General features: G+C 40.0%; 1 protein-coding gene across 3 annotated transcripts; it reads right to left on the bottom strand.

Annotated features, from left to right (window-relative positions):
• Positions 1–9,085: 9,085 nt before the first annotated feature.
• Positions 9,086–16,240, bottom strand: TENT5A (terminal nucleotidyltransferase 5A). 3 transcript variants are annotated; one of them, XM_070559026.1, is made up of 3 exons: positions 16,049–16,240; positions 14,967–15,531; positions 9,086–13,858 (listed from the first exon to the last, which is right to left on the bottom strand). In XM_070559026.1, exons 2-3 carry the CDS (start codon positions 15,492–15,494, stop codon positions 13,082–13,084), a joined length of 1,305 nt encoding a protein of 434 aa, XP_070415127.1. In that variant the 5' UTR covers positions 15,495–15,531; positions 16,049–16,240; the 3' UTR covers positions 9,086–13,081. The 3 variants fall into 3 exon arrangements, with proteins under 3 accessions (XP_070415127.1, XP_008522415.2, XP_070415126.1); XM_008524193.2 differs by having other exon boundaries at positions 15,770–16,070; XM_070559025.1 differs by lacking the exon at positions 16,049–16,240 and adding an exon at positions 15,715–16,027.
• Between the last annotated feature and the right edge of the window lie 55,849 nt (positions 16,241–72,089).

Below are 72,089 nucleotides of genomic sequence, written 5' to 3' on the forward strand. Positions count from 1 at the left end.
GGAACTTGCTTGGCAGCACCAGAATGACATAAAAGACATCTCTCTGCCATATCTCAAGCAAATGCTTCCTATTAGCAAAACCTAAATCGCAGCCAGAGCCCAGATAGAAGAGAGTCTGCTAAATGGAGTTCTTTGTCTTCCAACTCCTAGGATACAGGGGAGAATACAAAAAGATGGGAAGAGATGTCAAGTGTCAATCAACAATATTCAATACTAATTTTCACTTTCTCAATACTTTCTGTGTGGCTTCTATCCTCCCCCAATCTTCCATTCCCTCTTTAAATCAAACTCTATCTTCTTGATATGCTTAAATAATTCCTCAATGATCTCTTCATTACCTTCAATAATACTGCATGGTAAGATGCAAACCTTGACCACCTTCTTCCTCTGCTTCTTGGTCAGCATTCCATCTGTTGCCAGTCCTACTACTCCACCTTTGGAAATGAATGAAGCATCACCCTGCAGGACATGAGACCTGTACTCCTGCATAGCTACTTAAGGGCCAGATGAGACAACTGAAAATGCAGAAGAGGTAGTTCCCAAGGAGGGACACTTGACTAGTAGGAAAATAAATTGACTAGTAGGCAGATAAATTCCCCTTCCTTTCTCTCTCCTGTGCACTACTCCAAGCTACAGTGCCTCCTTGGAAACCTTCTGGAGAACTCTCTTCTGCTGATTGAACAAGCCTGCTGAATCACCTGTTGTGTTGCTTTGTGGTACACTGTGATGTAGTAGCCAGCATGTGACACAGTGTGTTGCAATGAATTACACTTGTCCCTTACCTTAACATCCTGTGACAGTATCTGGCAAATAAACCATTTGGATCATAATCACTGCCTCAGGCTCTGCTTTCTAGAGGGCCTAGGCTAAGTGACACAGATTTGGCACTATCAGCATCTGTAAAGCAGGGGTTCCGAGCAGAGCTGTGCTTCAGAAACACTTTATAAAAATTATAGATGTTCTTGCTTCACTCGAGTCTGACTAAATGAAAATTGCCAGGAATGGAGCCTGAGCATGCATGTGTTCTCTTAAGCACCATTTCAGACATACATCAACTAACACGAATACTGAACTAGAATCCAGGTCCACAGATGTGATCTTGCCCCCCAGTGATCCTGAGCTATCTACCAAGTGACAAAGAATTTTGTTGACATAGTGTATTGAGAAAGGCTTATGACATCATTAAGCAGAAGTCACAAACTAAGAGAGAAATGTTAAGGAACATGTTTGGGGTGTTTAGCTCAGCAGGTGTGATAAGCCTACAGCACAAGAAGACTAATGAACATTTTAGGAGTTATAGAAATTCATTCAGAGTTTTCTAAGAGGTTAACATGTTTAATTACACTTTACCTTTCCTTTCAGACATTTTCTTTAAAAAAAAAAACAGATTCAAAAGCAGCCAGCTGGTAGCATGCATTGTCAGTAAGAAGTGATGTAAGCCAGGCTAATTGATCACTTTTTAAAGATTAAGTGGCCCATTCTCTGTAATAGGACATACAGAAAATAGCTTTGACAGCACTGAAGTAGTTTACTGAATTCTGACTGCCAACTGAAAATTTAAATCATGCTTATTTTTCATAAGGTAATCCACTCACAATAGGCAATTTATGTGATCTTATCCTGTGAGGAAAGCTCTGATGCTCTTCCTGAACTTCTACCTGCTGTGCTGTTATGATGCACCTGCCTTTTGGATGGAGAATTGATAGGAGAGAGTTGTAGAAGGACCTGGAGACCAATTTGCTTGTGTGTCTCAGGCAGAAAAAAGACTCTCCTCCATGTAATCACTGAATGAATTCTAAAGGCCTTTATGTCTTACAGACAAGCTTAGTCTCTCCAGCTCTCATTTTTCTCCCTTTTAAAGTGCAATAATCATAATGCTTTTGTTTTTTACTTAATTCTCAGGACTATTGTGATGATTAAATGGAAAATAAAATTATTTTGTCAAATTGGATGTGTGCCACTATTATACATTATATGGAAGGCCCGCTATGGGGAACTATTTATATCATATGACCACTCTTTTTCCTAGGGTTCACACCACCTGGGCTGAGCTGCCACTGCGTATCCTTTCTCCTGCTCTTAACTGCAGAGGATTGAGAGAAACAGCAGCACTGACAATCCACAGCCAAGGGTGGGAAGCGGAGGGCTTGGAGAGGTTAGAAGAAGAATAAGGAACAATGTGAAGTTCAAGATTGGCCTTGGAATCCTTCCTCTTCTCCTTTCCAGCTGAACAGCTAGAACTTAATCCCTCTTAGGTTCCATTTCCTTCTCAGTAGAGGAGGGAAAATCAAGACTTCCCCTATTGCATTTGGGGATTAATTTAGATGATGAATGTAAAGTGCTAAACTTTCTGACCCAGTGTAAAAACTCAACAAATGTCAGGTCTCTTCCTCCAGGTGTCCTTTTAGGTCCTTTTAGTGCATGGGGGAAAAAAACCACGAAACTTCTTATGGAGTCAGAATCCTGGGATGCACATACTCTGGTAAAAATAATATTGACAGCTGTCTATTTTATGGAAATAAAGAAAAGGTGTTTCTTTATATGGTCCTTTTTTATAGATTTCCTCAAGTGACTCTTGAAACATTAAGTTGATTCAGAAGCCCCAAATCTATCTTCTTTATAATGGGAACTTTATATGAAATGCTCAGTACTTTTTATGAAGTACACTGTTTCACTTTTCTTGATCAATCTCCCTCCCAACTCCCTTCTCATGAGAAGTGCCGTGGGTTAGGTGGGTTGGGACTCAGGACAAGATCCAGAGAATTCAAGTCAGTTTTAATGTATACAAGTGGCAAGAATTAAAGTTTGAAACTAATTTTTAAATTATTTCTTGAAATGTGGAATCCTTATTGCACCATATTTCTAACTTATTCAGTAATTATAACATGGCACCTAAAGTCAGAAGCCTCATTTTGACCAAATGCAACAACATGGCAGGTACAGAGTCTGACAACAGGGCAGCGTTCTGAAAATGGGACACTCCTGAAAAATCAACATCAAATGGTCACAACTGGTTCCCCAGGGCAAGACTGCTTGTTCCCTGAGACTTGGCCAACTAAGCATGCCAGTGGAAATGCTGGTTGTCTCTTTTGAGAAATGGCGATGAACAGACTGCCCCTTATACATTAGCCTTCCTCAAATAGCAAAGCGCCTTTCCCACCTAATGGCCCCCCACCCTTACTTAAGATCCGAGACAAACCTCAGTCTCCGTGTTCACTGTCCTGAATATTTCTCTCAGAGACCCTCTAGCTTTGGGAGATGTGGCAGTTGATGAAAGAGAGTGTAGTCACTGCCCAGGACTACAATCCTCAATTTACCAAGTTGCCAGGTTTGGCTTGGAAGAAAGAGAACAGACCCACGGGCACTGGAAGATGTGCTTCCTGTCACTCTTACCCCTGAGCACATGCCACACAAATGCTGTCAGCACAAGCTGGCCCACTGCTCTCAAAGGCTCAAGCTCAGGAACCAAGCAGAGGTTTGAGCACCTGCCATACACATTCCCACCAAGACCATCTCTCTCCCGTTGTTTACTGCTCCTAATTTGTGTCAAGGCTGGAATTTCTCCATAGGGTTCTGCTCTGTGCTCGCTCAGTGAGCAGGCAATCTCTGAGATCTTTTTCTTATTTTAACAGTGTTCCTGGTTACTGTACACTCTTTTTACACCTTCTCTGACACTTTCCCAATTAGATATTTCATCTCACCTCTCATCCTGAACAAAATGGGATTCATTTATTCACTCACTCACTAAAATTTAACAAGCACCTCCTAGGTAGCAAGCTCTATTTCAGACACTAAGAACATAGTAGTAAATTAGGCAAAGTTCTTGCCTTTATGAATTTCATTCTATGATGACAAATAAGCCATAAATTAAGAAATAAATCAATTTATAATACAATTTCAAGTAGCAACAAATGTCATGGTAATATACATCCTAAAATCAGAAGGGTTTAGAGAGTAACTTGGTAAAAATGTTGGAGGGAAACTCTATTTTAAGTAGAAGGATCAGGGAAAAACCTCTCTGAGAAAGTAAGATTTCAGTAACAATAGCTAACAATAATAATAATAAAGTGAGGGAGCAAGAGATGCAAAAATCCTGAGGAAGAGCTTTCCAAGGAAATGGAACAACCAGCAGATGCTCTAAAGTGGGAATGAGCTTAGCCTCTCATATTCATATTTTGGCAAATTTCTTAATTTCACTGCTACTCTGTGTTTTATTTGTTTGTTCATATTCCTGTGTCACTTTTCAATTAAATCTGCTGGTGAAAACAAGCCAGTTTTGTATAACTTTGCAAATCCTCACAGAGTATCAAGCCAAGGGCATGAGAAAGTAAGTATTTATTAAATGTTTTGATGATAGAGAAAGCTGAGGATTTCTTCTACCCCATGCTGTCCAGGGGATCGCATAAATAATCAGTGACAGTTATAACTGTTCTTTAACTAAGATCTCTATGCTGACTAAATGAATACCCGGACTGACAACACAATTGGTTTTACACAAATTGGGAGGGGGTAAGGTCTGGGGTGCATGGTGCTTTTGAAGCATCTGAGAAAGGGACTTTCACAGCTCTGGAAAAAGCAGCAAAGACTAAATTGTAATAACTTCAAGATGACAGTTAACCAAAAGTGGTTACATAAGAAACATTCAAGGGAATTTTAATGTGCTGCAGAAAACAGGATTATAGGGCAATAAAATTTCAAGGTGCATTCGAGTTAAGTCCTAAAGATTTTTGCAGTGGTTTTGAAAAGAGAATGAAAGTGCCCAGGAGCTCAGGGAGAATTTTCACTTCCCTCAGCAGAAATTGCAAAACATCTACCCTAATCCTTTGCTGCAAAACAAGCAAATGGCCAGTGCCTGTCTATACAGGGGCTACCTGCGGGGAGCTCTGCCTCTGAAAGCTCCCAAGAAGGCTCATTTCACAGGCTATTCCCCTCATCCAGACTCTCCATTAGTCCACAGGGCTCTTTATGGTGCCCCATGCAGAGCTAAGCCTCGTGAGTAATTAACCCCAGGGTAGCTGAAAAATTAATTTTCAGCAAGTAAGTTCTACTTGCAAGTGGAAGCTAGCCTTCTAAAGGGCAATGGAGCAGCCTTTCACTTCTTTTGGGTCTCAGAGTCTAACACAAGGTTAAACACATAAAAGGCATTCAGCAAATATTTAATGAGTGAACCACGTTTCAAAGGGTTTGCTGCTATGGGTACCCCATGTGAACGCAGTGTTTAATGGGACCTAAAGTTAGATATTAACAAGTTATCATGTGTTCTTGACTCAAACTGTAGTAGGAAACTTTTTCAGCCTTATTTTGTAATCCTATATAGGTTAGAGGGTTGCTTGATAAAATACTGGTCTTCTAGTTAAATTTGAATTTCAGGTAAATACAGATAAGTATTTAGTATAACTATGCCCAAAATATTACATGGGACATACTTACATTTTTTAAAAAAATTCATTGCTTATCTGAAGTTCAAATTTAACTGGGCATCCTGATTTTCTTTACCAAATTTGGCAACTCTAATTCAGCCTTTAGGCCTTGAACCTGATTGAAGTTGATTCTCTTCTTTTCTCTGATAATTGGACTCTAAAATGCAGATAGCTTAATAGTTTTTAATTATTCCCTATTAAAATGAAGAACATAGCCGTGACCTTCTTGACCTTTTTTGAAGAGATAAAGAGGAAGAAATTCCAAAGCATACATAATTTGGGATTAATGCATAGAATGGCATTACCCATAATGCCTTGTGTAGTTCATTATGTTGAATTTTGCTAAAAGAAGAAGAAAAAAATAAAAGAATAGGGTTTCAGCAGTTTTCTAATGACATGGCCAGATGATGCCACAAAATCTTGGCATTACTGATAAGTACAGACTGTGCTGGAAAATCAATAGTTTCTGAAGGGGATCCTGAAGGGAACTTTCCATTATTGAGGTTAGAAATAACTTAGCCCCATACTCATAAATTCCTGCAGTTCAGGGCGCTCTGCGTCCCTAAGCAAAAAAGCACAGGCCTTGTCCTAACTTCATAAACTGCTAAGCTGGAATTACTGCTTTTAAAAATTGCTAAGGGTATCTACTTTACAAAACTGCATTTTTAACGATTTCTAATGCCAATGATTGAGTTGAGAAAGTAAATATAAGAACAAGCGTGCCTTCACTTTAAGAAAGCCTGATACGCTAAAAGAGAAGTTTAGATAAGCAGATAAATTACGGAAGTGGCTATTTACATTAAATAATAATTCATTTCAACACTCCACTAAATATTAGACTCCACTAGTATTTAAAAATATATATATAATAACTCCCTCACAAAGAGTTCCTAAACAACTTTCCAAAGTTTTTCGTATATTTGAGCTGTGAAATTTTAGCCCCTTACTCATGTTAGAACTCCAAATAAATATCCACACAATGGTTTGTGGTTACATGGAGTATCCTCCTTCTTTAAAATTCTAAGGTAATATGAATTCCTCTTACTCTTCTACAGCAGAACATTGCCTATAGAACTTAACTCTCTTCAACCCCCTTCCTTCTCCCTAAAACTTGTAGGTAAAGTGTCTCCAAACCTTTGGAGCAAAACACATCATCCTATTTTCACTCATTTGCTCTCCTAACACTTTAAGTACAGAAGACATTAAAAAATAAAATTCACTATTCACTATTATTTTTACAAATGGAATCACTGCCCTAGAAATAGCAAGGAAGGGTCATTTTCTCAATCTTCACTTTTTAATAAACTTTTAATTTGAGAATAGTTTTAGATTTACAGAAAAATTGTGAAGATAGTACAGAGAGTTCCCATATTTCCTACACCCACTTTCCCTGTTGTTAAGATCCTACATTAGTTATGGCACATTTGTCACAATGAAAAAACTGATATTGAAACATTATTTCAACAATATTTTATTCAGATTTCCTTCGGTTTTACCTAACGCCCTTTCCTGTTCCAGGATCCCATCCAGGCCACCACACCACATTTAGTCGTCAGGGTTCCTTAGGCTCCTCTTGGCTGTGGCGGTTTTCAGATCTTCCTTGCTTTGATGATTTAGGGGAGTATTAGTCCAGTATTTTATAGAATGCCCCTCAATTTAGATTTCTCTGGTGCTTTTTTCATGATTAAACTAGCCTTGTAGGTTTTGGGGAGGAAGACCACAGACGTGAAGTGTCATTTTCATCACATCATAACAAGGGCACAGCCTACTATCATGACTTATCACTGTCAATGTTGACTATGATCACCTGGCTGACACAGTCAGGGTTCTCCACTGGGACATTACTCTTTCTTCACCCATCTCCATATTGGACACGTTGGAAGGAAGGCATTATACACAGCCCACACTTAAGACGTGGGGAGTTAATCTCTACCTCCTTGAGGGGCAGTATTTACATAGATTATTTGGAATTCTGCACAGGAAATTTGTCTCTTTGCCGCCATTTATTTATTCATTCAATCATCTATTTCCACCTGTGTGGATTCATGAATATTTTTAACTTTGGGCTATAACCCAACACTACTTATTATTTTGTTGCTGAATTGTTCTATTGACATGCCCCTCATCGTTACGGTTTTTAATCTTTTTTTTTTTTTTTTTTTTTGCCCATCGTTGCTTTCTGGAACTACAAGATGCTCCAATTCCTCTAGTGTATTTTCTCTGCCAGCCTTAGATACAGCCATTTTTCCGAGGAGACCTGGTTCCATTTTTTTGGAGCATGGCATTAGAAACCAAGATCTGGGCCATACTGGGTGAAAGCTAATCATTTTAAAAATCATTTCTCCTCCCCCTCTCCCACCTGAAAGCATTTGCCACTAGATTGAAGGACATTCATATCATTTATTTCAAACTTTGTTCTAAGAAGGAAATTACAGTTTTATTTCTGAAGTATTTGATGATTTTAACAGTCTTATTCTACTTTACATTTAAAGACTATGATTTTAATTTCCTTGTTTTTGCTTTTCGAACATTAATTTTTGTCTTTTTTTTTTTCTTAAAGGAACTGAATGTTTAGGAAAATAAATTCCTAAGGAAAGAAAGGGTGGGTTACTGCTCTCCAAGCTTAGTTAGGTGCAACCTGGCAATTCAACCAGAAATAGCAGGGTGTATCTAACTCTAGGAGGAGCTTAATATATACTGTCCTTATTCAACCCTTGTTTAAAAAGAACTGTGTGATGACCACAGACATGGGAGGGATTAGTTGTAGAAGGATAAAGAGGTCGCAACAAAGGAAGAAGAGAAAGACACACAAATACCATTATCAAGCCAAATAACCACCTTGTATTTTTACGATGTATGTGTGAGGGAAGCTGGCTTTTAATACCAGGAGTGGCTCTATCATAGACGCAGCATCAAACATGCATTCTAGCCAACATCAGGACTTTAAACGGTTTTAAAAACCACAAGTATGTCCTACAGAAGCCTAAGCTTACCAAATTCTCATGCTACTAGAGTTAAGAAAGTCTCCAAAATTACACAAAGAAAAAATTTAGTTAATAAATAAACGTATGTCCCCTGGTGATCTGAAAAGGTGAGACTACACTGAATGCTAATCAAACGGGTGATTTCTTTGCACCTAGCACATGCACCCACACAAAGTACAATATATTAGATCCTAAAATTACTCTCGCTTTCACCTCCTCTTCCAATTACTGGCTTCCAATACTTACTCCCAAAGTAAACACTCTGAATAACACTACAGAGCCCCAAACAGATAATATATATAACCACTGATGACTGAGTCTCAACACTTGGACTACTCACGCAAACCCAGAGCCACTCAGGGCCACTGGAGCCCGGTAGTCCAGAGTCATGAGTCTCTACCGATACTGGAAAACAGTTCTAACTCCTGGCTCACTTAACACTGCGAAGTTAATACCCAGATAACAATTTTTGGCACCCCTTTAGCTAGATTCTTTTGGAGCTCATTGAGCCAGAGATGGGCTGGCAGAAAGCTGGATGTTTTAACTTATTGTTCTCCAACTAGGAAGTTGCTGAAGGCTAGTCTTCTCCAAATACTGCCTTGTCTTTTCTCATGGACGTGGGCTGGGATTCAGAGGACACGGTCTTTTACCAGTGCACACACCGAAGACAACAGACACAAATCAATAGAAAAAAATAACTTCTTTTTATTTACAAAAACCAAAAAAATCCAAATATTGGATGCTGTAAACAAAATTCACAATCTGTTCCCTCTAGCACTGATTCAAACACGTCAGTTTTTAAGAGTCCATTCTCCATCAACTCCTTTTCTGCCTGTGACACAGTCTAAAGTCAAAATATTCCAGAAGAGTGACCCAAGGTATAGCTTGCCGCAACAGGACGTCTCAGAGCAGGCAGTGGTTGGAGAGAGGGTGGAGGGAGAGACAGCCAGCGGGCAGGGCCTCCTCCATTCCGCAAGGCTTTGCAGCAAGTCTTGCCAAGTTACCTTGACATCTTCCAACTTTGTACTTTTACCATGTGCTTTGTTAGCAAGCCATTATTACAACAAAATAATACATAGAGATTCTTTCTTAGCACTGAAAAAGCTATGCTATAAGAAATCTTAAAGAAAGATTATACTCAGGTGCTATATACGAAATTACCTTTTTTTTGGCTTTTTGGTTTCATCTAACACACTTTGTCTTCAAACAACAAAAAAGCTTATTTTGGAACTGCTGACGGCTTTCAACATAATACATTTCATTTACAAAATGGTTCATAATATTTATTTGACAAGCATTGCATTCAAAACAACTTTATGCACAGTAAAGCTACCGATGACAAGCAAACAGAAAGGGGTGGCAAAAACAGCAGGTTTACTTTCTTTGCACTTCCTCCTTGGGGCTTGGCTTACAGATTTCTTCCATCCTTGCATTTTGGGAGCCACGTTAAAATAGTCCACCCAGTTCCAAAGTGAGCAGATACTAGATCCCATTTCTGGAAAGGAAAAGTCCATCTTGATGTAGGACTTTTTGAGGCAACTAGATTTACTGCCAATGAAGTAAACTGCTTAAAAGGGCACTGTCACAGGTTAAGTGTTCTCTGACATGCCAGACCGGACAGGAGAGAAGGGCCTCGGAAGGTAAAACTTCTTCCTGTTTGAAGGTAACAGCACACTAGGCCAGGTAAACACACAGCAAACGAATCACAGGCACTCATCAGGAGTTGAGAGCTATTCTTGTCTCTGACCTATACACACGGCTCTCTCTCGTCAGACATTCAAAGTTTTAGGCCACACATCCACAAAGAGAGACATATATTCCACTGTTTGTTCAACTACATAGGCACAAGACTATAGTACATACAAAAGAGAAATAAATTATATAGGTCTTAAAGTAAATGCTGAAGGTTGTCTTGAGTACAGCCTGTTCTATCTGAATGCCAGGTGCTGGCACTTCCAACTATGCTACCAACCCTGGAGTAAGCAAGAAAAGAACATCAATAGTCTAGAAAATAAATGAAAAGGATATTGTCAAATAAGGCTCCTCCAAACAAAAATCTGTGTCATAAATTAACAGCAGGTTGTTGCTATGGCAGAGCCAGAGATCTCTGGATTCTTTATAAAATAGTGGACGACTCATTTGTAAAAAGTTACCATGAGAAGGAAGAAGGCAGATCACCAGCTGCTCCTACATTCCCAAGCATTTCATTAGTTTTCTTTTAGAAAACTTTGAGAAAGTTAAGTAGGCAGAGCTCTGGTTTCTGACAGCTAAGTATCAGGCTTAATCTGCAAATGGAATAATATTTCCTGGGAATTCACAACTAATATTTCAAACCCAGGGCTGGAGTGAGGGAGACTGAGCCAACATGGGAGAAGAAAGAGTTCCCTAGGAAACAGTGAGTGGCAGTACAGTAGCTGTTACAGCTTGGACAGAATTCACAGGGAAGCTGCTACAGCAAACCCATCAAGTTCCTGTTAAGGTTTCAAAAAAAAAATGTGCAAAAGGTAGTTCAGATGGATTAACCTAGCACTGAGCATCCGAGTGATGCTCAGATAAGAAACAAACAAATTACACTGCCAATAGGATGATGCTATTTTCTTCCCCAATCCCTCTCACTGATGACAAAAATCTGGCTGGTTCTTCAGAGGAATTATCATAGTAAGCAGTCATCCACTAGAGTCGGGAGGCATTATGTGGCTGTTTCACAATACAAAGGGAAGGTTTTTAAGTGTTAGTTTTGTTTTTAACAAATGCATTTTCAGAGGCCAGTGTCCAAAGGAATTAAGGGCTGGGACAAGGGATGGTTTTAGGATTAATTAGCTGTCATTGAACTGAAATAGTAATGCTAGTTCATTTCACAAAGGTATAACTAGTCTCTCGGGAAAGAGAAAATAAAGTTGGATTTGATTCAATGCAAAGTGACTGAATTTAAAGTACAGTACTAAATATTTAAATGCAGTGTGACAACCAGATCAAAGATACTTCATATTGGCATGAATTTATAAAATTTTATATATAATATATATCTCATATATAAATTTTAAGCAATTGTGCAAATACTCTTTAAAAAGGGTCATTTCACATTTACTAAATTCTAGTGGTCCTGGAATGCAGAATGCATTCAATAAAAAGTTCATTTAATATTAATAAGTAGTGTTCAGATCATCAGAAATTCTTTTTTAGCAGTCAGGGATTTAAATAGACTATCATTGATCCATGAGCCACTGGATTACACGCCATGGAGGCATGTAAGTATTACAAAAAATTAAAGGGTTCAAATTGTCAAAATGGCAGTTTCACATAAAAAAAGAGTGCTCTGCCAAACAAATATTCTCCCATTTGTGGAATTCTATGGCTCACAAAAAGAAAGAAAAAAAAAAACACTCACTAAAAATGTATAATCTCTGCTCTTCCTATCAAATATATTACTTGTTTTTCTCCTTCATTTGCTTTAAATTTTTTAGATGTGGGTTTTAATTCACCACTGCGATATGCCCACGTCTCCTGTCAACCTGTCGAAAACATAAAAGCACACACTATTTAAACATTTCCTATTTGCTACATTATTCTAGACCATAATCAATGTATTGTGTGTATATATACAGATCGCAAATATGTATATATACACACATAATATACACACACATACACATGTACCTATGATAAGATCACACCAACAATGTTAACTTTATACAAGTATTTGCCAAGAAAAAATAGGGCATTTCCTCCACCATTCACAAGCTTATGTGTTGTTTTATTTTCTTCTTGAGTCCCTGATAAAATAATCATTAAACCACAAAATTTTTCCACTTCAAATTTTCAGAAGGCAACAGGCACTTTGATGGATATTAGTGTGTAACAAATATAGTAACTCTTTATATATTCTACTATATCTCTTCTACTTGGGTATTTTTATCTGTTACATCTTTGGTCCTTGAGCATACATACTTTCTTTGCTACAGCTGTTTTTGCTTGCACTTTCACATTTGAAAAATGCGAGCTATGAACGCAGCTGGAAATAATGGATTGTGCCATCATAAGTTCTGCTGTTTGTTATGAGAACAGCACCAACCTACTACTGTTCATTAGGAGCAAGCCATTTCTGTCAGCACAACAGAAGAGTTCACAGAAAGCACTTGCTGCGAGCCTCAAATAGCAAGCCCCGTGCTGGAGTTCCCCTTCTTTCTGTGTTATTGTTACTATCTGAACTCCTGAATCGGTAATTAAGTTGGGGTGAGACCTTTCTGTTTTTCGCTCCGTATTTTCCCTTTTGTGAATTCTATCTCATAAGAAAGTCTCCACTAATTTTTTTTCCTATGGCAAAGCTATGGGAGCAGGTACTGCAAACCCATGTTGTCATTGAACATTTTTTCCCTTGTTATTTTAGGAGAACATGGCTGCTTTTAGTAACAGGTCTCTTTTGTTTTAGGACAAAATCCAATTTGGTAGGAGGATCAGGTGGGAGAGCTGTAGGTGGGAAACGATCATTTCCAGATCATGCTCCCGTACCTACGAAAAGATCCACAAGCTTTGCCAAGCTTAAAACCAGGAGCAGATCATCACTGCACAAAGGACATCCCTAATCAGGGCTGGGTCACTCAGCCTTTTTTTTTTCTTTTTTGTTTTCCTCCTATCTTGTCTGAAATGGCTTCCCCACAGGACACTTTTAAATGATTCTTAATTGCAGGGTAGCCAAGTGGAGTATGTCTGCTGCTGGCATGTGAATACAGGCTGGACCTGTGCAATGTAGTAATTGCTAAAGTTGGCATCTGCTACATAGGGGGCCGGCTGGTAATAGCAAGTGACATTAGCCACGTTAGGGATGACATTTTGGTCAGCTAGAACCCGGATAGCCAGCATGGTGATGAGGTTTAAAGTCTGTCTTCTTTCATGTCCCATCAGGCACACCGTGCTTTCATTCACCACTCCGTGAAGCGTCATCAGATAGTCATACTTGCGGTCTTCCAACCCCACAAAGTGGTTCTGCAAATAGGACTCCAGTTTTCTCTGCTGCTCTCCAATGTCTGAGAAGTCGATGAAAAACCGGGAACACATGTACCTCTGCAGGGTCTTGATCTCATCAGAGGCGGGCCTAAAGCCCCTCACCAAGAGGTTGCAGTACTTAAGCAGGCCTCCCCCTCTGATTTCTTCTGGGTTCCTGGTGGCAATGATCTTGTTACAAAGGTGATCAAAAGCTTCGTGGAAATCGCCGTAGACACTTTCTCCAATTATTGTGGGGTGAAATGTTTCAGTCATCGGGTTCTCTGAACATTCGTAAAAGAGGAGCAGAGAGTCTAATTTGATTTGAAAAGAATCTACACTAAATTCAAACTGCCTCCGGAGGGAATCCACAAATTTCAGTTCCACATTTTTGCCACTGTTGTTCGACAGGGATATAAGACTCCATCGGTCAGAGTCATTGCACACTTTAACCATTTTCTGCACATAAGCTTCCTACAATTTAAAAGATAAAACAAGAAGATGAGCGAACCTAGAAAAAAATAATAAATAAATAAATACATCCTCTTCACAGCTGAGAATTATTTTGATCCGTCTCTTTTTTTGTTTTGTCAAGTTTCAGCAAAACACTACCTACAGACTTAAACAGTCTTCTGGAAACAGAAAAAAAAAATACCTTTAACGAGTAGTTCTACCGTCTGGGAAAGAGACTAGAAATAATAGTTTGAGGCTTTTGGCAGACGCAGCACAGTACCAAGAGGTTGTCATGTCTGACTTTTGATAGGTTATTTTTTGAAAACGGTCATATAGGTACAATATTCACACAATACTCAAAACACAAGAAGGCATACAGTGGAAAGTTAGTCTGCCTCTCACCCTTGTCCCTAGTCACTCAGCTACTCTCCCCCTGAGGCGACCCAGTGATCAGTATCTTGTACGCCCCACCAGGGGTACTCTGCAGTTGCAATCAAATATGAACTAAGTTAGGGCATTCCAGGAGGCTGAACCTTCAGACCATTTTAACTAATTAAATAAAACGCTCATTGAACCAAAGTGGGGAGGGAGGGGCACCCACCATACCCTTAACACAGGAATCAACCCGGAGAAGCTCCATATATATCCTAAACACACAGAATCAGCGGAATGCAGCTGAGAAGTCTACTCACATCTTCCAATACAATAAAAAGCCCGTTGACTAGGTTCTGCTTAAGGCTGCCGTTTTCCCAAAGACTCGATCATAGAATGACTCAGAAAAAATTATTTGCATCGTTTCATTCCTCAACGTATCAGAATCTACTCTGGGCAAGACGAAAGCAAGGAAAGCCAACAGTTAAATAATAAGGAGAAGGAAGTGAAGGGGGGGGAGGCAGAAGAGGAAGCTGGAGAAGAGTCGTGGCGCTGAAGCACCAAGTAAACAGAAATGCTCAACACCGTCCACGCACCTTAGTCGACTCATTTAAAAACATCAAAACCAAAACAAATGAGCGCGCCCACACCCGTCACGGCCGCAGATCTGTGGCATCCATCCGCAGCCCCCCGCCCGGCGCGCACGGCCCGGCACGGGCGCGCGCCCAAGCCCCTCTCCCCACCTCGGGGGCTTTACCTTGAGCGTGAGTGGCGTGATCTTCTCCTTGTTCACCCCTTCGGGTAAGAAGTCCAACAGGCAGTCCAGCACGACGTCCTTCACAGTCTGAAACTCCTCTTCCCCGCGCAGGTCGGCGCAGAAGATGAGGTCCAGGTCCTTGTAGCCCAGGCCGCTGTCCTGGTGCAGGACGTGGCTGGCGGCCGAGCCGTTGAGGCGCACGTCGCGGACGCCGATGCGCTTCTCCGCCAGGCGCCGCCGCACCACCTTCACGATCAGGCTGGGCTGCAGCTCGAGCGTGGGGAAGTTGCCGCGCCCGTGGATCGGGATGGTCTCGCTCAGGATGCCGTCCAGCCGCTGCACTTGCTCCCAGTTCAGCACGTTGCAGTGCGCCGTGGGGCTTTCGCAATAGTCCAGGCAGTGCCCGCCGAAGCCGCCGCCGCCGCCGCCGCCGAAGTCGCCGCCGCTGAAGTCGCCGCCCGGGGGGATGTAGGGGCCGCCGGCCAGCTCGTCCTCGGCCATAGCAAAGTACCCTTCGCCCTCCGCCATGAAGTGCCCGCCGAACACCACTTGGCCCTGGTCAGTCCTAAAAGAAAAAAGGGGGAAGGAGCGCGGTGAGGACGCGCGGCGGCGGACAGGGGCTCACGGAGGGAAGAGCGCGCTCCCTCCCCGGCTCGCCCCCGGACTGGGGGCTCCTCGGAGACTCTCCCTCCCCGGGCCCCCGCGGTCCCCAGCCGCGCGCGCCGCGCCCCGCAGAGCAGCCCCGCACCAAAAGTATCTCTGATGCATCTGGAAAGCGCAAGCGGGAGTCCCGTCTGTGTCACCTGGAGGCGGCCGCCCCTTCTAGGAGCGCAGCGAGCGAGGACCCGCAAGGCGGCAACACTTCCAGGAGCGGCGAGTGCGCTCCCGGCAGCGGCGAGCGACCTAGTCCTGCCCAGACCCCCGCGCCTGCGATGGCCGCTCCCGCCCCTCGCCCCCGCCCGCGCCGCTGCCGCCTCAGCTGCCGTGGCCCCGGAGGTGGCGGCTCCTGCTGCCGCGGCCGCCGCCGCTCACGCTCCCGTCTCTGGAGCCTTAGCAGTTGTGCAGGGAAAGGGCTTCAGTACTTTTTTTATACCGGGCCTCTCTGCGCTTCCGGGGCCCCGCCGCGGCGCGCTCGCCACACCCTCCTCATCTGCATAGGGCGCCGCCCCCCGGCCCGCCGCCGAGCCGGCTGTGCTGCGCGCCGCGGGGCGAGCGGGCCCGGGCGAGCGCGGCCGGCCGGGGCTGCGTGTCTGCGTGTGGGTGCCCTCAGACGTGTATTTGATTCGTGCAGGCGCCCCCGCCCCCGCCTCTTTTCTTTTTCCGCAACTTAAAATGCTGAAGAGTCAGAAGTGGCCCTGAGAACCGGATCACGACTAAAATCACTCAACTGCAGCAACTTCCCCAACATAAAATCCTCGCCGGAGACAGCGCGTCCACAGAGCTTCCCGCTGGGGCTCGGGAGGTTCTGCACGGCCCCCCCTTAAACCGGGTGTCCGCGCGCCCTTTACTCCATTCACGAGCCCGGGCCCGGCGTGAACTGAGGTCACTCGTTCACGTGAACCCGTCTCCGCGCGTGAGCAGAAGGGCTCGTGATAACTGGCTTTCGATTCTCGAAACCTCTGCGAGCGCCGGGGAGCGGGGGGAGCCGGCGGAGTGGCGGGGCGGGGCGCGCGCGGGCGGGCGGGAGGCCGGCTCGTGCGCACGGGCGGCGGGGGCGGCCCAGGGCCGGGGCCGGAGCGAGGCGCGGGGATCGCGGCCGCCGTGTCGCCAAAGAGCCGCGGGGGTCCGGACGCCCGGCGCCTTCTCCCGGAGACCCGAAGGCGCGGGCGCGCGCGTCGCCCTGCGCGAAGGTTCGCCTTTTCAAGTGTTCCCATGCCAGCGGGAAATTCTTTCGTTTTCCACCAAACGTTAACGTACCAGCTTAAAGGATGGAAGAGTTTCCCCCCAGCTTCAGTCGCTGGGGCAGAGCGACGGGTGCGCATGGTCCCCCGGCGCCCCAGAGCTCGCCCCAGCGTCTTGGCTAGAAAAGCGCCCCCTTTCTTCGGCTTCTGCTCCGGTCGCCCGCGCCTCTGCCGGCGCGGCCTCGGAACTTTCCTTCCCGTCGGGGAGGCTCGCGCGGCGGGGGCGGGGCGGAGGGAGGGCGCCGGAGCCCCGGGTACTCGGTCTCGCGACCCCGCGCGACCCCGGCCGCCCAGCCTGCAGGGAGAACAGGCCGCCCCCTGAAGTGGGGAGCCCCGGCCCAGTCAGCAGCGCTCTGCGCGGGACGGGCGACGGTCACCCGCGGAGCATCCAGCTGCGTGACAACGCCGCCCCCTGCCGGTGCCCTGCTGAGCCGCGTCCCCAAGCGGAGAAACCGGCTGGACCGTAGAGGCAGTGACCCTTCGGCGCCAGGCCTAGCGCCGTGGGGGGTCGGGGAAGGGACGCTAGGACAACCGCTCAATTCTCATAGGCCCATCGCCTCCTCAAAAGCACACTCAGGTACCCCCCACCCCCGTCCAGCCAGCACGTATGACTCCTTCCATTCTATCTGCGCATGCAGAAAAATTGCGTATATGTGTATAGATGTATGTGGTTTGACCACCTGTTATGTGCCAGGCACGCAGCTAAGCGCTCAGGATTTAACAATGACTACGTTTCACACAGTCTAGTGGGCATGACTGGCAACTACATAATTAGGTTCAACCGTACTTGTATTAGGACAGAAGTATGTTCCATCTGACAGGAGTGGAGGGCTTCCTAGGATTGGAGGATCTGGGGAGGGAAGACCAGAAGAGAGGTGTCGTTTGAATTGGATCTTGAAAAGTGGACTTGCCTTCGATAGTTGAGAAAGGAGGAAAAGCCATTATCAACAAAAAGAAGAGTATAAGAGAATTAAAGAATGAGAAAGGATGTACAGACCAACATGGTAAGAAAGGAGATAGGCAGTACGTTTAGGTGTGGTTTGTGGGCTTCTGGGAACTTATTCAGCCCCTCTGGGCTGTACCTGCTTAGCTCTTTACACATAAAACCTCATTTAATCTGCAGTTCAGGAAGGTATTCTGTGTCATAGGGATTTGGAACCAGGAACCAAGACGTAAAGAGATTTGCCCAAGTTTCGCAGCTAATAAGTGGTGGAGTCAGGCCTTGAACACAACCCGTTTGACTGTGAGTGCTCTGTAGCTGTCATTTTCAGGAACTCATGTCTGTAGCTTACCAGTCCCTTCTCATTGGAAGGCAAGACAAGTCCAAATAGCAAAAATATTTGAAAGAAAAAGAAAAGACCTGTTAAAAATGTTTCCTTCAAAGGCCAATATGAATTCTGCCTCATCTTAAAACCAGGCCAGAGGAGTAGATCATGTTTAGATATGCTGCACTAAAAATAACGGTTTAGCCCCACTGCCGTTATTTTGTACTTTATTTTAACCTTCCTCAAAAAGTGGGAATGAAAAAGCAGAAGAGTCTCAGAGCTGGTGAGCACCTGTGCTTCATGCCTGCCCAGGATTTTGTTCTGTGGGACTAAAGGAATCTGCATTTTAGCAAGCTGCCCGTGTGATCCTGATGCAAGGGCCCAGCCACACTTGCACTGCACTGACAACAGCCTCTGCAGCCTGGTTCTCGATGGGGGACCCTCTCCCAGGCCGAGGCTGCTCTCCTCTGCCCAGCCAGGCTCTTGGCCTCTCCCAGGAATGGAGGGCATGGCTGAGCGGCAGAGGTAGAGCACGAGGCCAGATACAGAGGGCCTGCGATGCATCAGACCCTGAGTGGGGAAAAGCTGACTCTCAGCAGCAGTGAGGCAAGACCCTTCTCCCAAGCTGCCAGGGCTTTGTGGCTGATACTTCCTTAACCCTTTAACAAAGCAGTCCCACTGTGTTCTGCCTTCACGGTAACCTTCCAAATCTCCATAATGCAGACCCTACCACCTCCTGCACCAGGACCCCTGGGCTGTCTTACTTTCGGCAGTGCCGCGGTGGTGCTTTGACTGGATTCATACGTGCCTGATTCCTAGTGTCACCTGATATGTCCTGTTGAATGAAAGCACCCGTTCTTTGTTCCTCTTCTCCCTGTCTTCAAATTAAGATAATATTTACATTCTGGGGGAAAAAAAATGTTCATCCTTACAAGAAATTGAAAATTTTGCAATTGCAAGCATTTATTTTTTTTCTAGATAACCAAAATAATTATCAAATGAGAAAGTCTATGCTTTCCAAACACATTCACAGCCAACACAGTTACTCTTAAATTAAATTTAGGTGCAGAGTTGCTGATTCTTTTTTATTAGGCTTTAGCTTCTGAACTTATTTGGTAAATTATTTACTTTTCCTCCTTTAAAAGAAAAAAGAAAGATCTATGGCAATATGATGCTATGATTCTCTATCTGAAATTCTTAAAAGAAAGCATTACCTACATTTTTGAGAAAAAAGCACTTAGAATTAGTTCATCTTGATTTAAAAGTTGTTACAGTATCACTCAATCTGGACTTAGCACAATAAGAAGAAATTCAATTTTGTGTTTAGCAATAGTTACCATTTTTGAATTTGTTATAATGTGCCAGGCAGTGTGCTCAGTATTTTATATACCTTGTTTCTTTTAAACTTTGTCCAAATATCAGAGCTTTACATATTACGTCTGCAGTTTCCAGACAGAGAAAACAAGGCACAGGAAGGTTAAGTAATTGACGGAAGTGCCACAACTTGGTTTAGGTCCACGTGTGCAGCTGCTCTCCTAGTCCCTTTCATTCTGTTAGTCTGCCTTCTCTCTGTCTTCTTTTCCTTTTAGACTTAAAACTGAACTGGAACTGTGCTCTGCTGCTTGTTTCTTTCCAAGCTCTGGACTCTCAAATTGGACACAACATTGAGGACCAAGGTGTTTTATCCTGAAACAGCCTTTGAGGGCCAGAATGCACAATGACCTCATAGGAGTTTCTTCCCCAGCCATGAATGACCTGCCTCCCTGGCAGTGGAGAGGTAGCAAGCTGACAGCCTTGCAGACAGCTTGCAAGACACACCACACGCACTGAAACACAGTGTGAGGTTTAGAGACCGCCCCAAGTTCATTTAGCAGTGGGGCTACCTTTCCCATTTTGCTTTGCCTGCTTCCTGTCTTCCCAAAAATGGTTTTAGAAGAGAGGAAACAAACAAATGTGAAATGATTCCCCCAAGCTCACACCCAGAAGGAGACAGGGAGAGAAGAGCCCAGAAAACTGCTGTTAGGCCTACTGAGACTAGCCTGGTGGTGCAGCGGTTAAGTTCGCATGTTCTGCTTTGGTGGCCTGGGATTCGCTGGTTCAGATCCTGGGTGTGGACTTATGCACTGCTTGTCAAGCCATGCTGTGGCAGGCATCCCACATAAAATAGAGAAAGATGGGCATGGATGTTAGCTCAAGGCCAGTCTTCCTCAGCAAAAAAGAGGAGGGTTGGCAACAGATGTTAGCTCAGGGCTAATTTTCCTCAAAAAAAAAAAAAAAGGCCTACTAATTCTGTCTCCCACAGTACTCTAACCAATCTCTCCCCATACTCTTGTCTCCCTCTTGATCTTTCCACACCAGCCCTCTCCACTCTCTCCATTGATTTTCTACCTTCCACGGCTTCTGCTCTTTGATCCTTTCCACAAAAAGGGACATGACCCGTAGAAGCACCTTGCAGCCCAGGCAGAGCGGCGGCAGCATGAGGGATCTGAGCCACCTGTCTCCCCTCTTGCCATTCGCTGGCTTCATAGGACAAATCCTAGAGATTCCTGAGGTCGGTGAGGGGCAGATAGGCAGCCTTTTCCAAGCACGCATATGCAGATATCTACATTGAGATGTAAACTGGAGGTCTGTCTCTGCTGTCCAGTTAATGTTAGTAGAAGAGCAACTAATCAACGTGCTTCGTGTCAAAATTAAAACTCACTTGGGAAGGAAACTAAATTACCTATTTTCACAGAGAAATGTGCTTGTGAAATGTCTTTCCCCATGTTTCCTCAGGGAAATAACAAATGTTTATTCAGGGCATATCTACGGCCAGAAACATCCTAAGTCATACAGTTTCTAGGTTAGTTTGGAAATAGCAGTCCAGCTTCTTATTACTTGTGTGGCTATTAGTAACCAACAGGTTAACTTCTATAGTTTTAAACTTTTCAACCCTTTTTATTCTATATTATCTCATTTTATCTTCAAAATTATTCTGACCAATGTGCAGTCCCAATTTTAGAGATGAAGAAAGGCTGGGTGATTTTCCCCAAGTTTAAGTAGCTAGTCATGGAAAAAGTTCAAGTTAGACTAAGTTGTTCTCAATCATGGGCCAGCACCCCTTTCCCTTGACCACACTGTTTAATCTTATGTCTGTGCGAGTGGATTTAAAAGATCAGTGACAAATAGTTCAGTTTGAACAGATCCTTTAGCTACGCAGAGGATTGTTGGTGTGGGCTACATTCTCACCTGTGACCGTCTTATGAAAGCATCGCTACTCCACTGTTGAGCATCTTGTAAGTGTAATTTCGTAAGGTTGTTTTTAAGGGTATTTATTTGAAGTATATGATCACATAAAAATAATTGTATTCATAATCAAAGATCAGCGAGGTTAGGAATTTAGTTTGCAAGCAACAAATATGGTAGATCTACATCATCACTCTTAAAATCAAACTCAATATAGATTGTCCTTTAATAGAGCTCTCCATCAGAAAGACTAGCCAGTATTTTCTTGTGCTACTATCAGTGCTAATTATGCCACAAGTCCTTCCTATTTTGACATCTCGGTGAAATGCTTGCCATTTCAATCCATGTTGCAAGTCCCATGGACCAGTCTGGTTTCCTTACTCCAAACAAAAGAGGCATTCAAAAGTTAACATTCATTTGGCAAAATGTAAACTAGAAATACACATATATTTTCAAAAATTACCAAATATAAAAAAGTAAACTGCCTTCCCCCAAAGTAATGTTTGTATTATGAGTTTTTCATTCTGCAAGTTTGTACTGGAAGAATGGTTAACTTCTCTGAAGAAATGTTGATGTTTACTTGCAGTGCTTGTAAAGCTTTGAGAAGGGTACAAGGGGGGAATATAATAAATTATTCCTTTTTTTAAAAAGGGATTTGGCAAAAAATATTTGTGTAACTTGTGAAAAAAAAGACCGTCTTCTATGGGTATGTCCCCCTCATTCTAATATGTTTTCAGCCAATTCTTACCTTGTACCTGTGTTGATACGTCTGTTGTCCACCAATAATTGATTTGTTTTATATGAGCTTTTAACATTTCAGAGATATTTAAAAATGGCATATATCCATTTTGCTGGAACCATTTTGATATGCCACATTCAGAAATTGCATAACTACCACGTGAATTTCTAACAGCTGCAGAAGGTATATTTATTCATATGCATAAACCATATGTTAATTCAATAATGCCTATACCTCCTTGGTTGAAAGAACTTTTTTTTTTTAACATTTCTACCATCACTTTGCTTTCAAAATCTTTTCCTATCAACATCCTTCCCTTACCTCAAAATTATCTGCTGCTAAAGAAAGAAATAACAAATTAAATAGTACAATTAATGTCATCTTGATGTTTGGGATAAATTACTATGGAATATGGTAAGTAACCAAACAACACATTGTCTTAGAAAGTCTGAAAAACTGAACACAACAAATGATACTTAAATGAAAGTTTTTTCTTAAAGCTGCTAGGAAGATGAACATTTTAAAAGTCAGCTTTGTTTTGTTTTTTTAAACTGTGCAAACCAGACTTGGGAAAGATAAATCTGAGCCCCTTGGAAATCCTGGGCTCCTTAAGTAAATGTGAGTGGGGAAGTAGCTGCAGACTCTCTGCAGGGGGAATAGTGAAAAACCTGAATTTATCCTAGCAATATGGAATAAAACAGATTCAAGCCTAACTTTCTCATAAAAGAAAGGCTTCAGGATGCCAATGAACTAGGCATTACTTGAGAAGGTGTAGGGGAAAAAAGAGCCATCAAAGTTATTAATATTTGACCCATGGAAGCTTCTGACTGTGAAAGATTGGTTTCTAATTAGCCACAACTCCAGCAGAGGTACTGGGGACTAAAAAGGAGTTTGCACGAACACACGATTAAGTAGCCACAGTTTAGATAAGTAAGATATCTCTAAAGGGGCTCTCCAGGTTTTGAAATTGTAATTACTCAATGAACTGAGTAATTGTTTAGCATAAAAGAAGTGACATTCGTAATTTTCCTTAGCAGAAAGCCACTTTAGAATATTAAAAGAGAAAAAAATATGGCACCTGAGATTCTTTGTCCCACAACCTCTCCCTAGTTTCCATTAAAATTCTGAAGATACTTATTTTTTTCTTCACTGGCATTAATTTGGCAACCTCATCCCACTCTGTCTACTTAATGTGAGTTTTTTGTGAGCAGTAGTTCAACATCCCTGTGCTGACCAGGAATATATGGCTTTGCTGTGTGTTAAAAAATAAATGCTTAGGCTGTGAGCTCTTGTGACTTGTCTAGCGTATTCTGGTCTTCTACTCCTGACATGTCTGGGACACTATCGATGTCTTTCTGTGGTTACAGGGCTTCTTGAGGAGGTCAACATGCTCTGACATGACAAAGGCAACTCATACACTCTTGAGCACTGGAAACACCTGCAAAGTGAGTCCATTTCATGCTCAGAGTAGTGTGTCTATATTTTTAACTAATTATTTAAAAAATAAAAACAATAATCATAAAAAGATAATATTAAAAATAGTCATACTTTAAATTTTATTATAACATAGTTTATATATGTGTAGTACATTGCAGTGTATTATATTTTATATGTTCTAACTCTAGACCAAGTGCGGAGATGACCTTAAAATGTTTCTGACATGCAAGTAATTACCCTGTGCATGTTGGATAGGTCATTATTTTGAGTCACACTTTCTTTAAAATCAAAGAAATTGAGTTATCATGACTAATTCTTAATCCACTTTTTGTCTAAAGATAGCAAACATTTGGATTAAAAAATTGAAAAACAAGCTAATTATTTAGATGTTTTATCTACATGATATTAAACAGCCAGCTGTCTGGTTAAACTTCTTGTTGTCAATAGAGCAAAATGGAAATTTCAGTTGTCTTTTAAATTTAATTAAGGACCAATTTGATCAAAACATTTACTCTGGAACTTGCATTATCGATTTTGAATGCCTGTATTGATCAGATTAACCAGAGGCTTCACAAACCGCACTTTACGCTGCTCTAAGACGCGGGCGGCTGGAGGCATCAGCCCCTCGAGTCCTAACGCGGCACAGGACCCTGCAGGCCTGAGCTGCAGGTGGGCGGGGCGGCGCTGGAGGCAGCTTCAGTGGAGGGGAGGGGATGTGTGTACACGTGTGCTTACAGCTCCCCTAATTCTTTCCCTGGAGATTTGTTCTTTGGCACATCCTTTCTCGTTTCGTATTCATTAGTACAGATAAATGGCTATTGAATCATCTAGTGCTATCAGCTGCTATTGAGCTACCTTTTGTAAATCCTTTAGGTCTGATCACTATGGTTACCTAAAAATCACCTGGCAAATAATCTAAATTAAATAGCCTAAATATGTGTGTTTACTGTGTGTCTCTGGTAAAAATTCTCGATTTAGGAGGATAACATTTACATTTGGAATATGGTCAACTTTAAAGCTTTAATAAATATCCTGCATGCTATTATGAAGCAGAGGTTCCAATTTTATGATCATTTGACAACTCATTTTTCTGAAGCCCCAGTTACATATGATTAATGGGATTTTATAGCAGATTTAACTTTTCTCTCCTATTTTTCCACGCTTCTGGGAATACTTCAGAAGTTTCCACCATTGTATTGTTTTTTACTCACGGGATATATGAAGAATAATCAATTTTAGATGTCAAATTGTGCTTTTATACATGGGATATAAAATTTAAAGTGCACCATTTACTTTTATGAGGATGTTATGTTACTATGTACTCAAATTGTATAACAATAAGCATTTTGATTAAAACTTTTGTTCTTATTATATTCTTAGAACATTTAAGTGTTGTGACTCTATATCCCAAATCAAAAATGTATGTGGTCTGAAAATACTAATATGCTTATGGGACAAAGGGACAGTATATTTTAAATCTGTTTAGTTCTTCAAAAATCTAAGACGCGTGATGGTCACCTGTCCACTGTACAGGATTATGATTCCTCCTTCAGTTCATTCCTCTCTGACAGTGACATTTTATATCATCTATTGGCCATTGTTAAGTAATAGGGTGGAAATGAAATGCAGGATTCAACTGAACATTCTCAAACCCACGGAGATATCACCATACTCTTCCACTTAGAATTAAAGGCTTTTGCACACCTAGTTGAAAGCACTGGAAGCACATAAATATCAGTTTTATAAAACTGAAGTGTAAGTTATTCTCCCAAAGCCTGTGGACAAACGTGGTGTCTCGCTGAAGAACATTATCGTCTTCTCAAACACAAGGGCCCCCAGTTTTAAGTCTCTTGCTGTGACTTCTTATCTATATACAGGGCCCCTTTCATCTTTAGCCCCAGTCCATTGGACAATTTACTTTCATTTGCGGCCAATGCCACTTGGTGGTTTTTCATCAATTTCGGCCAATAAATGCCTGCAATATATTATACTATATTTAATTGCACTAGGAAATTGAACTTTGATTACAACTAAGTAGAACATATCAAATATAATGTCATTACAGCATAAGTTGGTCCAGCATCTGTGTTAGATTACATTATCCAAACACGTGAACCAGTCAAATTTCTGACTTGGCCATCCCCTGCAGGCAGTGACCTGCTGTGTTTTGTCTTGCCAGTTGAAGTCTGTCATTTTGTTATTGCTCTCACTGTCAGTGGATCATCCTTAGAAGTCCATAAATGCTATTGGACTCCCAGTAGTTTCCTATATTTCTTATCTGTTACATTATTCCAAAATAAGATATTACTTAAAAAAAAAGGAGAGAGAGAAAGAGAAAATGAACAAATGAAAAAAGAAGGCTGCTCTTACAGAAACTCACAAACCATTTTCAATCAGGATTTAGGTAATAGCTCAAATCCTAGCCCAAAAATAGTTCATTTTGTTTTTAATAAATTGTAATTCAAACTAAATTGTGTTTCAAAACAACTTGGCCCTAGGAAGAAACTGGGTTTGTTCCAAAGGTCCAGAAACACTAGAGATCAGCTGTCCGTATTGCTTTAACCTTATGGCAAGGCCGCCTTGGTTAATGCCACAGCTTCCTTATTATTCATAGCTTGGGAAAAGTCAATGGCTGACACGGAAACAGCTGAGTGTATTGTTCTAAAATGAAGTGATTAAACCATGAGGTTGAGGGTTAGATGTAGGAACCCTGGGGATGGATATATTTTCCTAGTTCTTGACACAGATTCTTCCTATGAGAACTTATAACAGTTCCTTTAAAAGCAGCCTACACTTCATTTGATGTGACCATAGTAAACACTCTTCAAAGTTGAGCCTCAGGGGGAATAAAAAGTAAATAGTTAACACAAATCTTTGCTGAGGAATTATAAGGGACTAGAAAAATGAGGATCATAACACCCACGGTATGTGTACGTTTGTGTCATGGCTTTGGGGAAATGGTCCCCTAGTGCTGAGCAGAGAAGGAATAAGCACAAAATTGTGATAGAGGGCCAGGCTGGGAGAGCAAACTGGGCAGAATTAAATGAGAAAATACATGTAAACATGTCATAGAGCATGCCTGGCATTTAGTAAGCAGTTGATGTCAGCTAATTCTTCTGTAGGAGCTGGATTGGAACCTAATGCTTAGGAATGTAAGCCAGCAATGGCAGAGGGTGGGGCCAGGAATCAGGTGGCATGCCTCCTAAGAATCAGGTCCCTGGGGGTTTGAATGATGCTCCCAATCCCAGGCTGTGGGGAGTCTTCTCTCAGGGTATCCAGATTGAGGCTCAGGCAAGTTTTAGCGGATTCTCATTCCTGCCTGAACTCAGAAGCAGGTATATCCTGCATCTCCATCCTCCAACTAGCTCCTGGTAAGGGGTGACACCATGTGCAAATACCTACTTGTAGATCTGGAGCTGCTGGGGTAGAAATAGGGACTTTTGGTCCCTAGGACAAAGAAGCTTACAGTACCCCTTTGAGAGGACTGTCCCTGTACAAAGCTGGCAAGTTATTCACGATCTTCCTAACATGAAGGATCTCCAGAGTTAGAGAAGGATGGTTCAGGGATGGCAACATATTCCTTATTAAAACACCACCTAAAACCCTCTAAATAAGTTCTGAGTCAAGTTCTCTCAACAGGATATCTTAAAGAGAACCCCTAGCTGGCAGGAGCTGGCCCTATCGGCACCTCTGACCTTTCACCTGAGCACTGCCTTTCTCTATGGTCTGTCCACTTTGATTACCTCTGTCATCACTAATTCTGGTGCCCAGTAGCCTCTCTACATTGTTGGCCTGTGTGTAACTGCCACCTTCCTTTGTTTCGTTATTCTTAGCAAAATGGATACACGTAGCATTTTAAAAATTAATGTGATTGAATACTAAACAAAAATTTAAAAACAGTGATTACAGGCAAGATGCCTCACATAAAGTCACACTTCCAAAGTGCAAGTTCTTTATCCTAAGATGAACATGATACAGCCCCCGAAAGCTGTGAAATGTCCTGATCTGGGTCCTCCTCCCACCACCTCATCCTGCCTGCTACTTGGTCAAAGTTTTCTAGCTCCATATTTTTTCCTAATCTTTCCAAATGTGGTAAATGTTTAAACAATAGGTTGAAATAGATAAGAAGGGAACTTATTATCAAGGAGGTGAAAAGATCTGTTTACTGAAAACTATAAGACATTAAGGAAAGAAATTGAAGGAGACACAAATAAATGGAAAGATATTCCATGTTAATGGATTGAAAGAATTAGTATTGTTAAAATGCCCATACTACCCAAAGCAATCCTCAGATTTAATGCAATTCCTATCAAAATTCCAATGGCTTTTTTCACAGAAATAGAAAAAACAGTCCTAAAATTTGTGTGGAACCACAAAAGACAGCCAAGAGCCAAAGAAATCTTGAGAAAGAAGAACATCATGCTCTCTGATTTCAAACTCTATTACAAAGCTATAGTAATCAAAACAGTATAGTATTGTCACAAAAACAGACACATAGATTAATGGAACAGAATAGAGAGCCCAGAAATAAACCCATGCATCTATGGTCAATTAATTTACGACAAAGGAGCCAAGAATATACAATGGGGAAAGGACAGTCTCTTCAATAAATAGTGTTCAGAAACCGAGACAGACACCTGCAAAAGACTGAAACTGGAATCACTATCTTACACCATACACAAAAATCAACTCAGAATGGATTAAAGACTTGAACGTAAGACCTGAAACCCTAAAAACTCCTAGAAGAAAACGTAGGCAGTAGGCTTCTTGACATAAGTCTTAGTGATGAATTTTTGAATCTGACACCAAAAACAAAAGTAACAAAAGCAAAAAAAAAAAGTGGGACTAGATCAAATTTAAAAGCTTTTGCACAGCAAAGGAAACCATCAACAAAATGAAAAGGCAGCCTACTAAATGAGAAAAAATATTTGCAAATCATTTATCTGATAAGGGGTTAATATCCAAAATATAGAAAGAACCCACACAACTCAATAGCAAGAAAAACAAAATCTGATTAAAAAATGGGCGGAAGATCTAAATAGAAATTTTTCCCAAGAAGACATAGAGATGGCTAACAGGTACATGAAAAGATGCTCTACATCATTCATCATCAGGGAAATACAAATTAAGACCACAATAAGATATCGCCTCACACCTGTTAGAATGGCTATTATCAAAACAGCAAGAAATAACAAGTGTTCACAAAAGTGTGTAGAAAAGGGAACCCTTGTGCACTGTGGTGGGAATGTAAATTGGTGCAGCCCCTAAGCAAAACAGTATGGAGTTTCCTCAAAAAAATTAAAAATAGAACTACTATATGACCCTGCAATTCCACTTCTGGGTATTTGTCTGAAGAAAACAAAAACACTAAGTTGAAAAGATATATGCACCCTCATGTTCATTGCAGCACTATTTACAATAGCCAAGAAATGGAAACAACCTAAGTGTCCATCGATAGATGAGTGGGTAAAAACATTGGGGTATAAATATATATAGATACACACACACACACACACACACACACTGGAATATTATTCAACCATAAAAAAGAATGAAATCTTGCCATTTGCTGCAACATAGGTGGACCTGGAGGGCATTACGCTAAGTGAAATAAATCAAACAAAGAAAGTCAAATACCATATGATCGCTCTGATGTGTGGAGTCTAAAATAACAGGCTCATAGATACGGAGAGCAGATTAGTGGTTGCCAGAGGCAGGGGATGGGAGAAATGAGTGATGGGGGTCAAAAGGTTAAAAGAAAATTAAAATTAAAAAAAAAAGAAAAGATAACCTATTTCAACCTGGGTGGTCAAGAAAGACCTCTCTATAGAGAAGATAATTAAGCCAAGAACTAAAGGATAAGGGACAGCTAGCCATGACAAGTTGGAGAAAGAGTGTTCCTGGCAGAGGGAACAGCTTGTACCCAGGCAGACAAGAATCTAGTGTCCTGGAGGAGCTTAAACGAGTTCTATGGAGCCAAAGCATGTTGAGGAAGGGAGAGAGAGCATAAGATTAGGCTGGAGAAAAAGTCAAGGGCTAAATCTTGTAGGCCATGGTGAGGAGCTTGGATTTTATTATAAGTGCGAGAAGGCACTGAAGGCTTTGAGCAGGAAGGTGACAAGAACTGTTTTTCGAGCTGTGGGTCACAACCCATTAGGGTCACACAATCATTTTGGTGGTCTTGCCCAGTCAGAGTGAAACAGAATGATGTACAATAGAAAATCTGAGAGGCCGTCGTACAATTCCTGACATTTCCTTTCAGCTTTTTGTGCTTATACATACAGATATGCAAGTACTAGATTGTGCTGTGAAGTAGATTTATCACTCTGTACAGTGATCAAAACAGCCACTGGCCTACACTAAGGTGGTGACAGTGAAGGCAGAAAGAAGAGAAGATCCATCCATGTAAAGATGTCTTCAAATACATGGAGACTGGAAAAGATGATCTTAGAAAAGTCATAAAGAGAGACGAGGCAGAGTTCTGTGATACATTTTAAGTATTATATTCCTATATTCATACCCTACCTATTCTTTAAAAAATTATTTAAAATAACTTATGCAGAGTAAGAATACAGTGATTGTACCATTTACAGGAAAATTACAGAAAATCCACCATTTTTTTTGAAGGGTACATATAAAAAGAATTGGGACATAACCTGATGGTCACCAGTAGGTCTTTCTCTCACCTTTCAGCTAGGCATTACTTTTCTGAGTCATTGATAGATCTCTATCAACGAGTTTATAAATAAGCTCAGGATATTTACAGAACACTTGCACTTGGAGGAGGAAATATTAAACTCTGTGTCTGCTCAGACTTCATTCCTTTCGAGAGAGAATGTCCCTCGGTCTTCTGAGGTTCCAAGTCTAGCTTTGCTGAGCTTCACCACACAGTCTGATCTCTGCTTGGTTTATTGTATAAAGTCACCACCATACAACTAACTGTTCAAAAACTTGCATCATCACTACAGGGAGTAATAAACACATATAGCCTTGGGTCAGTTGCCATATTTCTGTTGTATTTTCTCTGGTGTGGGGCCTCATGGCCTCTCTTAGAGAAAGGCATCTGAATGGATCTCTGTCCAGATCTACTTGAACAGCTCAGGTTTGAACTGCTATTGGGGATAAGTCTCTAACCTGACAAGAAATAGATCTATAATAAATCATCGCTGAAATTCAGAAACTTGCCTTGGAAAGAAAGGTACGTGTCATGGGCAATTAGCAGATGCAGAAATGCTTTAATTATAAATCCTGCCCTTACCTGAGGAACTTTATATTATGCTGACGAGAGGCTGAATCTAATAATAAGCCTTTTCATTTTACATACACATACACACACACCCACAGTCTATGAACATGTTAAGACTCATATGTTCAAACAACCTATTTACAAATTGCTAGATGAGACCAGCATTAACTCCCTACTCTCTCTGCCATTTGAACAAAGCAAGTTTACTATTTCATCACCTTTCTTCTTCTTGGGATCCTTTACATCAGTAATAAAAACATGCCTTTCTCCCTTCCTCCTATCGTGCTTTGAGGTAGGTGACAACCGAAGACTGCAGTTGTATTTTAATAGTTGACTCCTAACGATCTCCAGAGCCAAAAGAATGAATCTCTAATTGTAGAAAATTATCTTCCAGTGGGAACTACCATGTTGCTATTTGAGATGCCCTCCTCGTGGCTTCTCAAACAGGACCACCCAGGTGACTAACTGCATATGCTGAATGTCCATACATTTGATAAAGCCACTCGGAGAGCCCCTCCTGACCTGACTAGTTGTGCTGCTGCCTCTACTGTAAAGCCATTCCTGTGTCAGATGAACCACAGAGTTTTAGCAAGTAACGAGCTGAAGACCGGGCAGCATCATAATTTTCATTCTGTTTCTTCCTTCTCAAACCTCACAAGGTTGGACCTTTCTGCAGAATTTCAGTTTGGTTTTTATTACTCACTGAGGAAGTCTGGTATATATAAAAGCTTCCTCTTAGCATAGATAAGACTAACCGGCTAACAGTTCTTTGGGTAAGTAGGATTAATTATCAGGAAGCTGTTGATAGTTCATTGCTGACCTGTAAAAATCTAGTTAAGAATGAGGTCAGCTAAAATAATGGATCCATTTAAAGTTTGGGTCATATAAAACGTCATTAAGGATCACATTATTTCAGCAAAGAAAATATTGCAGAGAGCTTTCCTCTTAAAAGAAAATAGTTTTTCTGCTGGAGAGCTTCCAAACCACGCCGTTGCAAAACCTAAACACTTCAAACCATTGAAAGCTAATGTTTAACTGCCTGGTTCTGGTTGTCTTGAAAACCCTTTCTCCCTTGGTAATTGATTTTTGTTGAAATCCAGGTGTCATTTTGCTTTTAATCCCAATTATGTTCCTTATGCTGGGTGAACGTACTTTCATTGCCAGGGGTTATTTTTTTACACCCTACATAATGTAGAGCACACTATCCCTGCTCCGTGTGATTAGGAGAAGTAGCAATCAGCATTTTACTAGAGTTGGAGAAAACTGTAAAGAGCAGGGCTGCCCAAGGCATGATTGTGAAATGCCTGAAAGTTTTAAAGCCCTTGCCTCCTAATTTGTCATTTAACTCTTTTTGTGCCCTGATCCCTGTGAAATTTTGTTCAGCCAAGAGCTTCAAGACCCCTCTAAGCATCGGTTCCCTCCTCTTTCGGAGGATGGACTGAGACCACGCAGATGTAACACAGGGCCTGATAAATAGTGAATGTTCAGAAATTGTCAAGTCATCCTCATCATCCTCCTAAGCCTTAGGACTAAGGGATACTTAGAGTGATTTACGATGAAATTGCATGTAAGAATGTTTGCTTTTAATCACTTCATTTGTGAAGATTGGAAAACTTTCCAAATCCAAAGTAGTATATCTCTAATTCTGACAGTTTAGGCCCCATAGGAGGTGGAGAGGAGATGGGTAGCAGGTTGACGACAGCTGCCTGCTCACTAGACTGGCCACGTCAGAAAAACGATGGTAGTGTGAGTCAGGCACGGGGGCCAGGTGGTGTGTGGGATCTGAGCGCTCACAGTGGAGCTAGACCCCAAGTCCTGGTTCAGTGCCAGAACCACTCCCCCGGCAGCCCACAGGTCTCAATTCCTCCACTGCCCTCCTGCCACCAGCCCTTCCCGGAAGAGTCTGATTAGTCAGTGCATTTTTAAGTGCTGTAGTGGCAGGGGCAGATCCGGGATTTGTGAGATCTGAAATGTATACAATTATGGGGTCCCTCTTTAATAGAAAGAGTGCAAAATAATAGATACGAGTGTGATGTGACTAATCTGAATAAGAAAAGAAAAGGCATCACAAAGTATACATTTACAAAGCTGACAAATACCACAAACATCATAAAATCCGTAAAAAAAATCTGTCTTTTAATTACCTTCCTGACACACCTTATAGTGTATTTTTCCTACTTTTTTTTTGGTTGCGTACTCTGATTGCTCCCTCAGGTACTTCCTGATGGGAGAGAACTGAGTTAATCCCGCAGAGATGAGAAACAAAACTTTTGCTTACAAGTTTTCATGTAGGATGATTTGAAGAACTTTCCACAAATGAGCTTCTGGCTCTGAACATTTCAAACCTTTTTTCTCCTCTACTCTCCACATACTGCTGGCACTGTAGGACATCCTTGTATTGCATTTCAGTCTATAACTCTGTGTCTTCATTCCATGACCCCAAATGAGTATGCAGTGGGAATATTTCTGAAAGTATTCCTGCATGAGGACAGATAGCAAAACTTAGCTATACCTGAAAGTGACTGCAATCCACATAAATACAGCCCACTAAACCCAAACTAAGAGGATTCCCAGTTCGATTTCCCATTAGTGAAATACCAAAAATGTCCACAGCCAGTCTGACACAACCCAGCGTGAAGGGGCATGGAGAGGAGCTTGATATGGAAAGAGAGAGTGGTCTTAGTTCATTGTGGTTAAAATGTTTTACTTTTTCAAGTTTTACAAAAATATATGCCTGAGCAAATGAGAGTCCCTGAAGATTTAAACTTCTTTAGCTTCACAGGAAATCCACCTCTGCACAGAGGGATTATCCTAACAGAATTCTGAGGATACAGGAGAGGTCCTACCCGCCCACACTTACGGAAAGAGCTCTTTTATGCTGAAGTACTGGGTAACCTAAAAACGCTTATATATATATATGTAATAAAAAAATCAGTATTTTTCCTAAAGTTCTTTGTGCCCAAGCATGAGGCAATCTCAGAGGCTGGATTCACGACATCTGGCTCCTTGGGGAATGGAGAGGAGTCTGAGTTGGCTTCTTCCTGGATCATGAGCATCCTGGTTCTCTCCTGTCCCCTCCTTCAGCGCTGCCCAAGGCAACCTGAGGAAGCAACCTAGACTATGTTAAGAAATTTTTTAATCTAGTTCAAAAATTTTAATTGTCTGATTCTTTCAATCCTAACTCTACTCTGCCACTAATAAGCTGTGTGAGCTTGGACAGATTAGTTCGCCTCTATAAGCCTCAGCTTTCTTATCTATAAAATGGCAATAATAAGACCTTCTTTGCAGAATTGTGGAAAGGATTAAGAGGACAGCATAGACTTACTACTTGGCACACCTAGTAGATGACTAAGATATTGTGGCTATTATTCCCATTGTCCACATTTCGAGTGGTAACGATAAGAGAAGAACCAAGAGGGGAATATTGGACAGCCAGGCTCCAGATGTAGCAAACACAGCATGGAAGGTCAAACTCTATAAATGCGAACAAGGCTGCTTTCGGTTTCAGCTTTTCCACTTTGCCCAGGGCCCAGTAGCAACACAGTGAAAGTGACCATGGCAACACAACAGCCACCACGTACTCGATGAACAAGATAATAAACATGAGGCTTTTAGGAGGCAAAAGTAGTTCATATCTGGCTCAGAGCTTCCTCCTGACATAGGCTTCAACTCTGAAATTGCATAAGATTTGGGAAATGTTCCAGCCTAAGATAGTTTGATATTTGAACAATAATAGCAAAATGCCCCTGGTAATGGCTGTGAAGACCTGGAACAGAGAGCCTGGCGAGTAGTAAACGGGCTCTGAATTTAACTCAAGTGATCTATCCTCAGAGGGGCTACGCACTGCTGCTTGGCCATGGCAGAGGCTCTGAGTAGCTGAGACGTCAGGTAATTTCAGGCAGCAGAGCACTGTCATTAGTGATTGACTGCAGCCAGACCACACTGGGCCTCAAGCCCCAGCTCTAGCACTTAACATCTTCACAACCTCGGGTGAGCTACTTAAATTCTCTCTCTCAGTTCCCTCATTCTAAAGTGAGGATTTTGAGTACCTCATCGGACTGTAGTGAGTATTAAAATGAGAGAATATTTCTGAAGGGCTTTAGAACAGTGCCTAGCACATTACAAATACTCGATAATGGCTAACTCTGATGTCAAATGGGAAGTTGGTGGAGATATCCAGCAGGTATTTGGTTTTGTGGATCTGGCACTCAGAAAAGAGAGAGTAATTAAAGATACAGATTTTAGATTTTCTAGTTGTATTAGTTTCCTGTGGCTGCTGTTTAACGTGGGGTTTAAAACAACAGACATTTATTTTCCCACAGTTCAGGAGGCCAGGAGGCCAGAAGTCCAAAATCACTGTCAAAGGGCCAAAGTCACAGTGTCAGCAGCCCATGCTCCCTCTGGATGCCCCCCAGGAGAATCTGTTCCTGCCGCTTCCAGCTTTGATGGTTGCCGGAGTTTCTTGGATGCAACCACATCATTATAATCTCTGACTCACATCGTCTTCTCCTCTGCTGTCTATGTGAAATCTCCTCTCCCTCTCTCTTATAAAGACACCAGTGATGGCATTTAGAGCCCATCTGGATAATCCCGAATAATCCAGGATAATTTCCCCATCACAAAACCATTATCGTAATCACATCTACAAAGATTCTTTTTTCAAATAAGGTAACATCTGCAGGTCCCAGGGATTGGGACCCAGTATCTTTGCAGGCCATTGGTCAGCCTACTACACTAGTTAATATATGATACTGTAAGACATGGGTGAAGATGAAATTATAAGGAGAAAAGAAGTGTAAACATAGAACCCTGGAAACCATAACATATAACAAGGGAGCAAAGAAAAAGGAGCCACTATAGGGAAGTGAGAAGGAGAGAAGAGCAGCTAGAGAAGGAGACAGCTGGGTAGGGACTGAGGGGAGGGTTTTAGAGTCCAAAGATATAGTAGCTTCACAAAGGACAGCATGCCGCAAACACTTCAGAGAGTCGAGGGAAGTGCTGAAAAGGAATCATTGGGTTTGGCTATTAGGAAAAACATCCATAAATTTAGCCCAAGTGGATTTATTGGCTAGGTAGAGAGAAATCCAAATTGTGGGATTAAGTATGGAGTCACTCACCTCTGTGATACAGTACTTTGTGCTTTGGCAAAGGTGGGAGGGAAAATGATACAAACACACATCTTGACAAACCACTGTTCCACCCCACTCTTAATTGTATTTTCTTTGGATTCCTGACAACAAAAGCTCATCAAAGGCCCTGAGCTTGCCAAGGTGGATATGGCCCATGATTAGAAGGGGAAGGCACTGCCTCCTTCCCATGTAAATCTGTTTGCTCTCCAGCTTGAGAGAAGTCAATGACAAAGGCTTATTCATCCTTACAATTGCTCAACCTATTCTCTCTCTAAGGTGTTACTGACTACAGTAGTTAAGTAGTGATGTTTTTAATCCTTGTACTCTTTTGCCATATCTTCAAAAGGACTCAACACATTAAAGATAATTTTAATATTTTCCTAATATATAAACATTATTTAGCCTCTCAACAATCTTACAGATCACAGTGTGCTAGACATTATACTAGGGATAATATAAGATTAAGATAATATTAATAGCTAACATTCTAGTGCCTTGTATGTAATAGGCACTGATCTAAATGTTTTACATGTCAACTTATTTCAATAATTTGATGAGAAAGGAGACACTAGTATGATACTAGTAGTATTGCCCCTGTTTAATGCAGGAGGGAACTGAGGTGCAAAGATAAGAAAAAGTCACAGCTAGGAAGTGTGAAGTGAGGATTGTCTGGGCCTGTTCTCTGAACTACTATGACATACATATTTTTCAGCATCTGCAAGAAAACATCTCTAACATCCTTATTTTGGGCAGAATTATACAAAGAAGCTTTATTTCAAAATGATTAAACAAAAATCATGTTTTGATTTTAAGAAAACCTCATAATACCACAAATCCTTATCCATTATTCAAATTCATATTTACAGAGTACCTACTATGTACTAGGCACTGTTCCAGAAAGTGAACTTTCAGAAATGAACAAAACACCTCCCCTCGTGTACAAGTGAGCTGGCTCCATCTTTTAATTTCATGTGATAATCACCACCACCACCATAGAACCAGAACACTCCCCTAACCGTGTATAAGAGAACAGCTTTGAATCATTGGAAGAATTATACTGTGGTAGAAACTATCAGTACTCACTGTGGAAATCATCTTTCTGGGGAAAATTGTGCTATACTGAACCATAGGTGAAAAATTACAGAAGAAGAGTGGAAAATCATACAGGGAGAATTTTTTCTTGCAGCTGACTGACCTTTCGAGCATCTAAATCAATAATCCAGGTTCAGAGAGGCACTGTCTTCACGATATTGAGCAACTCATTTGATATTTCCGGATGTGTTTCCTGAGGATTGTATAACCTGACATCTATGATCATTTCAGTCTGACTTTCTCTGATCCTAAGTAACAAATATGAGGAGTTCAGAGGAAGCTGTAGGGCTCTGCATGTTCCACTTCCCGCCCACTCACAAGCAGAAATCTAGGTGGCCGGGCCCGGGCTTCCGCAGCAGAGCAAACGGAGCCCCAGAGCTCTGCAACCTCTTCCTCCCACACTCTGTGATACCCCTTCCTGTCAGAATTTATCCTGGGAACTCGTTTGTCCTTTATCCCAAAGGAAAACTCAAGACTCCCTCTTCATCCCTCATGCCCAGGCATGGTTGCCAGGTAAAATACAGGATGCCCAGTCAATTTAACTCGACATCTTGTACTTTCATTTGCTAAGTTTGGCAACCGAGACTAGGTCTCTCAACCCCTTAGGAGAAAAGACCATAATAACCAGGAAGACTTCCTTTGTTGAACTGCAATCTCTCCTTCCTTAATACTCCCTATTTTACTCCTGGCATGTGATACATTTTATTTGATTGCATTTTGGTTTTCTTATTCTCTGTTCCCCCCCACCCTCCCCTAGGGTGAAAGTCTCACAAGACTACAAATATTTATCTGCTTTGTTTGTGCTCTATCTCCAGTGCTTACAATAATGCCTGGGACAGAAAACATTTGTGAATGAATCTGTAAATTGTGTCTATTCATTTGATGTCAAAAATGATATTGCCATTTTGATAAATATTATAGGTAAATTGAATAATAACTAATCACACAAATAGCTGACATTTATTGAGCATATAATATGTACCAGGAAAAATGCTAAATAGTTTGTATGGATTAACTCACTTAATGCTCGCAAAAATCCAGTGAGGTGGGGGCTGGCCGGTGGCACAGCAGTTAAGTGTGCACGTTCTGCTTCAGTGGCCCAGGGTTTGCCGGTTCGGATCCCGGGTGCGGACATGGCACCGCTCGGCAAGCCATGCTGTGGTAGGTGTCCCACATATAAAGTAGAGGAAGATGGGAACTGATATTAGCTCAGGGCCAGCCTTCCTCAGCAAAAAGAGGAGGATTGACAGCAGATGTTAGCTCAGGGCTAATCTTCCTCAAAAAAAAAAAAAAAAATCCAGTAAGGTAGGAAGTGTTATCCCCATTTTACAGCTGAGCTAACTGATATTGAAGAAAAAAAGTGACTTGCCCAAAGTCACACAGGGTAACACTGAGATTCAAACCCTGCAGCCTAACTCTCAAGTGCGAGTTCTTTACCTGAGTCCTTTCCTTGAAAAGAATGCTTTTATCTAGGGACACTAAAATATAAGAAAGGGATTAAATGCTCACACAAACTATTAAAATCTTTTGAATGAATAAATTACTGTTCCAAGCCAAAGAATTTTGTTTAATGGATCCCTGTATGTGAAGTAGAACCTGGATATGGACAAATTAAGACATTTTTATGTAACAGACAGACTTAAGCCATATTAAGAGAGCATTTGGTTGGAGGGGAAGATGAGGGAGTGAGGTCATGGCTGCTCATGTTCTTTTCCTCACTCTGAAGCTCAGACTCTTGACTCCAGTAGGCACCAATATGTAACCGGCTAAGATACCATATATCCACTGAGGATGTTTGTTATGACTTTATAAAGATGGTGAAGTGATTTGTAGGTAAGAACTGAAGCCACTGCAGATTGTAGGATAAAAACAATTTTCATTTTACTAACAATTAGTTTGAACACAGATACATACAATTCTGGATGGGATCGGGTTTAAATTTCTAGTTCCGCTTCACTAAGGAACAGGCTATACCCTTTACCACTGACATGAAGGGAATCCCCTCCACTCCTACCCATTCAGAAAGCCCTTTTCTTCCCCCTTTTTGTTGGCTGTTTTTAGTTCACACTGCTCTGTGCTGAGTTTCTTTTCCTGTATCCAGACGCTTACTATCATTTTCACATTACTCTCAATCTCTGGTAAAAGATTCCAAGTTTGTGTTATGGACTCTCTATTTTACTGTTTGAAGACTAGCACACTACACCATTACCCGGACCCCAGTAACAATACATGGAAGGCAGTTAGCAAGGGCTGTTACTAGTTAACTATTACTTGCTCTTTTATGGACAATGCTTTGCTGGTCTCTTCCCAAGCATCTAACCCAAAGACCAGCCGTCTACAGCCGGCAGGCAAAATCCAGCCGACAGGCTGTTTTTCTATGGCCCCAGTAGCTAGGAATGATTTTTACAGAAAAATGTTTGCAATCAGTTAAATGATAAGGGAACAGTAAGAAGATTCAACCTCAATTAAGTAAAATGTCATACCAAAACACCCCAATAATCCATTCTTCTCATTAGCAGACATATTACGAAAACAATTCTACTCAATTATTATTATTATATTTTTGATCTTGTTAATAAAAATTGTGGAAATTTGTTTTCTATTTGTGATATAATATCTACTTATTATACCCAGTTTGGCCTCTTGGCCCACGAAGCCTCAAATATTTGCTCTCTGGTCTTTTACGGGAAACGCTGATGATCCTTGGTCTGATCTTTTGTGTTGAGACAGCATGATTCCACAAAGGTCAGTTGGTAATTATTTTTAAAAAGAGAGCAACTACAGTTTCACCAATTCTAACTTTATATGTAATTTAAGTATGCTATTTTGTGGCATCATTTTTAAAATTCATATTTATTTGCCACACACAGGGTTTTGTTTTATCTTTTTTTAGATTGTTGTTATTGTTTTTCATTTTCAAAGGATGCTTACATTTTCAGCATGTTTGTTAAGTTCCTGTTATCACAATTGACTAATTGTTACTAAAACGTTCCATTTGGCAGCTTGTTTGTAGTGGGTGTCAAATAATATCAGCGCAGTGTTAAAAGATAATTCAGAACATCTAAAAATGTGTCTCAATAAACACAATCTAGAAAGTCTTTTCATTTGGGATCATCTCTTGCTATCCACAGCAACAGAGATGTTAATGATTTTTTTAAAAAAATATTTTCCAATTGACTAAAATCTCATTTTAGAAAAAAAAAATATTTTAAATGAAGAAAACTTGCTGAAGAAAATTGCATGAATGTCCACTCATACACCAAAGGAATCTCTTGAGCCGACCCCAAGAAAAGTATGAAGCGTCCTTAGTGGAACTATAAAAACACAGTTGTAATTTTCTCCCTATTAAACATTTCTTTTAAAGCTGTCCCTTTTCTTCTTGGTAGACCTTGAATAAGCAGGGGGAAGATGAACTCATGGGAGTGGCTGCATCTCTGAAGCTGTCTCTAAAGGCCATCACTGGATTTAGCCAAGCCAGGTTTGTGGAGCAAATACGTTCAACCTGGACCTCAGGTTGATTATTCATCATTTGCTAATCCCCTCAACACACCTTCACTGAGAGCTCCTTGAGAGCACTAGGACAACAGTTTCTTCTTCAAAGGAATTTATAGTTAATCTAATCCTGTTCCACCAGGGTTAACCCTAGGAGAAACGATAGTTCAGGTAAATATAGTTAGCTGTCTCACTTCGTTTACCTATATTGCCTTCACCTTTAGAAGTTACCAATATCATTATCCCTTAGATACTAAAGATATGTAGCCCAGCCCTGCCACTCCTGCCTTAGCTTCTGGAAGTCAGAACCTACTCCCTGACTCACAGCCTTCCCTATGGCTCTGATCTCTAGGCCATCCCCACAGCACCCAAAGCCAAGATTCCCCTTTTACTGCCCCATTTTACCTCTTTCCCATCTCATTCCTTCAGGATCAGATTGATTCTAAATAGTCAACTAGCACTTTACAAAGTGGACTAACTGTTCAGAATTCTAGATGCTAATAATAGCAAACATTGATCAGTTCTGGTGCTTACTTGGGCCAGGCACTGTTCTATACATTTATCCAAATTAACTCATTTTCCTCTCATAGTAACCTTATGAAGTAAGCACTCATGTCATTCCACATTTTGAAGATGAGGAAATAGGTACAAAAAATTTCCATAACTTGCCCAAGGCTGCTGTGCTGTGAAGTGGAAAGGCCAGAAGACAAACTCAGCCAGTCTGGCCTGTAGCCCCTACTCTCTCCATTGCCTCTAAGAAGTAGATCATATACAGGTTTTAAGAGTTGATCAGCCAGAGGCAGTCTTCTAAATTTGGCCTAACCCTGGACAAAGACTACTCTGAGGAGGGGACTTTTGAGCTGATCATGAGGAAACAGGCAGCCTTCCTTGAGGAAAAGGCAGTTTTAGTAAAGAACATCCTACAATGGTCAGTGTTGAACCTGGAGTCTTTGAAGGAAAAGTTTGCATTCACAAGAGAGGCCAGTTTCTTGCAAAGTTGGAAATGAGCAGCCTTTTAGGCCTCTGCCCTAACCTGGCTCCCCTTGTTCGTGTGGCTGGTCCTCCCCGTGGGGCCCGCCTGGGGGGCTTTTTCGCAACAGCAACAGGACGAATCCAAGGCCAGGTTGTAGGCAGGTGAACAGTCACCAAGTTGAACCAAGGACTTGTGACATGCCCACTTCAGTCAGGGGTCAAGTCCTTCAGAGAAGTCCACTCCTTTGTCACATCAGGAGAAACAGGCTGGAGACAGAAGGCCAATTTTCAAGTTTTCTGAGATACAAAATCCTTGAAGTGCAAGTCGTGTCATGTCAGACTAGGCCACTGAGGATGAATATGTGAATAAATTCAAACTGCCAGAATGGGTTTTTAGTTTTTGACTTTTGTGTATGTGCTTGTCCTCCGGAAGCTGTGTAGAATGTGTCAAAAGAAGCCTTCACTTGTGGGCTCATACTAGATAAGTGATGGCAGACAAGTTGTTAAGAACAGCTTCCACGGCATTCCTGAGCGTTCTTGTATCCCGTTCCTGCTCCTTCCAATGAGCTCTGGGGCTGACTGGCTTAGATTCTGGAAAAACAGAGATAACTTGGCCCCCCCATGTGACAGAGAGTAGCTTCAGGTACCTTCAAGGACAAAAATCTATGCCCCACAGCAATATGGCAAAGATAAAGACCAGATGAATTCAGTTACTATCGCCAGATGCCAATCATTCCTACCTGTTTTTGAGAAAAAGTTTTAACTTCAGAGCTGGCTTTTCAGGTTTTGACCTTTCATCTCACACACAGTTCTTTACTGCCCACCCTCTTGTTTTTAACTAATATTTGATGTTTAACATGGATAAGCTAAGGAGCAGGATCCTGATGTGTTTCACTGAGAGGTTTACTTGTTTGTTTGTTTTGTTTTTCTACTTGCAGACACCAGATTCCATTCCCCATAAATAAAGCAATTAAGGAGATTATTAGAAATAGATTTTCCAAGATGTTAGTTGTGGCAAGAAACTTTCAGAATTATCAGATATTCTGTGAAAATGTGCTTTATGTCCCAATGCACAGGACAGTATCTGCCAACTTTTAATTGTGAAGAAGAATTTTGATTAGAGATAAAAAGTGATTAGAATTCAAGTCAATATATTAATAGGCTCTATATTAGATTTTGATGAGAGTGGAGTGAAGGCCCAACTGGACTGAGAGATTTCTAATAGGAAAGGCTTTAGGTGACGAGGCCAGACGCCACACTTCATGTTCTAGACTTCATCAGAGTTCTTCAGGGAACTTTAGAGGCGATAGGAAGAGAATTCAATCAGTTGGGTTAGTTCTATCTAAAGAAATAATCAATCAAGCCAGGGTTTTCTCCTTTGTTTTGCCATCTATATTTTTAAGAGACTGTAAGGGTAATATATTAATATAGTATTTCACAGTGTATCACTGCTTTTAAAGATTTATGTTATCTCATTAATAAACAGTAAATTATCAGAAAAGAAATAGAAGGAATAAAAAGTTAAAGCAATAAATAATTGCCAATATTTATTGAGCCCTTATCCTTGCCAAGCCATATTCTAAGTGTTTTTCACGTGTGAATCCATTCCATCTCACAACATTAGGACATCGGATACCCTTCTTGTTTCAGTCATACAGGCAAGAAAACAGACTTGCCCAAGGTCACAAAGCCAATAAGTAAGAGGTCTAGATTCAAGCCCAGGCATTCCGGCTCCAGAGCCCACACTCTTAGCCCCGACACTACCTGCCTAGTTTTTAGTTCCAAGATACAGACTGATGAAACAGATGGAATCAGTATCCCAGGAGTATTTTATTCAACTTAAAGTCATTTTTTGGTAACTAACAAGACTTAATTTAGGTTTATACGACATAGCATGAAGAGCAGAGTTGGTAATTGTCTTGTTTATTCATAATCATACGATTTTAGAGCTCAAAAATATATGGACCATCTAGCCAACTCTCTCATTTTACTGATAGAGAAATTAAGAGACTGGACTAAAGTCATACAGTTAGTTAGTAGCAGATCCGATACTAAAATTTGGGCTTCCTATCTTCCTATTTTCCAGTTGAGGGCTCTTCTTCTGCTCTGTTCTGCTGTACTGTTTTATTTTGTACTCTTTTACCAACCTGTCACTATTTCTCCGACCCTCCAGCCCCTGGCAACCGCTTGTCTACTCTCTGTTTCTATGAGATTAACTTTTTTTTTCAGATCGCACATGTAAGTGATAGCAGGCAGCATTTGTCTTTCTCTGTCTCACTTACTTCATTAGCATAAGGCCCTTAAGGTTACCCATTTTGTTGCAAATGGAAGGATTTCCTTCTTTCCTCGTGGCTGAACAATATTTCATTGTATATATGTATGTATATACACCACATCTTCTTTATCCACTAATCCACTGATAGGTTGTTTCCATATCTTGGCTATTATGAATAATGCTGCAATGAACATGGGAGTGCAGATATCGCTCCAACATTTTGTTCTCATTTCCTTTGGGATATATACCTAGAAGTGCGATTGATGGACCATATGGTAGTTCTATTTTTAATTTTTGAGGCAGCTCCATACTGTTTTCCATAGTGGCTGCACCAATTTACGTTCCCACCAACAGCGCTCAAAGGTTCCCTTTTCTCCACCTCTCTGCTAACACTTGTTATCCCTTGTCTTTTTGATGATAGCCATTCTAGCAGGTATGGTGTGATATCTCATTGTGGTTTTGATTTGCATTTTCTTGATGATTAGTAATGTTGAGCATCTTTTCATGCACCTGTTGGCCATTTGTATGTCTTTGAAAAAATGCCTATTCAGTTCCTTTGCCCATTTTTTAATCACATTGTTTTTTGCTATTGAGTTGTATAAATTCTTTATATATTTTGGATATGAACTCTATATCAGAAATATAATTTACTGATATTTTCTTTCATTTAGTAGGTTTTCTTTTCATTTTGTTTGATTTCCTTCGCTGTGCAGAAGCTGTTAAATTTGATGTAGTCCCATTTGTTTATTTTGGCTTTTATTGCCTTTGTTTTTGGTGTCAAATCAAAAATCATTGCCAAATCCAGTGTCAAGGAGTTTATCCCATGTTTTCTTCTAAAAGTTTTTAGTATCAGGTCCTACATTTAGGACTTTAATCCATTTTGAGTTCATTTTTGTGTATGGTGTAAGATGGTGGTCCAGTTTCATTCTTTTGCATGTGGCTGTCCAGTTTTCCTAACACCATTTGTTGAAGAGATTGTCCTTTCCCCATTGTAGATTCTTGCCTCCTTTGTCGTAAATTAATTGACCATATATATCTAGGTTTATTTCTGGGCTTTCTATTCTGTTCCATTTGTCTATGTGTCTGTTTTTATACTACTACATATTGTTTTGATTACTATAGCTTTGTAATATAGTTTGAAATCAGGAATCATGATTCCCCCAGCTTTGTTCTTCTTTCTCAAGATATCTTTCGCTCTTTGGGGTCTTTTGGGATTCCATACAAATTTTAGGATTATTTGTTCTATTTCTGAGAAAAATGCCATTGGAATTTTGATAGGGATTGCACTGAGTCTGTAGATTGCTTTGGGTAGCATGGACATTTTAACAGTGTTCATTCTTCCTATCTGTGAGCATGGAACATCTTTCCATTTATTTGTGTCTTCTTCAATTTCTTTCATCAATGTCTCATAGTTTTCAGTGTGTAGTTCACCTCCTCAGTTAGATTTATTCCTAGGTATTTTATTCTTTTTGATGCAATTGTAAATGGGATTGTTTTCTTAATTTCTCTTCTGATAGTTCATTATTAGTGTATGGAAGCACCACTGACTTTCCTATGTTGCTTTTGTATCCCTCAACTTTATTGAATTTGCTTTTTAATTCTAACAGTTTTTTGGTGGATTCGTTAGGGTTTTCTGTATATAAGATCACGCCATCTGCAAATAGGGACAGTTTTACTTCTTCCTTTCTGATTTGGATGCATTTTATTTCTTTCTCTTGCCTATTTGCTCTGCTAGGGTTTGCAGTATTATGTTGAATAAAAGCAGCAAGAGCGAACACCGTTGTCTTGTTCCTGATCTTAGAGGAAAAGCTCCAACTTTTCGCCGTTGAGTATGATGTTAGCTGTGAGCTTGTTATATATGGCCTTTATTATGTTGAGGTGTGTTTTCTCTAGACCCAGTTGGTTGATATCCTACTGGATTCTAATAATGACAACAATGAGTGTTCACAATGTGTTGTGTCAAGCCATTGATTTATCTTTTCTTATTTAATCTTCCCCAAAATCCTACTAGTTTTTTCACACTCATTTTATAGATGAGAAGACATATGGCCTACATGTGTATAATCCAAAGCCCATGCTATTAACCTTTACTTTAATAGCATCCTATGTACCAGATTTGTTACTTAATTTAGATAAGTTGAGACCTAAAAGATTTATGTTTAGTTTTGTTTCAAGTTATTTTGTGTAGCTCTCTCTTCAATTCACTCAGTAGTTGCCCATCTCTCTGTAAGACTAAAGTGAGAACATTTGTATCCTATGCTATCTGTTTGTCTTTCTTGTTTACACAAGAAAAGGGAATGCAGCAAAAGGTTCTACAAGCTGAAAAGCTCTTCTAAGTGAAAATCCTTTCGAAAGGTACTAGAACTTATTTTTAGTTTCATGATTCCTTTCAAGATCCTTTGCTATTTAGAAAGCAAATTTTAGGAGCAGAGCTGTACGTCTTCTCTATGTGCAGTAAAATCCAGCCCATGTCACGTGTGCTTTTCAAACACATTAATCTGGCTGCCATTATGGAGGAAGAGGGAAATCCTTCAATTTGCTCTGATTGCTGCATGAAGAGTAATAAAATGCCAGCCCGAATTAAGAGGCAGTGCAGAATTCTGATAACATTTGCAAATAATGCAGGCTTGTTTAATTCTACTTTTGGTTTTGTTGTTGTTCTTATTGTTTTGTATTCTCTCACTCCCATTGCCCAGTTCAATTAACTGTTCATCAAATCATCTACTGATGAGGCATTTCAAAATGAGCTGCAGGCTGGTGCTTTTGGCTTATAACCCAGGGGAATGTAAAAGGATTCTTTAACATTAAATGCAAATTAAAAATAAACTATTGTGGATTATTCTCTGATTGATAAATAAGTAAATAAGTGATAGTGAAAGTAATAATTTGTATTAATAAATTAATATCAAAGTGCAAATTATCTGAGCAAATGAAACTCTGAAGAGGAAGTGAAAAAGGAACAGTGCACACTGAACATTTAAACTAACTTTACATTGACAATTCTCTATTAATATTTAAGGAAAAGAAAAACACAGGCAAGGGGCTGGACCCATGGCCAAGTGGTTAAAGCTCTGCGTGCTCTGGTTTGGTAGCCCAGGTGTGCAGGTTCAGATCCGGGGCATAGACCTACTCCACTCATCAGCCGTGCTGTGGTGGTGACCCACGTAGAAAGTAGAGGAAGAGTGGCACGGATGTTAGTTCAGGGCTGCTCTTCCTCAAGCAAACAAGAGGAGGATTGGCAACAGATGTTAGCTCAGGGCAGAACTTCCTCACACAAAAAAATAAACACATGCAAAACTCAACAGTCATTCATTTCCAGAACTCTATATTTACTAGGAGCCCTCTGAGTCAATTACATTTGTTTGACTAAGGTCAAATGTTGATTTAACCTTTATGACATTTCATGCTCTGGGTGTAGCTTCACCACCCCCACAATCCCATCTAAAAAGCAAATATAGGGTAATATATTAAATAAATTACATCTTATAAAATAATTTTATACTTGTTACAAATCATTCATTATTCTTAAGCCAACACATATTACACATCTTCACACCCACATTGTATAACTTGTTAAATAACATTCAAAAGGTGTAACGTGAAGAAAATTTTAAGTACATTTGTAAAAATGAAAGATTTTTGCCAGTTTTGAACATGTATCTCTTAGCAATTAGGAACATGCTTGTATTAGTTAACTATAAATAAACCAAAAAAAACCCCTAAAAACTGGAAGTATTCTGTGTTGTGTGTGATTCAACTCTGTGACCACCAGACTGGATTGATGATTGTTTCCTTAGCATGTGGACAGCTTTTTAAATGCTTAAATGACAGTTTGCATTTTAAACTACGTTCCCACTTGATAATGGCTGTTAATGCAATTGCTAAGCATAACATCTTTGCTTAATTTTAAGATTTGAGAGTCTCTTTAGAATAACTCTAACTCACATCCAGGACTTCATGTAAACTTCAGGAATGGGTCTTTAAATCTGGAGAAGGAAATTTCATAACTCTGCTGGTCTATTCTGTTAACAAGCTTTGGAAGACTGTATTTTCCTAAAGGCTACAATAGCCCCCATCCCACATGCTCTACTACCGTGTGTCCCCCCTCTCAAATCTGTGCTGCTTATGGTTTATTGGTAACTATCAGAATGCAGCAAAGTGATGCACATGACTTCCAAGGCTAAGTCAAAAAAGCCAATGCAGCTTTCGCCTTGCATACTGGCAAGCTTGCTTTGGGAGCCTCGAGTTGCCAAACAAACGTTTCAACAATCCTGAGACTTACCCCAGTGAGAGGAAGCCCTGGCTGCGTGAAGAGACCACATGTAGCTGCCCCAGTCAATTGCCCAGCTGAGATGTCAGTCAATATCCAGCATCAAGCACCATATATGTGACTAAAAGAACACCTTGAGATCAACAATGTCCAGGAAGAATTTAATACGAACTACATATATTATTATTATTTTTTTCTTTGAGGATGATTAGCCCTGAGCTAGCTACTGCCAATCCTCCTCTTTTTGCTGAGGAAGACTGGCCCTGAGCTAACATCCATGCCCATCTTCCTCTACTTTATATGTGGGATGCCTACCACAGCATGGCTTTTGCCAAGTGGTGCCATGTCCGCACCCGGGTCTGAACAGGCAAACCCTGGGCCGCCGAGAAGCAGAACGTGCAAACCCAACTGCTGCGCCACCGGGCCGGCCCAACATATATAATTTTAAATTTTCTATTAACTACATTTTAAAAATTTTAAAAAAATACGTGAAATTCATGTTGTTAATGTATATTATTTCACCCAATATATCCAAATGTTATTTCAATATACAAATTACTGATAGTTTAAATTCTTTTTTTATGCTAAGTTTTTGAAATAGTGTGTGTGTATGTGTAGAGCACAACTCAATGCAGACTAGATATATTTCAAGTACTTCAGTAGCCACATATGATTAGTGCCTACTGTATTGGACGGTACAGCTCGAAATGATGCCAGCTTGCAGTCGTCCGTTCCCCGACCTCCTTGCCCCAGCATAGAGCCTTGCCAGCTGAGTGCTAGACCACGTGGAGGCCTCTCCATGGCTCTGACTCACAAGATTTGTATCTTAAGCTGCTACATTTTGGGATAATATGGTAAGCACTAATAGTGGAATGTAGGTACCCCTGGAAATGTTGGTTATGAGAATAGATGTGTTTTTGCCCCCTGTTCAAGCTTAATTATTTTAGAGAAAGGTTAAACCATGGAATCCTAGAGGCCCTGAGCAAAGCCCTTAAAGAGTGTTTACTCCACCATCGCAGCCAGTGCCCAACTGCAATCATCCACCACAAAGGCTCTACTGATCTTTGCCTGGTTATTTACAAGTTTTACCTCACAAGAAAATGTACTCAATTTTTGAGCAACTTTGAATTTTTGAAATTTTTCTTTATATTGAATAAAAAATGACCTTGATAATTTCTCTTCAGCAGTTCTATGCTGGCCCCTGGAGCTATGTGTCTAATCTGTCTGACAGAACAGCTGCTCAGAGCTTTGGAGGCAATGAACATACTTTCCCTGTCCATATCACCCACCCTCCACCACCACTACCAATATTCATTTTTCCCGACTGAATATCCAAAATTCCTTCAGTTTCCCCTCCTAAGGCATAGTTTTCAGAACTTTAACCACTAGAATGAATTCTTGGCAACTCTCTACTTTATGACTCTTCAATATAATACTCAGAATAGAATATGTGCTCCAGATGTGGCCTGCCAATATACAATTCAATAGGATGCTTAGTCTTGTTCTAGATAACGTATTTTCATGAAGGTAAGTTAAGATTGCTACTCTGCAAAGGTGTCTTAATGAAGACAGGGCTCCTTCTATCTAACACACATAGTCCCTTAGCTGCATGCAGTGCATTAATATATCTTAGGAGGAACCCAGGACTTAAAATCAGAAGACCTGACCTTGAGGTCAGTCAGCAATTTACTAGATGTGTGACTTTGGGCAAGTTGTTTATACCACCTGAATTAAAGTTTATTTATTTATTAAAAAGCGATAATATAGGAATATGCCATTATTTGGTAGGTATTGACTGGAATAAGTATGTGTAAATGATTTGCAATCTGTGAAAATCTATACCAACATAAAGCTCTTTTATTATTAATATCAACCTAACTGGACGCTTATTTCTGTTAAACTTTATCCTCCTGGTTTCAGCTCACCATCACAGCTCATGGAGAACTTCCCTTAAAATGTCACTCATTCTGGTTTAGTAATTCAATAAACATTTGGTAAGCCTTAGAAAGTCTATCAAACTTGAAAAGTCCCGAGCTCATCCATCAACTGCCCACGGGTACGTTAGAGTCTTTTAATCAAGAGGAATGATTTGATCTAAGACTTAAGATGCTGTTCTTTGTACCTGCTGATCCAGAACCCTGGATCAGGCTGCCCAGAGCAGCAGTAGCAGCAGTAGTAGCAACAGGTAGACCCAACTCCACCTTAGGGGCTGGTACAAGGAGGCCACCTGTATAGTTTTCGGTTCCATTCCAAAGCTCTAGCAGTCAAGAGTGAGGCAAACACCTAGCAGAAAGAAAAGTCTTTTTAATTAGTGAAGACAGTGGATCTAGAGACTCTGGGGCTCAGATATGTGGGGCAGTAAGCAGTTAGGGGTCAGGAACTTAATCATGGAGAGGGTTCCACTCTTTTGCAGGGCTTCTCGTGGCACCAGATGAACAAGTTTCAACATTTGGACTTATCACGCCAGTCTGCAATATACCCCACTGAAAAAAAGCCCAGAGCAGCACATTTTTCACTCTCTTTCCTTTTGCTTCATTTTGTTTTTAGTCTCATACAATAATATCTATATAAAGTATAGAAACTTTATCTAAATTTACTGTAGATAACATGGTAGAGAATGATAAAGTGTCTTTTAGATATGATGTGGCATAGATATATTACTGATTTCTCCTTGTCTGTAGCTCATATACACATGGAGGGACCTTAAGGATCATCTAGTATTACACACTCATTTTACAGAAGACAATTGAGCTGCAGTGGGTTACTTAAGACTCACAGCAAATTAGCAGCAGCACAGAATACAATTTCCTATCCAGTGAATTTCCTCTATGTCCTACTGGTTAAGCAGCTAAGGAATTAAGCAGCTGAGAAGGTGACAGACACACACACACACACGCAATCACACACTCATGCTTATAGACATGAAGTTGGAGTGTGAGAGGAACTGGGACCAACATCACTTCTAATCTGACTCATGGCAGTTTCTCTTTGTAAATGGGAAATGGATGGACTAGTTTTGTATTTCTGGTTTTTTTTTTTTTAAAGCTGCGGTGAACTGATTGAAATTATTTAATGGATCCACTCTTATTATGCAGACACAGTCTTAGTTTCATGTAGTGTCCTAAAACTCCATCAATGTTACAGAAATATCGAATCTTACATGACTCTCTTCTAAGTGTGAGGTTGAAAATAGAATTAACAAAGAAGAATGAGAGCCAATTGTGGAAGGTTTTCCAGAGGACGTAGCTCTTTAAGGGGGTAAGAATAATGCGTTGCTGTAGAGAATGGTGGGTAATATATGAAGTAAACAGCATCTAAAAATATAGACGTGGAAACAATCAAGTGGTATGAACGAGATGGCAGACAAATAGTCTTGCCTGAGGTAGGGGGCAGATATGTGGAAAACTAGTGGAATGGCATGTGAAAAGGCGGTCGTTCGTGCAATGTTTTCACACTATCTGGGTATGTTAATATGAACAAGCCACCTCTGTGCTTCTTGCACAGGGCAGTAATTCCAAGAAGAAAACAGTTTGGGGACACTTTATATTTGTAGTATCTTGTGGGGCAGGCTTCAAAGTTAAATGCATACCTCCCAAACATGGAGTTGGTTAGGAATAATTAACACCAGGGCTATTGTACAAAATGAGAGCAGAAGAGCTCACACTTCACTGAGTTTTTCCATCTAAATCACTCTGTAAAACTCAAAGCAAGTACTTAATTTGAAATACCCTGTCAGGAACTATATTTGCTGTGCATTTATTAGCATTTCTCAGTTTACCAAGCACATTCACAGATATTGTTATATTTGACTCTCTCATCAACCTGTGACTTAGGCTATTACGACTCACATCTCACAGCTGGACAAAGCTCAGCCTTGAGAAGTTCATTGAATTGCCCGAGGTCACTCAGCATATAGGTGTCAGTGCTGGAGTTCAGACCCAGGTTCTGACTCCAGGTTAAGTTTTCTCTCAACTGAATCATTACAGGGAATAATCATGGGCAACTCCTTGGGTTCACTTCCTGTGGAACAAAGTCTTCCTGGCAGAAGACGTTTCTGTTCAGGTGAGGGAGACATTCCCTACTCCTATAAAGAGTTAAATAAATATTAGAACCAGAACCTTCTTCTCTGAAGGACACCTTTTTTTTTTTTTTTTTTTTTTGATGAGGAAGATTGGCCCTGAGCTAACATTTGTGCCAATCCTCTTCTATCTTGTATGTGGGACACTGTCACAGCATGGCGTGATGAGCAGTGTGTGTAGGTCCATGCCTGGGATCCAAATCCATGAACCCCAGGCAGCCAAAGTGCAGCACACGAACTTAACCACTATGCCACTGCGCCAGCTCTTGAAGGACATTTTTTAATCTGTTTGACTGCTCACACGGGAAAGTCTGCCATAAACATCAGGGCAATAATCATATGAGTGCAAAGTTTATGTTTATAGGAATTTGGAATTTTTATGATTCTCTACGTGGATTGGAAATAGAAACTTGAAGCATTGGCTTAATATGACATAAGAGATTTTGACCTTTTTGTTTTCTGGGGAAGATAAGTTATGGAGGCAACAAAATGTTTGGATTTACTTTTTAATTGGCTTTTCTAAAATAATTAATTGTACCTTTGCATTAAATCTTCAGAAATTGCTGTGTTGCCTGTAGTTTTATGGTTTTACATCTTCTGAGGCAGAGACGTTATTGAAATATCCCTTGCTGCTTTATATTTTAGTGCTTTAGTTTCAGTTTCACTTCTAGTAAATTGATACTATTTTTAAAGATATACTAGAGTCATTTTCTCCACTACTGTGTCAACGCAATTTCCTTTTTTTATGTTGGGGTGAGGAAAATTGGCCCTAAGCTAACATAAGTTGCCAATCCTCTTCTTTTTGCTAAAGAAGATTGGCCCTGAGCTAACATCTGTGCCAATCTTCCTCTATTTTATATGTGGGACACCTGCCACAACATGGCTTGATGAGCAGTGCATAGGTCTGTGCTTGGGATCCAAACTTGCAAACCCTGGGCTGCTGAAGCAGAGTATGCAAATTTAACCCCTATGCCATCAGGCCAGCCCCTGCAGTTTCCTTTTTGTTTTTACTTTATTTACTTTATGCGAGATGCTTTTTGCTTTGTTTACTCAAACACATGTTCTTATTTATTTTGTGCTTTCTGATAACTTTTTTTCCTTGCCCAGTGACTATTACTTTCAAAATTCACTAGTGTCAGTTTTAAATCAATTTTTAAAAAGAAATACAAGTATTGGTTTAAACTCCTGATATTTCTTTCAATGCGGCATATCGCATATCCTGTCACTTATGTAACTGGCTTGGTGACCAAGCGGCTTTCTCATAGTCTCTCCAAAGCAGGTGTTTCCCCAAGACTTGATTTTTCCTCAAAGAATCAAAGGTGACTAAACAGAAATCTTATCAGGAGAAGAAAATGGTCATTATATAATTCTTTTTAAAGGAATGATAATTCGCATTACTGGCAGTGTAAGAAAAGTCTGTTGATAACATTGAAAAACTTGGAATATTGCCGTTTTGATTGACACTACTGCTAGACAGGGGTAAGCAGTATTTACGCAGTCCCAGAAACTTCAGTTCTCAGGCTGAATCTAAAAATAAAATCCAAAAGGTCTATCGATTTTTATTTCTTTAATTCTCAGGCTGGTATTTAAAAAAACATTGAAAGATAAAATTGGCTTTTCGATAATAGCACTATAGTTCTAAATTATACGTCCCACTTAGAGAAATATACTCTGAGGACAAAACTTTGACACAGAGCTTAGCGATTTAAGGTCTGTAATATCCTGCATTTGTAGAGCATATTTAATTTACAAATATTGCTTTAATACTGGTAGCAATCTTAACAGGTTTGCAAAGAGCATACACTATTAGTCCCAGTTTAAAGCGATGAGAAGTGAAGATTATAGGGGCTGAACAACTCGCCAAAGGACAGACAGCTAATTAGAGATCCAGGTCTCATGTTAGTGGCCCATATTACTTCTTTTTCTTTTTCTTTTTCTTTTTCTTAGGAAGATTAGCCCTGAGCTAACTGCTGTCAATCCTCCTCTTTTTGCTGAGGAAGACTGGCCCTGAGCTAACATCCATGCCCATCTTCCTCTATTTTGTATGTGGGACGCCTACCACAGCATGGCTTTTGCCAAGTGGTGCCATGCCCACACCAGGATCCGAACCAGTGAACCCTGGGCCGCCGAGAAGCAGAATGTGCAAACTTAACCGCTGTGCCACCAGGCCGGCCCCATGCTCATATTATTTCTACTATTTGTGTTGAACCATTTTTAAATTGCTGATACTAGTACATTTTTCGACCAGTTAAAGGGTAAATTTATATGGTCTCTCAAATACGTTTCCTAGAATGAACATTAGTTGCAGTTGTTTTTTTATTGGGGCGGAGCAGGGGGAGATGCAGTAGAGGAAATAGGTTTAAATTTTATATATTTGCTAATTAGTTTGAAAATTTTTGGCAATCTTATGACTTCCTGTGCCTTTTCCTTCTACAAAGCAAGCGTTCAATTAGTTAATTGTGATAATTATTAAAGCTAAGATGAAAATATTTTCTTAAGTGAGGTCTGGATGTTTACAGTATGTGTGCTGGGTTTAGCTACACAGTAATAGAGAGTAAAGTGTTTTAATAAAGGTTCAACCTCAAGCAGATTTGACGACAACTTTCTGGCCCAGATATCTCTGAGCACGCTCAGCCATCTGTCTTTCAGAGCATCAGTAGGTCTGTATCACTCCAGAAAATATCAGAGAAACAATTCAGTCATCACTTCTGGATAGAGTCAATCTGAAATGTGATTGTAAGGAAGTAAAAGCATCTATTTTAAGGTCAAACTTTATTATCAAAGCAGTTCATGCTATGCCAGAAAATTCCAAAAATTATAAACCTATGGGGTTTAAAAACTGGTGATGAGGAAGATATGTCATTGACTTATGTTAGCAAATGAAATATTTAATCCAAATACCCACTTTGTACTCTGATCTTCGTGAAAACAGTTTATTTCTTTCTATATCTGAGATTCTACATTCTGCTGGACTCTATCTCTGATTTACTTTTAAAAGAAATTTCAGTAGCAATCAGAATGGCAAGTCAATAACTCAAACTTAATGGAATTGAGAAAGAGAATGTGGAAAGAGTTCTAGCTCAGGAAGTTGTCCCCATTCAGTGAGGAAACAGAGAGCTCTTCATCTAAAGGGGAGTGCTTGCTCCCAATCAGGTGAGAGAGGCTTCGTTGCTCTATCGCTTGAGACTCCCCAGCACAGTGCCTTCCTTCCAGCGCAGCTGCCATCTCTGACTTCAGAGACCAGCTTTAATGAAGCACTCTGGCCTTCACGGAGGAGCAGGGAAGCAATTCCTCTTTAATCAATTATTTAGTGTGTCATGCTCCCAGACCAGCAGGATCCATGTACTCTCCACTGTCTTAATGCCAGAAAGATCTCTTTATTCGTAAACAACATGTTCCAGGAAACTCTCTATACACCTGCCATCAATAAAGCACCGTTCAGTATCTCGGAAGCCGGTGACTCAATGGTGTTTGTTCTATTTCTTTGATTGCCGACCTTTGTACAAAGAAAATTAAAGCCTAAAAAAGTAAGACAGTCAGTTCAGCCAATACTGCACTGATGACAACTGTCCTACTGATTCCCATTTGCCTCACAATTCAACCAAGATTCTTAGTGATTTTGTCTCAATGGAAACTGATTGGTGTTTTGAGGGACAAATTGTGCCTCATGGCACAGCAAACAGAATAGCATTAATGCTTAAAAGCAAGGGCTTTGTAGTAGACTGCCTAGGTTTGGATCCTACCTCCACAGCTTACTGGCTGTATGACCCTGAGAAAATTCTTAAACATCTGTGCCTCAAATACCTTATCTACAAACGGAAATGATAATACAGTCATGTGTCGCTTAACAACAGGGATATATTCTGAGAAATGCCTCATTAGGTGATTTAATCATTGTTCGAACATCATAGAGTGTACTTACACAAACCTAGATCGTATAGTGTACAACACATCTAGGCTGTCTGGTACTAATATTATGGGACCACCATCATATACGCGATCCATCATTGACCGAAGGGTCGTTATGCGGTGCATGACTGTAATATATCTTAATAGGGATTGTATGAGGATTACATGAATTAAAACATGTTGAGCTCTTGAAATAGTGCATAGCTCATGGAAAGTGCTCAACATAGACCTGTCATTATCATCAGTTCAGGCGCCCAACCATCCCAGTGATAATATATTCATCTTCAGAGAAGCAACACCTGTGTATAACTGTACTGCCTCTCATGGATGATGGCCACAGAAATTATAAATCAAAGGTCACCTGAGCTCCTCATTCAGAGTGTGCACAGCACGATGTGCTGAAAGAGCTCTATTCTGGAATGAAAAGACCTAGATTTTAGTCTGTGTTTGCTTTCACCTTGCTATGAACTTGGGCAGGTTACTTTACTTTTCTGTACCATCTTTTTGAACTATAAAACTAAGGAAATTTTCCCAAGGCCAAACAAGACTTACTGTGCTACAATTACTTGACCTTTGAGTGGTAAAGGGAAAACTTGAATGGCTGGGTAAACTGGAAACAATTTATTCTGTGAACATTTTATTCTGTGCCACATACAGTTGTGGGTCCTGGCTTGGGAAATGCATTGAACTAGACAGACAAGAATGGTGCTCTCATGGAATTTACATGCTAGAGAAGAGAATCTATCAATCAACAATAGAATAAGAGATAAACAAGAAAATTCCATGCCAATAAGTGCTATGAGGAAATTTACACAGGGTGAAGGGATATGGAGGGAGAGTTACTTTAGATTGGGTTGTCAGGAAAGTTGTCTTCAAGCTGTCATTTAAGTTAAGAGCTGAAAGGAAAGAAGAAGTCAGCCATGTGAATACTAGAGGAAGAGCATTCCAAGCAGAAGGAACGATGGTTCAAGTCTGAAGGCAGACTCTAGTTTGGAATATCTGGGGACAAGGGGGAGGTGAAGACCATGGGACAGAGTGGAAGGATAGGAGGCCCAGGAGGTGGGGCAGACTCCTGTAATCTTCGTAGCCATTGCGAGGAGTTAAAGTTTTATTCTAAATGTGATGAGAACCATTGGGCAGTTTCAAACAGGGAGGATTGATGACTTATTCCAATCTGTGGTTTATAGTGCATATTTTAAAAATGAGAACTAGTCCTAGAAACCACATTGAAGGAGGCAGTCATAATTTCCTGACTAAAGGTATGAATTGGCTACTTATTAATTCAATGGTTCTGAGTTCTTGTCTCAATTTAACTCTTATTTGAGAGGGCAGTTGGGCAAGTCATATAATTCATAATTGCCTCCTTTGGTATCAGAAAAATAAGAATCAGAGTATTTTCCCACTGTAAATTTGGAGGTATGACAAGAAGAACTGAAATTACAGATGCGAAAACCCTTTGGGTTGCTTTAAGGATAATGTGTCTCACTGTTTTAAAGTGTTTCATATTCCTGTGGGAAATAGTAGAACAAAAAGGCTAGGAGGGGACAGAGTGGACATCTGCAGTAGCAGGTCATTAAAAATAAGGACTTAGGAGCCAAACTACATAGTCAATATCTGTGCAATCCTGAGAAAGTTACTTACCCCATCTGTAAAATGGGAATAATAATAGTGATAATAATACCTAACTTATAGAGTTATGGTGACTATTAAATTAGATAATGTCCATATAAAGTGCTTAGAACAGTGCTTTGTACTTATTAAGTACCCAATTAATAACCACTTCTCCCTGTGGGTTCTCCAGCTTGCCCACTCAATTCCTATTTCAGGGGGGGTCCCATAGTGCTGTGTTTACGGATACCTTGCCATCCACTGCGGAAGCTGAGCACACTGTTTCTCTCCTTTGTTTCCTCTCTAGCAGCCAAGTGCATATGATTTAGTCTGGACCAATCAGAGTTAATATGGTACAAAAGATGATGGCGTTACTGGATTTTATTCGTGTTCAGCCTGTTATTGCTAAATGAGAGATCTTGTGCTCTCCTGCATCACCATTTTTCCTGCTTCCTCAAGGTGTTTGGTACCTCCTATATTTTCCAAGTTCAGTCGTCCAGCCTCCCATTGTTACTGTGAACCCCTATTATCCCACCAATTATTCCCCTTGGCTTTAGAGAGCCAGAATCAGGTTTATTTAATTGCAAACAAGCCATTCCTAATGAATATAGGCTAGAACCTTCCCTCTGGCTCTGCCTCCGGTGCCTTCCTCTCCTTTCCTGGATTACATCATCTGACACGGTTGAGTGGATGGATGACCGTTAATGATACTACCAGAGCTGCCCAGAATGCTGTACAGTAAAAAGTCTTCCTTCCACTAAGGATGCTTTCTCTAAATCTCTCCTCCTCCAGGAAGCAGAGAGACAGGCTCCCTCCCACCTTCATATTCCAACCTCTCGAGGTTAGAAATCGAGAATAGCACTGATCACACTTTGTTTTGCATCAGAATTACTTGAGTATACATCTATTTCTCCTCTAGATTGATAACACCTGGAAAGCAGTAATTATGCATTACTCACTTTTAAGTTAATATTTAATATATATTTAATTCATTAGTGTAATCTCCTTTAAGAATTAAAACATTGTAGATAACAGCTAAAGTTTCCTTTGACAATTATCTTTAACACTGGTCCCCTTTTCTCCCCTAAGCTAACCAGTCATCAGATTGGTACAGGGACATCAGGGATGGCTGTGAGACTGCCATCAAATAACTCATCTCCAGCGTGAACAGCATTCCTGGCACTGTGCAGTTGGAGGACATACGTTGGAGGGTATTTTTCCAAGATTGTTCGCTATGCATCTGATGATTATGGAGAAAATATATAGTCTCGTGTGTGTTTGCATAGAGTACCATACTAGCTGTATTACTTTTTATAGTTAGTTTTTCTCTAACATTCTGTCTCAGAGACCTGTCCACATAGAAATCTACCTCACTGTTTACAAATGGTGAAGGATTTTCCATTATTGGGTATCTCATAGTTTATTTTGCCAATATCTTATTGAAGGCATGTAAGTCATTCCTGAATTTTCGCTATTATAGACGACACTTCAGTCAACATTTTGGTACATAGCCCTTGGGTTCAAGTATACTTTCTAAACTGGATAAGGTAAGAATCACTGGCTTTCTCCTTCATGTTGTATCCTTCTCACATCGTCTAGTACAAATCTCGCTTGCAGTAAGCCCTTAGTAGATATTTTTTAGACCGATTTGAATGATCCCAGCTCACACCACCCATTCTAGCTCGTGTTTCCTAAATGGGAACTCAGTGCAGAGACAAAGTGAGATGAGACCCACACTGCCTGTGCTGAGAACAGAGGCGCCTCCTCACTTCTAGAGAAGTCTGGGAAGCCTTTCCACTAGAGGACACGATCAGGTCTAATATTAATCATCATTTTTAAAAGACCTGTTGAAACAGGCAGAAAACAAAATTTAAATTAGTCACAAGAAGATACGACTTCCATAGAAGCAATTAGAATAATTTCTTTTTACAGCAACTGAACTGATCAACATCTCTCCTTTTCTGCAGCCCAAATGTCTACTATTTGCAGATGAGAAAATTATTGTTGTCTCTATCATAAATACTGAATTATATTTATATAATGCCCTTCTGCTCCACAACTTCCATACACTTCATGTGACCTCATTCACTCACAGCATAGGCATGTTGATAGCAAATGCTGAACGATGAATTATTTCTCACGGGAAAGACAGTTAATTTCACTGACCCCTGTGTGTCACGATTCAATGCCTCACCCTGTATGAGGAAGCAGACCTGTGGAGAGGAAACCACAAAAAAGACAAATCAATGCAAAGCTCTGTGATCCAAAGCTAAGGTCATTTTTAATGGAATAAAAAGGCACTCCAGGGCTTTAGTTATTATACCATAGTCACATGCCACTGTGCCCTCAACTGTAATTAGAGCACAATAATACACATCCTCTGCTGTTTTCTTTAAGTGGCACTGAAAGATGGGGGAGGGATGAAAAAGGACTATTTCTCAAGTAAGTACTAAGATTACAAAAAAAACATAAAATGCAAGATTGATTAAAAAAATCCATTTTATGTCTTCTAAAACAATTTCTAATTCTCCTTTGCTTGTCCCTCCTCTGCTAGTCATCAGATACAGAGCTTCTTTCCCCTAAATAACACTGGTATTAATGAACCTATTTCTGTGGGGTTTCAGACAGTTGGCAAGCAGGAGGCCGTTCCTATTTTAGAGGTCATCTAGTTAGACTGTGAGCTCCTTAACGGCAGGGACTGTATCACACGTTTCTTGGGAGGAGCAGTAGGCTGAAGTGGATAGGAACTGGGTCCTTTCTGGGACATATGAGAACAATGAGTGCAAAAAGTCCTCCTAACGCTTCAGATCCTGGTGGTTTTCTGGTTCTGCTACTATGTTTATCCTTCATTAAACATCTTTTCTCGAAGTGACTTGGGTCAATTTGTTTTCCTTATATCCCAAAGTCCCCAACTTGAAAAACAGTAAAGTGTCAAGATTTATTATAAACTATCATAAAGAACAAGTGAATACATTCCTTGGACTGTGAGGTCCTCTTCATTAATGTCACTTGTGTCTATTAGCATGGAGCCACATTTTTATCTTTCATTCCAAGTTACTTGTTTCTGTTCATATTTCTTAAGCTAAAAGTAATTGAAGCTAGAAGGCAGAAGAGCATCCACAGAAAGGTACTTCTCCTAAGTAAGCTTACTCCACTTGGCCTCTGTCTAGCAAGCAAGGCTACATATGTGACTGTCTGAAAGGTTCCTATTAAACCAGACTATAGAGTTCTAAGAAATCACACACTGTTTCTTCCCAGGAATTATAATTCTGCTCAGGTGGTGAGGAATAGATTAACTGAAGCATTTAGGGAATATATTATTCTCAATTCTTTCTAAGTTGTAATTCTTTCTTGAAGGAAGAGAGGAGGCAAAAAAGGCTGGACAAAATTCAGGTTAAAGGGGACTAGGAAGAGAGGATGTGAAAAAGGTCACAATCAAGAGAGAGAAAAAAGTGGGTGGAAACAGATATGAACTAAGTGTTCCTTCTTTGGGGGAAAATATGGAAATGGGAAAAAAAGAACAAAAATTTTGACTAAGTTTAAGGCAAATGGTATTTTAATTTTTACTTCTCTTTACATAATACCATAGTCAGAAAGAATTCAATTAATGGCTCTAAGTTTTTTTCATTAAAAAAGTAAATTATGGGCCAGCACAGTAGGATAGTGATTAACTTCTCATGCTCCCCTTTGGCAGACAGAGGTTTGCAGGTTCAGATCCTGGGCACGGACCTACACATGGCTCATCAAACCATGCTGTGGTGGCATCCCACATACAAAATAGAGGAAGATTGGCACAGATGTTAGCTCAGGGCCAATCTTCCTCACAAAAAAAAAAAAAGGAGTAAATTACTAAGTCACAAATAGAATGCTTTGTACAGTTCTATGGCAATAAATTTGACATTCTTAAGGAAAATAGATTATTTTTTAAGAAAATACGTGTAAACAAAACAGCAAAGTGGGCTAAAGAAGAGATGGGAAGTTCCAGGAAACAAATAATTATATAGAACATGAAGACAGGTATTGAAGAATACTCTCCCCTCGCCCTAGGTACCTGACCCAACAGGATGTGTGAGTAGATTTTCCCCCCAAATATTCCCAAACAAATAATTCTCATGTTATTTAAATAGTTTTAGAGGACAGAAAATGAAGGAAAGCTTTAGAGCTTATTTAAGTAAAATTAGCAAAGCCCTATGGTAGCACAATCTCACATATGAATTAATGCCAAAATAATAAAAATATTAGCACATGTCAAAATAATAATAATATCCCACTAAGTATCCATTCTCCAAATGCAAGGATGGTTTAAAATTAAGACAGCTGTTAATACAAATATGATTAATATGGAATATAATTATATTACTCCTTTTACTTAACATTATTCTAGATGTGATTGCCAATGCATTCAGAGGAGGACATGAAATAGGAGGTATGAATATTGGTAAAGTGAAGATAAAATTATCAGTATTTGCATATGGAATGATTATTTTACCTTCCTGGAAAACCCGCATGAAATGACTTTAAAAACAAATTAGAACTAATAAGAAAATTAAGTAAAGTTGTTACAAATTTAATAAATTTTCCCATATTCTAGTGATAACCAGATAGAAAACATGAAAAATGATCAGTTCATAACAACACCCCAAAATAAAATAATCAAGTAGTATGCAATACTTCTTTACTGAGAGACTGCATGGAAATTTTCCACATTGAAAAGAAGTTAATCATTTCCAAATAAATCTAAACATTTTGCTAATTGTAATAAAAGTCCTCATATCCCAATGTGACTTCTTGATACTTGATCAAGTAGTGACGGTGGACTTAACTTGTAGATTATAAGATGTGTCACAAAGCCAATATTTAATAAAATATAGTAATATTGGTGCAGGAATAGAAAAAGACCAATAAAAGAGAAGAACAACTTCAAAAACACTCAAATAAACATCAGAATTTGTATATCATAAAGGTAGCACTTTAAGTCAGTAGGGAAAGACAAACTACTCTATGAATGGAGTTAGGATCACTGGCTAAACTTAAGAAAGAATAAGGCTAGTTCTTTACCTCACCTACTTTCTTACTTTGAAATAAATTCCAGAATGCATAATGATGAGTGTTTTTTAAAAAGAAAGAAAACATAAAATTACTACACAAAAACACAGATAAATCATTCACATGGGGAAAGCCTTTCTAAACATAATATTCAGTGTAAAAACTATAAAGGGAAGAAAGTGTTAAATTTGCCTATATGATAGTTTGAAATGTATGTATGTATGTCAAAAAGCATTTTTAAAAAAGTTAAATGGCAAACCACAAATTTTGAAAATATTTGCAACATACATGGCAATATTGCTTTCTTTTATATGTATTAATAAACACATAAATATTTCAAATCAGCTAGAAAAAAAATAAAGAAATCCTCATAAAAAAGGGGTGAAAGATATACATAGGAAATTCACAAAGAAACACAAATTCAATAGAAATACTCTCCTTATAAATAATCAAAGTGCGAGTTAAAACAAGATACCAATTTTGGACTTTCAAGTTGGCAATAATTAGAAAGGAAAACACTCGTGTTATTTGCAAGATTGGAAGATGGGCCTGCTCGCATAATTCTGGTGGGAATGATTAGAAAATAGCATGACATTTGTTCTTGAGAACAAAATATGTAGCAAAAGCATTTAAAAACTGCATATACCCTTGGCACAGCAATTCTAATTCTTATCTCAAATAAATAATTAGGAAAATTCACAATAATGCTTATATAAGGATGTTTATAGTGGTTAATAACTGTAAATGTATTAAAATCCTACCTCTAAATGTGCACTTACCGCTTGACCCAGCAATCACACTCGTGGGTATGTTCGTCCCAGAGAAATAAAAATTTACATTCACACACAAAAACCTGTGTACATTCACAGCAGCTTTACTTGTAATAGCCAAGTAGTGGAAACATCTCCAAATTCCATTCAGCTGGTGAATAGATGAAAAATCTGTGACACATCCATTCAATGGAATACTATTCAGCACTGAAAGGAACGAACTGTTGACCCGTGCAACAGCTTAGACAGATTTTAAGGATATTATGCTGAATTTAAAAAGCCAGTCACAAAAGGTTGCATGTTGTTTGATTCTGTTTATATAATATTCTTGAAAATGGAGAGACAGAGAGCAGACCAGTGATTTCCAGGGTTAGCACTGGAGGGAAGAGTGTACGGTCAGGGGGTAACACAAGGGCTTTTCTTTGTGGTGCTGTAATAGGTCTATGTCCTGAATGCCGTGATGGTTACACGAATCTGTATGTGTGATAAAATTCCACAGAACTATAGACAAACGCACACATATACACACACAAATGAGTGCATGTAAAACCTGGTGAAAAGGTCTTAATAGGGTCTGTGGCTTAGTTAACAGTATTGTACAAATGTTGATTTCCTGGTTTTGGTAATAATAGAATGGGATTATGTAAGGTTATCACTGGGGAAAACTGCATGAGAGTCACATGAGAACTCTACTATTTTTGCACTTCTTGTGAGTCTAACTTACCATAAAATAAAAAGTAAAAAAAAAAAGTACTACCAAATCCTTATCAAATGGTGTCACTTACTTGAACCTTTTCCTGTCACTTGCCATATTTTCCCATTCCAGTATTCCAGTTCTGATTTGATCTCTCTCTCCTTTGAAGCACTTCATTCCTCTTGTAAGGTGCTTATAATATTCAGCTTTGTAGTTAGTATGCTTTTTGTCTTATTACCCTACTAGATTTTAAAGTTTTGGGGAACAGAGACAATACCATTTGTGTCTTAATATCTCTGCATATTTGCCGTTTACATCGAATGTAAAAAACACTCTCTCCAGCATAGTTTATATTCAATAATGTTTGTTCAATTCATTTCATTAATTAAAATTCCCCCTAGTTGTAGAAGAGTGAAAGGGGCTGAAATGCTTGTTCCACTGCTTCCACTTTGGTGAATATCCTTAACTACTCGGAGTATACAAAGATAAAAGTATTGAAACATACATAAGACATTTAGCACATTGTAAAGTTCTCAATAACAGTATTTACTGGATTAAATTAAAATTATGTTTCACTTTTTGTATGGAAGAAGTGAGATTTTTACGTTAAGCCAGTGTAACATCTCTCTGGATTCTTAAACTGTTGATATTATGTAACAAACCTCTTAGGTTTGAATTTTGGTGATGAATATTGTTGTGTTTTTGCTATAGCAGCTCCAAAACTCAAAGAAGAAAATAAAATCACCAAGTTTCTAAATGTTGTGGTATATTTGTACTGATTTTTTGAGGCACAGGATACAAAATGATCCTGTTTGAAACTTTCCATTGTATACAGCCTGTTTAAGAGTTTCTTTGGAGGAAGTCAAGGAAGGAAAAGTTTCCCATTGCCTTCCAAACCTGGTAGTATATTGGGATGGATTCATGGTGCCATCTTCTCACATTCTTGTTGAAGAAATTGTCCCTCATAATTAGCTATTTTGATGAATTGGAAGGAGAGGCAAGAATATCCTCTTATTTACAGTTAAAACAAAGAACAATTGTGTTTTCTTTTAAGGAAAAAGGAGCAATTTCATGCAGTATTTTTCTGTCAGAACGCTTTTTAGCAGAGATCATATAAATTCATATTGGTAACATTTCATACAACTGCATGGGATTTGGTCCACATTATATCCAACATTCTATGACAAGTGAATGGCAAAGAGTCATAATTTTATTGTGCCCTTTTCTTAGAGTGTAGGTGGATAAAACTGAGTTACTGTTTGTAAGTTATTGTCAGGGCCAAATTCAGCCAGGCTTTAGAGACCCACGCTATAAAGATTAAAACAGTCTCCTACAGTCTAGCTTCCTTTCATACTGCATGCTGAGTTCCTTTTAGGTACGATAACAGAAAGAGGGATGGACATAAAAATCTGGATTCTTCCATTCGTCGTCCTGAAGATCCTGATTTGTTCTCTGATTCTGCTTTCCCTTGGATATCAGAAACAGAAAGTTGTGGAAACAACAGCTTGAGGTCAGTGGGCTGTGACTTTGCGTTGTTTTGATAACTGACATAAAATGCCACTTGGCTATGGCAATATGGAAGGTGTGCCTAGATAGGAAACCAAAAGTCCTACACTATGGGTCTTGTTAATACCAACTACAGAGCAAAAGGAGGACAATTAATTGTTGATTAACTGATTGTTGATACCAGTCCAGGTATACTCTCCACACAGCCCTCTTCCCAGGGCAGCAGCTGCCCTCTGTAGACTCCACATAAACAGATTTCCTTGTCCTCTGATTTCCGGTTATGTTTGGCCAATGGTAAGCAGCATTGGGAGGTTGAAAGGCAAGAAGTGAAAGAAATTGGAGTATTTATTTCCCTAGCTCCCTCTCTGCCAGGCTTACGTTGGCAATGGCTATGTTCCCTACCCAAGCTCCTACTTGGACATCCTCCCTGATCCCTACAGCTCTCTGCTGATTCTGGTAACCATTCTTCCGCTTCCCTCTTGGGGGGCGTGATAACTGCCCCAGGTACTTTACCATCCTTTATTGGTGTTCCTGGCCTGCCTCCACACTTGTAAAGTATCCCTTTATTTAACTCCTCTTGGTTGTGTCAGTAGGGTGGATCACCTGTTTCCTATCAGGACTCTGACTGATACAATATGGGGATGATTATAAATATTTTATTACAGCCATATGATGGCTATTATGTAATCATTAAACATTATTTTTACAAATAATACTTAATGTCATGAGAAAACACTCAGAATGAAGAAAAAAGTTATAAAATGATAAAAAGAGTATGATCTCAATTTTGAAAAGAAAAAGTGTGTGGGGTGTTTGTGTATAAGCAAAAGTTTTTTAAAAAATGATTGGAAGGAAATATAAATATATTAAAAATATTAGAAAGACTTTAAATAGAAGGCAATCTTTATCTGAGTAGAATAATAATTATTAAAGAAATAACAATGATTCTTACTGTTTCTATAGTACTTTTCATTTTTAAATCCCTTGTACATACAATGGTCCGTGTTCTTTTCCTAATAACCCAAGGAGGGCTTTGTGTTCCCCAGGAAAATTTTAGCACCATGCAACACTCTGAATTATTGTCATTTAAAACTCTGGAATCCACTTGCACGTGTCAGTTTTCAGGGCTGACTAAATGTGATTAGTAAGGTTACAGGTTATGGGTAACTGAACATTGTTCAGAAAAATTTTGAATATATAGAGGAGAATTGTGACAGCAATGTTTCAACTGTTTCATAGTCTAATCCATTTTTGGTAAGAAAAGAGATTTCATTCATTGTTATACATTAAAAGAGTTAGTTATTAAATAATTAGGAATACATAGGGATTGGAAAAGAAATCAGAAAACGAGAGAATAAAAGATAAAGCAAGAGCTAGTCATCATGACCTAATTAATATGATGCTGATTCCTGGGATTTACCTGTTATGTGATCAATGATCTAAATGCCAACAGGGAGAACAGATTTTTTTCCCCAGGTTCTGTTTTGTTTTGATTTTTAATCTAAAGTTTTATTTCGAGATAAGTTTATTGTAAGGTATAATGAAATGGAACACTCTGCCCATGGCAGCTGAGAAGGGCAGTTTAGGAACAGAATAGCTGACAGTTTCTCCAGCTCAGTCAGTCTCATGCACTGCTCTCTATCTAGTTAAGTCCTTCAATTTTGTTTAGATACTCATTGTAAAAAGTAAAAAAGTAAAAGTTGGATTAAGTAAAAAGGTAAAAACTTTCCCACTCTTCCACACCAAACCTACTTCTCTGGTGTAACCACTATGAAAACATAGTTTGGTTGCCAGCCCAGTGGCACGCATGGTGGTCAAGTTCACATGCTCTGCTGTGATGGCCTGAGGTTCATGAGTTTGGATCCTGGGCACCGACCTACACACCCTCATCAAGCCATGCTGTGGCGGCATCCCACACACAAAAAGTAGAGGAAGAATGGCAACAGATGTTAGCTCAGGGCCAACCTTCCTCACCAAAATAATAATAATAATAGTTTGATGTGTATTGTTCCACATGGTTTTGTGTGGGCATCTGTGTGTGTATGTGTGTACCTTTGTTCCTTTTCACACAAATCAATCACACTATTCATACTGTTCTGTAATCTAGGTTTTAAAAAAATTTAATAATAAATGATAGATCTCTTTGCTTATCAGGACATATGAATCTATTTCATTTTTCCCTTCCTCACCAAATTTATCTATCATTTTAAATTACGTAAATATATATAAATACATTCTTGTTATAAAATCTGTCTCAATTTTCACTGCCATCTCTCCAGGATACCTATGAAGGAAGGTCATGTCCTCAAAGACTCTACCCTATGACCCCATTTTTCCCTCCTTCCTCTACTTCCCTCATTAGATTTCCTCCCTTGGTATATCACACTCCAGCACAACTGGCAAGTAAAAATGCATGACACGACTAACCCTGTAGAGGCTTGATTTCTAGGCATAAACAATGTTCTGTTCAGGCTAAACCTCAGCCAGAGTTCCACATTATTTTCTTTTATTGGCAGATATGAAACATTTTGGTGCTGCCGCACTTCCTGCCATTGTTTCATTCATTTTTCTCCTCACAGCTGTCCCTCCTCGAGGTCACATCCAGACCTAGAGCCGACTCCTCAGTTAGAACCCTCACCGCACGCGGAAAGGGTCACGGGACTCTGCACTTCCCCTCCATTATGCAACTAAAAATAAAGCAAAAATAAACCACTGAATAAATATATTTTTTCTGGATTTTTGTGAAATTTGTAGGACTTGTCTGCTTTTTTAAAATTTGTAATCTATTGTGATTTAATTTTTAATTCTAGAGAAGTATCAACTTTTATACCTAATTTTGAATTCGTGATTTTGTCCTTTTCCTTAAAGAAGGCCCCACACATTGCATAAGCTTTAGATAAAACCTAGATATGTCTGTGACTATTATTTTTCTTATACCTATATGTAGTTTATAAATAGTTCAGATATGTTGAATATTTAATAAAACTAATAAAATTTTAAAAAGAAAAGAAAAACGGGGCTTTTTGCCCTAGAACTGCTGATCCAGCTCTACTGTTCTTTTCCAGTTCCAGGTTCTGTTCCTCTCCTAATGACTCAGTTCCTATTCAATACTTAATTCTGATATCTGTGTTTCTCTCTTATTTCTCCTTCTCACTCCTCACCTATCATTCCACCACACCTTTCCACACAACATCTTCTTTCATCATATCCCCTTAAGTCTCAATTCTTTATTCCTCTGGAAAATCATCTTTTGAGAAAATTTTACTCCTGCCTATCCTTGAAATCTTGTCTGCGGCTTGATTTCCCTGACACTTCGTTTACAGGCTGGATCCGTCTGTTGCCTTCTTACACACACCACACCCCTGACCTTCCAGGCCTGACCTGGACGCCAGTGATGGGACCTCCCTGACCCCAGCTCTCTGCCATACTGCCCGCTGCTGAGCACTTGCCATGAGTCCCACCCTAGTCCATTTTCCTAGACTTTTATGGGACCTTGCTTGACCTCACCTTGGGAAGAATGTCAGTCCCTTCCCAGAGACAGTACATACACTGGAAAAATCACTACTTGCCTCTCTCCACCTGCCTTATTTTCCATGAACACTAGTGGTATCATCTGCTTTCTCAGGCTCTAAACCCAGAGTCCACTTTGCCCTGCCTTCTCTTTTGCTTCCTACATCCAGACTAGTCTTGCCAGTTCTTCATTTTTCCTTCCATTCAGTTTCATCTCCACTTCTATCACTTGGTTTCAAACTTTTATAATATAATGGTGATCATTATTTTTATTATAACTTTCTCTGGTTCAGGCACTGTGTTTTCTACCTTTATATTTCACTTAATTGTCACAAAAACATGATGAGAAAGATGCTGTTATTCCTTCTTTCTTTTTTTTTGCATGTGAAATTCAGGTTTAGAGATATGAGTAACTGGTGAAAGGTCATTCAGGTTGTAAATGGCAGAGCCAAACATCAAATTCAGGACATTTGGCAAGAATATCGTAACCGCAACTCTGTCAGCCACTCTACAACTCGCCTTATCTGCCTAAACTATGGCTTCCATAGATCATATTAACTTTTCAATGGCTTCCCAGGGCCTAGAGGATAATGCCCAAACTTTATTACATCAACCCTAGGCTAAACTCTGTGTACCCAGCCCCTCCTCCTTTATCTAACCCTATTAAATTCGAGTCCATCCTTCAAAGCATGTCTCAGTTCTCACTTTCCCTATGAGGCTGTTCCTGAGCCCCCAACCCAGAGCTGTCTCTTCAATTCCTTAATAATTGTCATATGCTACTTTAATTATTTTTATTTATTTCTTCTTCATGTGATCTTTCTTTTTCGAATTAGTCTGCAGTATCTCTAAAAGCAGGTATAAGGGGCTTACATATCTTTTTATTCTTCACAACACTTAGCAAAACGTCTTTCATATAGTAGGAGCTCAACAATTATATGTTGATGGATTTACTGAATTTCCTATAGCAGACTATCGAGTCTTATTTTAGTAATTCACGACAGTTATATATAAGTTAATTTGAAGGGTTTTTTAATGTGATGTTCTAGCATGTTTCCCCACGCCAGACAACCCCTCAGTGGTATCTCTCACTTGAGGCTAATCATGTCCTCTGAGGCCACTCAAAAAGACAATTAATCCTAGGGACCGAGTCACAGCACCGGGTGTTCTGAAGTTCCCAGAACGTCTTTGTCACCATTTCTTCCAAAGCAAATTGAAACGATTGTTGTAAAGGAGCATAAGACTAAAAGAAGACAAGAAATGCAAAGAACCTGAAAACAACCCAAAAGGCCAATTTTAAGGATGATACAACACCCCCATTGCTCTGCCTTGAGTGACTTTCAGCCTCACAAAAGACTTTGGGTAGATTCAGTCACTGGAAACCAAGATGATGCCAAGGGAAAGGAGACAGCTAAAGTGGCAAGGAGGATGTGTCATCATCACCCTTTGTTAACTCCTATCACACACTTACAATCAGGGCAAAGGCAGTCCCACCTTGTTTCAATGAGACCAAGGGTTTGATGAGGATGGGTTGTTGGCCCCCAGGAATTTCCATCAGTGATCCTATAGCTACACCCATATAATAAATTTAAGCAATGTGAATATACGCATCTTCAGAAAACTTTGCATTTTTATTGACCTGAAACATACATATGAAGTAAAACCACTGCTTGCTATGCAAACCAAGTTTCCAGATGAGTCCATAATGTACCTTCCAGTCCATATTGTTGTCACTGAACCCATTCTATGTAGAATTCTAGAGGTGCCTCTAACGAATGGGCAAATTTGTTGCCATTGATATCACTTCCCTTGCAATCACTCTTGAAGAAGTAGCATATTCTGCTCCCCATTCATTTTCTAAAAATTGCATCTTTTTGGAATCAGCAAGCTCCTTCCAGACCACTGTTCCACCATCATCATTGAAAATCCTTTTGTATATAAGTTCATGCTATCTAGATTTTCATCTTTTCTTCATCTTCCTTATCAACTCCTCCAAGTCACCTCACCACAGTCTCAGGACACCTGACTCACCATTTTCTCTTCTACTCTGTGCCTTATAGAATCTAATCTAAACAATTGTCCAACCAACAACCGAGTCTCCTTGATTCCTTAATTTCAATGATTTTTATCTTTATATCTGTTAAAAAAGTTATAGCCACCTAGAACTTCTTTACTTTTTAATTCTCACCTCAGAAGCTCCCTTCTCTGCTCATAGCTTTCTATACTGGCTCCCATTCCTATATTCCATATTGTCTTAGTTAGGGTTCTCCAGGAAAACAGAACCAATAGAATGTGTGGATGGATAGATAGATAGATAGATAGATAGATAGATAGATAGATTGACTGATTTCAAGGAATTGGGTCATGCGTTTGTGGAGGCTGGCAAGTCTAAAATCTGCAAAGTAGGTATCCTAGTCGTATGAAGAGTCAGGCTGCTATAACAAAATACTGCAGACCAGGTAGCTTATAAACAACAGAAATTTATTTCTCACAGTTCTGGAGGTTGGGAAGTCCAAGATCAAGGCACCAGCATGGTGACATTCTTGTGAAGGCCCTCTTCCTAGTTCACAGCCTGTGACTTTTTGTTGTGTCCTCACCTAGTAGCAGGGGCTAGGAGGTTCTGTGGGGTCTGTTTTAAAAGGTACTAATCTCATACACGAGGGCTCATGAGTTACACACCTCCCAAAGGCCCCACATCATACCATCATCTTTGGGGATTAAGATTTCAACTTATGAATTTTGGGGGACACAAACATTCAGACTATAGCAGTAGGACAGCAGGCTGGACACTTGAGGAAGGGTCTGGGTTTAAGGCAGTTTGCTGACAGAATTTCACCCCCTTAGGGGAGGTCAGTCTTTTTCCTAAGGCCTCAACTGATTAGATGAGACCTACCCACATTATTGAGGGCAGTCTGTTTTATTCAAAGTCTACTGATTTAAATGTTAATACCATCCCAAAAAA

Source organism: Equus przewalskii, chromosome 9 (assembly GCF_037783145.1).
Source record: "Equus przewalskii isolate Varuska chromosome 9, EquPr2, whole genome shotgun sequence".
NCBI lineage: Eukaryota > Metazoa > Chordata > Mammalia > Perissodactyla > Equidae > Equus > Equus przewalskii.

Bases quoted from the DNA above. Each gene is read 5' to 3' on its own strand.
- TENT5A (XM_070559025.1), bottom strand. From the start codon at position 15,734: ATGCATCAGAGATACTTTTG. The intron at 15,532-15,714 runs GTGCGGGGCTGC...TTTTTCTTTTAG, and splicing joins ATGCATCAGAGATACTTTTG to GACTGACCAGGGCCAAGTGG. The intron at 13,859-14,966 runs GTAAAGCCCCCG...TTTAAATTGTAG, and splicing joins TCACGCCACTCACGCTCAAG to GAAGCTTATGTGCAGAAAAT.